Source organism: Nycticebus coucang, chromosome 16, assembly GCF_027406575.1.
Source record: "Nycticebus coucang isolate mNycCou1 chromosome 16, mNycCou1.pri, whole genome shotgun sequence".
Lineage (NCBI taxonomy): Eukaryota > Metazoa > Chordata > Mammalia > Primates > Lorisidae > Nycticebus > Nycticebus coucang.
In genome coordinates, this window is record NC_069795.1 from 86,189,007 (window position 1) to 86,260,264 (window position 71,258).

At 42.7% G+C, this 71,258-nt stretch overlaps 2 protein-coding genes and 1 long non-coding RNA gene across 11 annotated transcripts in view; 2 read left to right on the plus strand and 1 right to left on the minus strand.

Moving 5' to 3' along the window:
- Positions 1 to 12,228: 12,228 nt before the first annotated feature.
- Positions 12,229 to 17,608, minus strand: LOC128567588 (uncharacterized). Its single transcript, XR_008374900.1, has 3 exons — positions 17,374 to 17,608; positions 14,983 to 15,094; positions 12,229 to 13,003 (listed from the first exon to the last, which is right to left on the minus strand). It is a non-coding gene; the product is annotated as an uncharacterized LOC128567588 (long non-coding RNA).
- Positions 17,609 to 17,934: 326 nt separating this feature from the next.
- On the plus strand, positions 17,935 to 41,508 carry BCL6 (BCL6 transcription repressor). 5 transcript variants are annotated; one of them, XM_053564889.1, is made up of 10 exons: positions 17,935 to 18,044; positions 28,349 to 28,387; positions 29,215 to 29,386; positions 30,886 to 31,107; positions 32,806 to 33,777; positions 34,933 to 35,117; positions 36,510 to 36,677; positions 37,718 to 37,848; positions 37,938 to 38,075; positions 40,287 to 41,508. In XM_053564889.1, exons 3-10 carry the CDS (start codon positions 29,226 to 29,228, stop codon positions 40,428 to 40,430), a joined length of 2,121 nt encoding a protein of 706 aa, XP_053420864.1. In that variant the 5' UTR covers positions 17,935 to 18,044; positions 28,349 to 28,387; positions 29,215 to 29,225; the 3' UTR covers positions 40,431 to 41,508. The 5 variants fall into 5 exon arrangements, with proteins under 5 accessions (XP_053420864.1, XP_053420868.1, XP_053420863.1 ...); XM_053564893.1 differs by lacking the exon at positions 17,935 to 18,044 and adding an exon at positions 18,056 to 19,743; XM_053564888.1 differs by lacking the exon at positions 17,935 to 18,044 and adding an exon at positions 21,945 to 27,196.
- A 19,904-nt stretch (positions 41,509 to 61,412) lies between these two features.
- Positions 61,413 to 71,258, plus strand: part of RTP2 (receptor transporter protein 2) — a 17,773-nt gene continuing 7,927 nt past the window's right edge. For 4 of the 5 annotated variants that reach the window (XM_053565253.1, XM_053565252.1, XM_053565250.1 and 1 more), the window contains exon 1: positions 61,413 to 61,548. The gene's annotated coding sequence lies outside the window, so the exon portion shown is untranslated. Of the gene's footprint in view, positions 61,549 to 62,080; positions 62,103 to 71,258 lie in introns of those variants that run through there. The other variant, XM_053565251.1, reaches the window with a different exon arrangement.

Genomic DNA, 71,258 nt, shown 5'->3' on the forward strand with positions numbered 1-71,258 from the left:
TCCCGGACTGAACGTGTGCAAACAAAGCAAATATTTGGGAATCCAGTTGTTGCTGCCTGAGGCCGTGGGGCTGGCTATGAATTTTCACCCCACTCTCACTTGACTGTCTTTCTTTAGCATTTGACACACTTGCCACTGGATTCATGGCAGAATCTAGACACAGATTTATATTCTCAGTAGAGGGCCTAGGACTGTGTCCTACACAATAAGTACTCACTGCCCTGAAGATGGCATTGCCTCTAGTGCAGTCCCGGATGGCATCAGGCATTCTAGCAATTCCACAGAACTGCTAGCCAGCCTTGGGTGTATGGTCAGCCTCATTCTTAGCCTTTTCTACATAAATTCACAAAGCCTGTTTTTGACAAATTCCTAACAATACAATTACCTTTTATGAAACTGAATGGGCTTTCATATTTAAATGTTGATCCTCCCTATACAGGGAAGGTTGGCCACGCACAGGAATGACTGGAAGATTCTGGCAAAGGTGTAAATTGGGATTTTCCACTTTCAGAGAAGCTGCGTGTGCCAATGCACAGGGAATACTGCATCCTCGGGGTTCCCAGGGGCCAAAGAATGGGCAACCTATGAAACAAAATTAACACACCTCATTCTAGGGAACCACTAGCATTCTCAAAAAATATCAAGTGGAGGCAGGATTGAACTGTTTTTCTTTGGAAATGTAACATCTACCTCTCAGGACTACTGTAAGGACGAAATTTGAATACATATGAAAAGGTTAGCAGTGGACTTCGCTCAGAATAGCGAGTAATAAGTGTCTTTAGTTGGTAGACTCCTGTTTGAAGTTAAACAACCAGATTTTGAACCTCACTCTGCAGCTGACTAGCCCAGTGCCTTCCCCATTCTGGGTCCCAATTTCCTCAGTTTTCTAATTAAAATAATAATCACCACATACTTCATAGAGTCAAGATGAAAAGCAAAGAACAGCTGAGCAAGTTCTTTGCAAACTAGACAGCTTTCTAAATAAAATAAAGCAGTGATAAATGTATGCCGAGTTTCCATGCCATGGTTTAAGCTCTTCTTTTTTGTCTGAAGAGCTCTCCTTCCACATAGCCCCTCTTTATCCTGCTAGTTATTAACAGGCAGTGGAACATCATGGCTAAGAGCAAAGACTTCAGAGAGCTAGGATTCAAGTCCTAGCTCTGTCCTCTTTAGCTGTTTGACCTTTCTATGCTTCAATTTCTACTCTATAATACCAACACCCAATGCATAAGGTTGTTGCATGGATTAGATAAATTAACAAGTGTTGAGTATTTGAAAAAGTAACACACTAAGAACTACAAAAAATGTTAGCTATCATTTTAAGACTGTGCTTATTGTTTTAATGTCTATTATTCCAAGGATATGTTCATTATTTTACACTATTTTATTATTATGTTCTCACCTTATCCCTTCCAAAAGCTTTCCTGGATTACTAAAGCAATCATGTGCTCATATTCAATCAAAGTATATTGGTTGTAGCTCAATGATAAGCCTGGTCATTGCTGTGTGTTTGTTTATACATTGTACCTGCCCCCACACTGGCCTTGGATCCCTGAGCAACAGAAGCTTCTTCTTTAACCTTTGTACACATAGTCATTGCACATCCAATATTTGTTGAGTTGGATAGAAGTATGCAAGTGTGCACACATGAATAAACCTACTACTAACTAACCTAAATATATCAGACAGTAGTGATAACGCTCACCACACAATAACTGTATTTTAAAGATTGAACAAAATTACAATCTTTTGTACTCTACCTAACACATAGGATATAGTCAATAAATATGTTCACTTGGGAGGATGGAAAGACAATAAAGGTGCACAAAGTCCAATAAAGGTCTCAGTCTACTGGATCTCTCTCATTCAAAGCAGGTATTGATCCAGACCTGGATTGAGATACCAAGGGGAAAAAAATAGTTCCTGACCTTCAGGCACTCATATTCAAGAGGAGAGTCAATGCAATTATTAAGTAATGACCAGGGAGACATAGGTGGTAAGCTGGGTAGGAAGGAGCTGCACAGGAACGTGCCTTCAGCTTCAAGGACATCTCTCTATGATTTAGACCCCCTCCATATCTGTTTGCCCAGGTATGTTCATTTGGGATGACTGGACCTTCTCTTCCAATAAATAAAAAGGAGGGGAAAAGATTCTAAATTGACTAAAGGAAGAAGAAGGAGACAAGTCAGTTATCAATGTGTGGTGCTTCACATACTGCAGATGAGAATATAAAATAAGGAGGTGATACTGTAAGCCACATCTATACAACCATCTATTACACAGAGGGCTTTATTGGTCTCAACAATTTTGATGTCAAGTGTTGAGAAAACATTGTGACTGGCCCTGAAGAAGGGAGGGCTTTCCCCTAACTCCATTTCTACCAGTGACTTTATGTATTTAACTCCCAATTTCATTGTCAACGGAGAAATGAGTTTGAACTTGGGTATTTCTAAGGACAGTTCTACTTTTACTATTTTTTGGTTCTATCTTTTAATACCTGGTCTGGTCTAAAAGCAAATTCTTTCTCCTACCTTTAGATATTAAATATTAATACTATCTCTGATTAGACAAATCCCACATTTATACCCGCAAGCCAGACATCTCCTTTGAATTCAGGTTTTGAGTACCCATCTACCTTAGATAGAGATCAGGCATACTATACTCAAAACAAAGTTTTGAACAATTGCCTTTCCCTCCCCACCCCCAAAGATTTTCTTTTGTAGTGTTTCTTGTTTGATAAGTAGAAACACATTCACCTTGCTACCTTGGAAAACCCAATCCAGAAACCTGGATTTCATTCTTGATACTTCTCTTTTCTCTACTCCACACTCCTGCTCAGTCCGATGTACCGTTAAATCCTGTCTATTCTAACTATAAAGTATGCCTCAAGTCTTTCTACACCTTACTATACTCTTCCACTTCCTCATTCAAGCTACCTTCATCTCTCACCAGGACTCCTACAGCAACCTCTTAAAGAATTTGCTCTTGCTCCTTTTCTAATTCACCTTCCACAACATAGCGTGTGGTTTTCCTAAAACATAAATCCAATCATGTCACCATTCTGCATAAAAACCTTAAAGGACTTCTTGGTGTACTTAAAATAAACTACAAACTTCTGCCCATGGTCTAGGAAGGCCTATGTGATCCAGCACCCGATTCTCCTCCACCTGCATCTTCTACTCATCAGCCTCTTTCAGGTCTTGAACACGTTACAGTTTTACCCACTTCAGTATTGTTTGACTTCTGTTCTCTCTGCCTGGCACACTTCCCCCTTGCTCTTGTCTGGCTAACCCATCGTCCTTTTTCAAATCTCAGCTTAAAGATTACTTTCCCAGAGAGCTCTGTATGTGTAGGGAAATTGTGTCCTTCCCTTATCTCATAGCACCTGGCTTATTACCTTATCTCAGTTATCATACTTTACAATAATCATCTGTGAATTTACTTGTGTAATGCTGGTCTACTTAACTAGATTGTAAGTTTCCTTAGAAATGGGTCTGCACTGTTTTTCATTTTTTTCCTTTCCTTTCCTTTCTTTTCCTTTCCTTTCCTTTCCTCTCCTTTTTCTGAGATAGAGTCTCACTCTGTCTCCCTGGATAGGGTGCTATGGCGTCATCATAGCTCACAGCAACCTCGAGCTCATGGGCTCAAGCTATCCTCTTGCCTCAGCCTCCCGAGTAGCTTGAACTGTAGGTGTGTACCATGATGCCTGGCTAGTTTTTATTTTTATTTTTTATTTTTCCATTTTTAGACAAGATAGGATCTTGCTCTTGCTCAGGCTGGTCTTGAACTCTTGAGCTCAAGTGATCCTCCTGCCTTGGCTCCCAGAGTGCTAGGATTGCAGGCATGAGCAACCATGCTTGGCCTTGCACTGTTCTTCGTATATGCAAAGTCTAGCCCAGTGTTTAGCATAGACTGGGTGCTCTATCATAATTGGTAATTAAGTGTATCCCTTTAGCAGTGGCATATTATTAGTAAGACCTGATGATGTGAATTCGGTGTTTATCCCGAATAAACACCGAATGGATGATTCGGTGCAATCATCCATTGATGATTGAAAAAGTGCAACCAAATGGATGATTAAAGAAATACAGTAGAAGATGTCCTGTTTCTCCAACTTTTTCAGTTCTTAACCTCTGGAAATTTGTAGCACTCTTCTATTCTCTTACCGAACCTTCTTAGTTTTTAGGGCTGAGAAAGGAAGTTTGGTATGATGTTTCATTTGCTTTGCTCCCCCTCTGCCCTGAGACATATTTAGCTTTGTGCAGGAATGTGGCTTCCATAGGTACAGTTGGGTGAGAAGTGTTGGGAGCAGGATGGGTGGAAAGGGGAGATAACAAGGAACCATGTGGGGGAGGAGGGCATGGATCTCAACTCAACAATGTTCAATGCTCAGTGTGGGCATTCCTGAGTTTGTTCTAGCTTGCCCACTTGGGAGTTTTTAATATTTATTTTAAAATTTATTTTACTTAATTTTTATGTTTAAGATTGCAGTTTTCAAGCCACGTACATCTGCATTCTCCCCTCCTACCTCTAGGAATCTAAAAAATACATGAGCTATTGATCATGGCCTTAGCTCTGGCAAAATTGGCCAGTAAAGGCAGGCAGGTCACCCTTCTGGGAGTTTTCTAATGCCACCAGCACCCACCACGCATGGTTCCTCTGGAAGTTATTTCACACCTGTTTCTGTTGAGTCCACTGTATTTTTTTTTTTGCAGTTTTTTGGCTGGGACCAGGCTTGAATCTGCCACCCCCAGTATATGGGGCCAGCACCCTACTCCTTGAGGCCCAGGCACCGCCCCACTGTATTTTTTGTTGTTGTTTCATTAAGGTACCTGTTGTTATGGACTATAGGAAGTAGGATATGGGCTTTTAGTTTTCTTTTCTTTTTCTTTTTTTTTTTTTATCTCTAACCAAAGATTTTTGCTTCATCCTGTGCATCATTGCCTTGTTTAATTACTAGTGTGAAGCCCTTACTCCTTTTCTCTGGCCCCCATGTTCATGCCTATCAAGACCAACTTGTCCTAATCCCTTTCTATATTCATGGTGACGTTATAGGATCCACTCTGCATTTGTTGCAGGTAAGGAGGGATAGATCTAGGGATTCTCTTAACAGGATGGAGTTGGACTGGGGCTTTTCATGCCATTTAGGCCTTTGGTAGAAAATTACCTTAACTCCTTGTTTTGATAATTCACCCACTAACTCAATTACTTTAACAGCTTTTAAATAGCCACCCTGTTGATCCTAGAAAATGGGGCTGATCAGTGTGGATTTTGCTTATACCCTTATCTAAGACTAAAGTTAGCTCAAAATAATTGATTTCTTTCCATTTGGGTACAGGATAGGGGTGGGGAGGAGTTAAGGTGGAAAGGAGAGAGAAAGAGGAAGAAGGTACTGAAAAGGCGGATCTAATACTGGATTTCAGTTCCCACTACTGGGAAATGGTTCATTTCCAATTCTGCATTTCAAGAACAAAAAGACTTTCCGATGGTCTTTCTAATTCTTTTTGGATCAGTATGAATCCTTAGCAGCAATTTATGTCTTCCTGTACTTAAAGGGTTAAAATATTTTGGGAAGTGAAATAATCATATTTGAGGATGGTTACAAAGTCAAGACAGAACACTTTAAATATGTCCCCAGAAATAAATCTAAGTCTCACAATCTGTTTATTGACTAACCTGACAGCTTTATTTAACCGTGAGAGTTTACTCATCACTTGGTCCATTCACTCATTCAACAATCACGTTGAAGACTATATTATAATTTTCAATTGTATCTGATTATCATGAAAACACTATGATGTGCTCCCTTAACAGAAATTACTGTTTTAGAGAACAAGAAACTGAGACCCACAGAAGTTGGTCAGTTGTGGAGATTTAACTGGAACCCAGATCTTCAGAGTTCACATTGAATTCTCTTTCAGTTCTACCTTCTTCAATGTAATCGACATTTTAAGATTAAGCACAGTGGCTCATGCCTGTAATTCTAGTGCTTTGGGAAGCCCAACAGGTGGGAGGATTGCTTCAGACTAGGAGTTTGAGACAAGCCTGAGTGACATAGTGAGACCACATCTCTAAAAAGAAGGGAAGGAAGGAAGGAAGGAGCTAGGCATGATGACATTTGTCTGTAGTTCCAGCTACTTGGGAGGCTGAAGTAGTAGGATTGCTTGAGCCCAAGAGTTTGAGGTTGCTGTGAGCTGTAATGACTCCATTGCCATCTACGTTGGGCAACAAGTGAGAACTTCTCTCAAAAACAAAAACAAAACAAAAACCATTTCCTAAGTGAGTACCATGTATTGAACACAGTAACATGGAAATAAAAATGAAGTTTCCCTGTCTTTGTGGAGCTTACAATATATCAGGGAATGGCGGAGATCAAAGCAAGGGTATGGAATGGAGGAAAGCCCATGGGTCCTTGGAGAATGCTGAGAAGACTGGCACAGAGATCTGTGGCAGTAGACAAGACTAGAAAAAAGGGGACAGCCTAAACGATTTGATTTATTTGCCACCACATCCTCCAGTCTTCTTGACATGTCTTCCCACAGTATGGCCATTATTAACATCATTAATCTTTTTCTGTCCCATTGTCTATTGAGCCAGTGCCTCTAAAGGGCAAAGTGGGTCTTAACAATTTGATGTTTAGACATTGAAAGCGGCTGTACTTCAACTAATTGTAAAATTTCCTGGTAGCATTACACGGATACCACTATATCAACTTGTACTTTCCTGGACACAGAAAAGAAATGATTACAAGTCCCAGCAGGTAGACCTAATCCTGGACCATGGTTAACCAGGATACGTGGAAACTGGATGCAGAGCTGGCACCTGGAGATACCACCTGTTAGTTTATTACCCAAAGGTCTGGGCTGCCCAGAGAGCTGAGATGAACTTGGTCTTGGTTGAGGAGGCATCAGGATTAACCAGGTATCCCATGCCTGCTCTGGATAGTGGTGGGTTCTGGAGGCCAGTCTGTGTACATTACCTGAGGTTGTATGATTTGGAGTAGCATGATGCTGGATAACTTGTTTATGGTAGAGTGTAACAGGTACTAAACATTAGAAGATATAGAAATCAGGGTCTTGACTCTCCAAAAAAGGGCTAACGAGAGCTAAGCAGGAGCCTAGGGCCATAGCACCAGTCCAATGAATCTCATCTCACTAGGGAATTGGACATTCTCAGCTGCAAAACTCTGGCCTGTAGGCTGAGACAACATGGTGATGGTGGTGGTAGAGAAAGCTCAAGTTCTTGTTCTGACCCAGAGTCTAGTAGGTCTCTCCATACTGAATATTGGATGTTATGGGAAGGCACATTGAGGTGGCTGGGTTATATACTCTATTCTAATTAATACTGGATTAAATCAAAGAGGTTGGACCTGCCTAGCGAGGAAGTCAATGCCTCACAATGATACATGAGCAGGGTCAGGGAACAGCCTCTAAGAAGAAGACTGAAAGATTTATTGGGTGCAGAATCAGGACATTTGGGGGTCAATTCTGACTCAGGTAACCTAAAACAAGTTTCACAACCTTTCTGGTGTTTTGTTTCCTCAGTTGATTGTGTGCCCGCTGGGGTCAGGGTCCAATATTTTACTCATATTTATTTTAGTGGCATCTATCAGAGTGTCTATTCCACAAAAGACAGTCAATAAACTATGTGCTGTTTGAATGAGTGAATGTGTGATTGAATAGAATGAGCATGAGGAATCACATCAGTGGTTTAAGGGCGAGTAAGTTACTTACTCTCAGCATCTAGATTCTGACACCAATCCCCAGGCCATTCTTTGAGATCAGTGACTCAAAATAATTACAGCTTTGTAATTCTTTGATTTTAAAAAATTGAGAAAGTTTATTTGAATTTTTTTCCTCAGCATTCGCTAACCAAATGTGTTATAAAAATCAAAAACAAATCACTTGTAGCCTCAAACAGATCTTCAGAAAAGTCTATTTACCAGGAAAGCTCATGAGTGGCCTCACAGAGATAGCGTAGAAACCAGGAAACCCTTTGACATTTGCAAATGCTGTGAAACGCCAACAAACAAGATAATCACACTAAGATCAAGGAGGCAGGAAATAGATTAAAAACCTATAGAATTTATTTCATGTCACTATGGTCAATGTGCCCAGAAAGGGTAATATTTTCTTGGGGTGGAGACAAATGTCTCCTAGAATGAAAAGTGTTTTCCAAGAGTTTGTGGACACTTTTCGCTTTTGCTAAAGTTGGAAGTGTCTCCAACTTTAAGTCAAATTTTAAAACTGAATCAAGGGACTAATTGTTTGCATCTAAAACACTTCATCTAGAGCGTTTTGTGTCTTGAGTGTATGCTTGTGAGATAGATAGACAATAGGTAGATATTAAACATTATGGAAGGTAAAAGAATAAGGGAGAAAAAAGCATTCATTAACTACTGTAAGATAGCCAGTGTAAATGTATTTGTAAATTGTGCACTTTTTCTTTCTTCTTCTTTTTTTTTTTTTTTGTAGAGACAGAGTCTCACTTTATTGCCCTTGGTAGAGTGCTGTGGCGTCACACAGCTCACAGCAACCTCCAACTCCTGGGCTTAGGCGATTGTCTTGCCTCAGCCTCCCAAGTAGCTGGGACTACAGGTGCCCGCCACAGTGCCCGGATATTTTTTTGTTGCAGTTTGGCTGGGGCAGGGTTTGAACCTGCCACCTTCGGTATATGGGGCCGGCACCCTACCCACTGAGCCACAGGCACTGCCCTGTGCACTCTTTCATTATATCCAATCTATTTTCTATGAAGAATAGTTTTTAAAAGGTTGTGAATATAATATGTATATCTATTATATACACATATATAATATGCATATATGTGTATATATTTTTGACCTCTTTTCCTTTTACATGATACCATCAATCTTTTTCAATTTGAATTTTTTTGAATTACATATATTGTAATTTACATAGCCATTCTCTTCTATTCATTCTCTCTTTTGCCTCATCCAGTCATGATGGGATAGGTAGGTTGCTGACATTTTTTTGTTAGCTATAATGCTAAGATGCATATATTCATTCAAAGATTTTTTTCCCCCTGCATGTTGAATTATGCCTTGAGGATAGATTCCTAGAAGAGGAATTACTGGGTCAAAGGATATGACTATACTAATGATTCTGTATACATGTGACTAAATAGATCTCTGAAAGCATCATGCTAATAAACATAGTAGGATGAAATCTCATTGCTTTTCAACAAAAGTTATTCAAACGTCAGCTTCCATAGTGACTGTAAGTGTTGGCTCAAAGATCTTACAACCACTTGGCAGTGAGGTGGACAGAAGCAGGAAAAGGTAAGGGGAAGAGGGAAGAGACACTTAAAACTCAAGTGTAGTATTAGAACTGGAAGTCACTGATCACGGACAATTGGTTGGAAATTAATAAAGCAATTTTTTGAAATGTGCATCAGTCTAACAGCAATCCTCAGTTTACTTAAATGAATATGGCAACAAAATAAATGATTTGGGGTGAACTGGTTGATAGGAATGAACCCTATCACTAATTTTCCAGGTGGTCTTTGCAAATCATTTCCCTCTCTGGAACTCTGTCAACTATAGACCTGGTTAGGTTGAAAGATGAGGGTAGAGGCTTTTAGAATTTAGGGTATGGTGTTGTACTCACATAAGGAAGACAAACTCATAGAGTGATGGGGTCTGGTCCCCAGTTTTTCTTTAGACACCCTGAGTTACAACTCTAGTGAGATCCACAGCTCTACTACAGTTATGCAGTGAACAGACACTTCAGGAATCTCTTGGGGATCTTTCAACTTTAGCAATGAATCCTCCAGTCCTATATATTTGAACTGATGGTAAGATCTTTGAAGGCCTTGTTTCCTTGAAGGTTTCCATAAGGAAGTGTTGAACAGGTAGATTGATAAGGAAGCATGAAACATCTGTCCCTATGACGACATTTGCCCTTGGTGCCTTTCTAAGTGTTCTCCTGAGGGTTCTTTATCCAGGTGATGGCATAGAGAAATGAACTAAACTGCTTTCAATTTAGTAAACCAAAAGAATAAATGAAGTGACCTCATTTTCCTGACTCTATTCTAGGAAAATGATTACGTGGGAAGCAGAACCTTTCAGATTTCAAAAGAAACCTTGATTACTTTTTGGAGGTTTCTGGTCTTGGAAAAAAAAAAAAAAGTGATATGCCCTCCCCTATACACACACCACACATACACACACACACACACACACAAACAAACAAATCCAAAACCCCCCCACTTTTTCCAGGTAATAGACTTTTATTTTTAAGAAGAGTTTTAGATTAACTAAAAAATTGAGAGGATAAAGAATAACCTTATATCTAGTTTCTCCTATTATTAACACCATACATTTGTAACAAATAAACATTTATTATTAACTAAAGTCCATCACTGATTAAGATTTGTTTAGGTTTACCTTATATCTTTTTCTGAATTATGATTCCATCTAGGAATCTGGATGACTCCATTAAGGAATCACATTGTCATGATTCCTTAATCTGCCCTTGGCTGGGATAGTTTCTCAACCTTTACTTGTTTATTTTATTTTATCTTAAAATGAGGGTACAAATTTTTAGGTTACATTGTTCTTACTTTCAAGGTAAAGTCCAAGTTATAGTTAAGCCCTTCACCCAACTTTGCTTGTTTTTGATGAGCCTGATGGTTTTGAAGATTACTGGTTTTTTTTTTTTGTAGAATGCCCCCCTACTGGGATTTGTCTCATGTTTTTCTTATGATTAGACTATGGTTGTGGGAGTTAAGACTACAGAGATAGAGAAACATTTTCATCACATCATATTAAGAGTACACAATCTTCACATGAATGATCGTTGTTGATGTTGACCTGATAACCTGGCTGAGAGAGTGTTTGCTGGGTTTTTCTATGTTAAATTACTCTCCTTCACCTCATTCCCATACTGTACTCTTCGGATGGGAGTTACCAGGTACAGCCCACTAGAATAGAGATTTATGCTCCACCTTCTTTGAGAGCAGCATGTCTATATAAATTATTTGGAATTCTTCACAGGGGATACTTGTCTCTTCTCTCCCATTTGTTAACTTGCTGAGCTATTTATGGCAGTGCAGACTCATTAACATTTATTTTATACTTTGGGTTATAATGCAAAACATGATTCTATGGCTTAAACTGTTTCAGTTTTGACTAAAGGGCATCTTCAAGTAGCTCCTGTGTCTTTCTGAAATATACCCCATCAATGTAGTTTCCCTTTTGTTTTTCCAGCCATTTGTTACTTTATGAGACTACAAGATGTTTCATTCTTATTTTGTATATTTGCTGCCCCAGTCCTAGACTCAACCATTTCTCTAGGAGCTTTGGTTCCTGTTACTGAGAAATGATATTTGTTTTTTTTTTTTTTAGATTTTTTTTTTTTTTGGTGGTTTTTTTTTTTTTTGGCCGGGGCTGGGTTTGAACCCGCCACCTCCGGCATATGGGACCAGCGCCCTACTCCTTGAGCCACAGGCGCCGCCCGAGAAATGATATTTGAAACCAAGATCTGGGCACTGGGTGAGCTTGCTCCTTGTCATTACTTCTAGGCCACACGTATTCTAAATAATACATTTTTAACACCTACATACACACAATCACGATACAACTGCATGAGTAGTAAAACAATTATAGATTTGTCAATAATATTAAATCATGGTATTATAGGAGACTGTGGTCCTATGACAGAATCCACATGCCAAACTTTGTACACGATGGTTTTCCGAGGGTAGTGCTGAGATTCAGGAATAACCTCAGTAGAAACAATGTCAAAAGTCTACATTCAAGGCAGGGCGAATACCCTCTTTCCATCATAAGCCATAAAAAAGCACAGTAGATTTAGATCTAGGGCATCAAAATTCTGGATCCAGCTCTGTAAGCAAGGCAGTGTATGTGACAAATGGATTCTGTCTCGGTTTCCATTTTCATTGATATAAAGTTGGTAGTATTAAACAATGGCTGGGGACCCTCCCAGTTCTGGCATAACTTTCAATAGTTTTATATTGAGAAAATGTAATTGGCTCCACCCACCTTTGTACATAGGCCCAATATTCCAGAAAGTCTAAACCAGTGGGGTGATAGGTGGCAAGGTGGTTACTGCTGATAAATACCAGTCATACAACCAAGCCTCAGAAACTCTAGATCTTTCCTAAAGATTGCAGATCAAGAAAGTACCAGAAACACTGATGGAAACAATCTTTTATTGCTTTCAAGTTTTTTCTGATATATCAAGCCTTTTTCTTTCTTACTTTCTCTCTCTCTCTCTTTTTTTTTTTTGGTAAGGGCAAACTCCTCATTTGTTGTTTCCTCTGACTTGAAATAATTATCTTTAATGTAGTGATGGCTGTGTTGCCTCTAAGCTTATTACCAGGAATTTCTTAAGATTTTCTTATCTTTCTTGTGTGTGTGTGCGCAGCGCATGTGTTTGTGAATGTTATGACATAGTTTTCACATCTACATGCATCCCAGTAGCTTAAAAATTACCCAGTGTACAAATGTCATCTCCTCCCTACCATTGACCGGGATGGTTTCCAAAAACAAATAGAAGGAAAAAAACAAAACAAAACAAAACTATAGGGCAGGAAAGACACTCAGGAACTGTCTAGTCTGATTATAAATGCTGGAGAGCAAAAGTACAAGGTCTTAGAACCTGTCTCCTACAACTCTTAACATTTAAAATCTTCAATTGCTTTTTGGACCCATGCAGCAGAATCCTAGACTTTGGTCTACAACTGGTTAAAAATTGATGGAGGTGAGGATTCTGGGACAGCCTTCTTTACCTAGAAGTTTACATTTTAACCCCTTCCCTCAGCTCAGGCACACATAGACGCAGCTCCTTTCCATCTCCCCCACGGAAAAGTTAAGTAATTATGTATTTAGATGTAAAGGTATAGAATTTGGAGCATACAGGCAGCCTGCACATCCTCGGGGTTATCCTTCACACGGTTGTTGAGGGAACGGAGTCCTCACAAGTGGCTTTGCTCAGTGTCCCATAACGCATTCCAGGCAGATCTGTAATTAGAAACCAAGGTTTTTTTTTTTGGCAACAAACTCAGTTTTCTCCTTCTCCCTACACTGTGCCCCCATAGTTACATTTTTGTGTGTGTGTCTCTGAATATACACAGGTTACATAGACACGGACGCGTAGGAAACCTGCACCGAGTGTCTGTAGTCTGACCTCAGGGAACAGTTTAATGACTCGAATTTCAGGCAGCTGAAAGGGTTCTGCGGGTGGAGATTGAAATAAACAAGAAAAGCCACTGTGGAGATGTGAATGGAAAAGTACCAAGTCCTCCCTCCCTCCGCACATTCTTCCGCTCTCCAGCTCTCCCTGCCATCAAGCCAGCTTCAGATAGGCTTCTGCATGGTCAGGTGTACAGAGGGCGGTGTGGAGAAGAAAGAAAAAAAATACAGGCACAACACGCAAATCAAGTTTTTCCACTTCTAGCCTTAGGTAGTAGAGACAGCTAAGTACAGCAGCCAGCAGCCTGGCAGGCGGGTGGGCCAGCCACCCGAGTTTACAAACACTCAAGTGCTTTCCTCCCCTCATTCCTCTCAGAGCCCAGCTGCTGCTTTCCCTCATGCTAAGGTTTTATAGGAAGTGAAAACCCTGCAATTCAAAACAGTGATTGAATGCAATAAATAAACGATTGTGTACCCCACCCCCTCACTTCTCTATTTTAAGCTCCTGATATTTGTCATTTTAAATAAGTGAGAAAAGTGTGGGAAATCAGGGTTTGGGGGGAAAAATCTGAGCCAGGCAGAAAAGTTTTTCTAAGGGGGGGAAAAAATCTCAGAATAATAAAGTCTAAAAAGGCAGCATATGGATCAAAACGATGATACTTCTTTTTTAGAAGGTGGTGGCTAGAAATCATCTTTTTTTTTAATGTCTCAAAACTTTCTACTCAATTTTGTCAAAACATATCAAGAAACTCCTTCCTTTCTCCAAGGATATTATAGGGAGCTTGTTTACAATATTTCTAAATGAAGGATTTGAAATAAAACAAACAGGCAACTTTCAACAAGTTAGATAACATCTCCCATGCCCAATAAAAGTAATGCCCAGTACAGCAGCATGGGTGACAAGCGTAAACAAACCCAAGTGACCACCAAAACTCTGATACTCATCGTGATTCAGAATTATTTCTGAGAACCCGTTTACAGCCTTCACAGAGTCCAAAGCAGCCTTGCCTTCCTCAATTCTGCATGAAAAGAAAATACCCACCTCCAAACCCAAGTTGTCAGGTCACCCTGATCCTCTAAAATGACATAGGACCATCCAACTATGCATACCCATTTTCAGTTGTGTTTCTGGGCTCCTACATGCCTCATGTGAGGGGCCAGCCTGTCCTTTTGAAAGAAGAAACCCCGGAGGAGTTAGTCGAGTGATTATTCCGCAAAATTCCTTTATTTCTAAAATCTCTAACCCTGTGATGTGATACTTCAAAGAACTACTAAAGTACCAGAGGTTCCTGACAAGTGAAACTAACTTCCTGTTTCAAGTCCCCTTAGAAAGAGGACAGGATAGCTTCTATTTACTCAGTGACTGTGATCAGGGACCTATTCCTATGCCTAGTCCACAGGGCAAAGAGGCTGGCCTGGTCATCTATTTTGAGAATTTACAACCAGTAACCACAAAATTATGGGACCAGTTCCTACATAGTACCCCCAAGTCTGCAGCATTCATTCATAAGAACCACTCTTTAGAGGTTCTTAAGGATGATTTAAAATAATTTGAATATATTCAAGCCAGCCCTTTCTTTAATACCATAACAGAGAGATGCTAGAGTGAAGGAGGCCCATGTAATGATGCCACCTGGATACTAAAGGGGGGGGGGGAGATCAAGAATGAGAAAAAGAAGGACATTCTGGAAGAAATGTAATTGTTATAAAATTTGATAAAGTTACTTTCCTAAGAACTAAAAAGAGATTAAAAGGTGGGTGCACAATTTTCGTCACCATTTATTCAGTTGAGAGAAAAAGAGACTCACCTAAAATTAAGTGTCTATCTTTAGAGTATTTTCAATAATCCTCCATCAATAATCCTCCTTCTAATGGGGCTCCTTCTATTCTGGTCAATTTCTTTTGATGTAAACACTGATTCTGCAAAAAGAAGTAGAAAAGTGGGACTCTGGCACTTGGTCCCAGAAATAATGCGCTGAGAAGGTTTGAGGTCCCTGATGATGGAGTTAATTATCTATAAAGGCAGTCCTGGTGGGTTCCCTCGCTCCGTGCGGAGAATTAAAGAGGGCTGGGGTATGAGAATGGTGAATTCCTTCCCAGCCCCCACTCTGGCTGTTTCAACTGACTGAGGGAGCACATTTCCCTTTGCTCTGCAGCGCCCCCATGGGGCTAAGAGTGGAGTAGCAAAGGGAACTCTGGAGGGACAAGCTGTGCATTTAAGGTTGGGTAAGGGTGGGGGGAGTGTATTAGGCAGGATGGCAGCTTTGACCAAAAATAGTGACCAAAATTATCAAAGTCATCCTATCATAGGACCAATAGCAGGGAAAAGTCATAAAATTCACATTCCAAACCATATACTATATCTAAGAAACCCTAAGGCGTAATTGCTCATAAAAGAACAAAAATCACACAAACAAATACACACACAAAAAAATCACTTCAGCAAAGTCGGGGTGTCATTTTGGATCCGATGGGATTAAATTAAAACTCTTTGAAAATAAGGGGGAATAGGACTTTTAAAAAAGCAAATTGTCTGCTTTCTGGCAGAATAAATTCAAACTTGACAATATAATGGGTCTTTGGGGGTAAAATGTTCAACAACAGTGACAGGATTAGGCCTATGTATATTTTTTAAAAATTCTTCACAAGACAGGCTTTTCTGAAGCGGCTGCAGTAATCCATCTGTCAATAAGTATTAAAATATTCAGATTTCACAGGGACAGACACTCCAGCAGATTTCCTAAACTCTAGCCTTTGTGGAAAATAATGAATCCCTATGCACCTTCCCTGGTTTTAAAACTTACAACACAGCCTTTAAAAGGGTGTTTGGCTGTCGGGTGGGGTACGTGGACAATAGCATCTTTAGTAATAAATGAAACTTCTTATGGGACCGTCAGTAAAAGAGATCTACATATCCCAGGAAACAGCCAACAATCTTTCATAGCCCTGTTCACTTCTCCAATATAAACCCAAACTTGGGGTTTAGAGAGGTAGATTATTTTGGGAGATATCTTTACTAGAAATTAATATGTGAAGAGATTTTGCGGAATCTTTAAGCATTCATCTGTAATTTAATGAGTCACTTGAAGGACTCTCTAGCCAAGGCTCAGAACAGCCTGACCTTTGAAAGCTGCTTCTGGTCCAAACATTTTGGGTTAATTCTTGAGGAATCTGAAATATTATTTTCCCCTCACACCCTTCCTTTAAGAGAGAGACATAAAAGAAACAAGAGTCTCCTTCATTCAGGGATGAGTAGGAGAGGAAAAAACCCCAACCAACATTTAATAGGGAAACTGGCAGTTCTGAACAAACAAACTAGGGCCCACAATGAAATGATTCTGCACTGCATTTGCCTTTAAAAAGAGAGAAAGAAATAGAGAAAGATTTCCCTCTTTTCCTCCCCCCTCCCCAACTCAGCTTGAAAGCTAAGAGGACTGTGCTGCGTGCAGCGTAGTTGTAGCACAGTCTGTTCTAAATACACACAGTATCTGTGATACTGGCACGGCAGGCCTTTAGCATTCTCTCCGGCTGATCTATTAAACACAAACTGAAAAGATTTTTTTTTTTTTTACAACGACCTTGAAATAAGCCTGGAAAAAAAAAAAATCAGACCTTAAGAAGAAGCAAAACACAAACATGTATTTGGCTCACAGGATTTTGTAGCACGCACACGTACACATACCCAAGCGCGCACACACACGTTTCTTAAAACAAGAAATTTCCTAAGAGTCAACAATAACAGAAAGAGTAAACCCACCACTTGCTGTCCTGGAAAGAAACAAAACAAACCAAAACAAATCCTTTGAACATTTCTCCCAAGTGTAGGAGAAACTCACTTCAGTAAAAGTCCAAGGGGAAAAACAAAATTGCACCAAAAGAAAAAAAAAGTGAGGGTTAGGATTGTTACATACAACAAAAATTCAAGCTTCTTTCAACAGTACTAGTATTGAAATAATACATCTTCTTTAAAACTCTTGAGAAAAATAGGGAAAGAAAACACACACACAAAGTCCAACCGATGCCGGATTTACGTAACACAACAAACTTGCAAAAGGCAAACATCAGAAGCAAAAATCCGAAAATCAACAAAATACAGCAACCCCAAATCCCAAGTCACCACGCCAAAAAGAAAACAAACCCCAAGACTAAACAAAACCAAAAACCCCGTCCCAAATAAAAATAAAAGCAAAGGAACCCACCGAAAACGGCTTGGCAAGTATTTTTCTCGTGGTGCCTAATATTCTAGCTGGAAAGAACTGTGGTGTTTATTATTTTTTTTCTCTTACTCGCCTCTCTAAACCTACTATATATAACAGATTTTTTCCCCAATGGTTCAAACCTCTTGCTCCCTTTTGTGTATTTCGCTCGAGGAGCTGAGTTTATGGGTAAGAGAGGAGGAATCAGCCCCAGACCCAGGGAAAGCAAAGCGCACTCCCCCTCTTATGTCACGGAATAGCAAATTAGTTCTCAGAATTCCAGAGGCCGAGCTCTGCTACAGCAAAGACGCCGACGTCACAGAAGGGGCGCCCACGTGACGGTGGCGGAGCAGGCCGTACCACGATCACAGGCCCGGGGAGGGAGGGCCTTCTTCTGGGCCCTCAAACGCAGGAAAATAATCTCGAAATCTAAGACTCCTAGACTGTGAGGACCTCGAAATATGTTGGATAATGAAAAAATATTTTGGCTTTGAGGTCTTTTTATGGTGTAGGAGAGGTAAAAATCTCAGAGAGCTGACACCAAGTCCTCCCCTGCCATGTAGCAATGGTAAAGCCCGCAGCTCAAATTCCGAGAATTGAGCTCTGTTGATTCTTAGAACTGGGGTTCTTAGAAGTGGTGATGCAAGAAGTTTCTAGGAAAGGCCGGACACCAGGTGATTATTGCTGTTGCTGCCGCCGCTGCTGCTGCTGCTGCCGCCGCCGCCGCCGCTGTTGCCGCTGGTGCCGCTGCCGCCGCCGCTGCTCATGATCATTATTTTACCTTTTAATTCTTTTTTTTTCCGCTCTTGCCAAATGCTTTGGCTCCAAGTTTTCTATGTGTATCTATTAATATAAATGTATATATTTATTTATTCTAGCTGTCAGGTGTTAAAATAAATGCTGAAGATTAGTCCCATGTCTCTCCCACTCTAGGATATTAGATTTTTATATATTTATTATTATTATTTTTGTTGTCTTTGAGTGAATCGGCCGGTTTGGGGAGGCTTTGCTACCCTCCCTTGCGTTGTTTTGGTTTTTGAAAAGGAGGTGGAGGAGAGGAAGGAGGGGAGCTAGGGGGCGGCCGGAGCAGAGAGGACGAGACAGTGTTTGGGGGGTGATCTGGGCAAGTCTGGGGGCTGTCTGGCCCCAGACAGCGGAGAGGACGCGCGCTCGCGCTCTCGCTCTTTCTGCTGCTGCTTGCGTACGGCTTGTGATCTCTCTGGATTCGTGCGGCTATGTTTTTCCCCTCTTTTCTTGCTTGCAAACTGCTTTCCTTGCTCCTGCCTCAGCTTCTCTCCCTCCTCTTTTTCCTAGCCTCTTCTTCCTTCCCTTCTCTTGCCCTTCTGGGTAACTCCGGGAGGCGAGGAGAGAGGCTGCCCGCTCGTTCGCCGCGCTGGCTTCCTTCCACCGGCCTGGGTCCTTCAGATTCCCTGCCTGATAGCCGAGCCGAGATTTGGGAGGAAAAATCCAAGCGAACTCCTCTTTTTTTTTTTTTTTTAATTTTTTGGGTCATAAAACCAGATGAGATGAAGTATCGTGTCTACTATTTCCTTTCAGAGCCCTCATCTTCTTAACGAGAGACGAGTGTTTTGGTGTCCTCTTCCCCTGTATTTAGGAGAGGGTTAGCTTGCATGGGGGCGGGGATGTTGAATACTTTTAAAATTATTCTTTCTTGGTTGTAGTCGAGGGAGTCGGAAGCCCTGCGCGCTCTTTCTGCCCATGGCGATGAGAGAGGCTGATGGCGGGACAGGGATTTGGGGGGTGGGTGGGAAAGGGGTGCGCATTTGCACCTGCGGTGCCTTTCAGCGTGCGTGAAACCTTGACAGGACAGCCTAGGAGAGAGAGAAGGTGGCAGGATTTCTGGCGGCCGAGGTGTTTGTATTTTGGGCGCTGCGTGACTCTGTGTTGGCTCCCAATGGCTGTTACCTCCCTTTCCTAAATTTTATTTTATTTTTCCCATGGTGCAAGCTCTGTAAAAAGGAAACTGCGGACTTGACCGTAGCGGACGCCAGGCTTGAGATTCCCGAGGTCCTTACGCTGGGCAAGGGGAAAAACAAACAGAGCCCCAGCCCGCGTCCCTTACATACCCGGGAGGAGAGAAGGGCACTTTGTGGCTATGGCTGGGGGACCTCGCGCGGGAGGATCGGGCGCGGGCGCGAAAGGGAGATCTTTGTGAGTGATTTTGCAAAAATAGACTGCGAGGTTGGTTGGATTTGCAACCTGTGGCTCTCCTCGAGGGAATAGGAATGGGGGAAGGCGGCGGCGGCGGCGGCCCGGGGCGGGAGATGGTAGGGAGCCGAAGGCTCCGAAAGAAGCTGCGCGCGCGGGCTGCAGGAGCTAGGGACCACCCGGCTGCAGGATGTACTGACCGTGGTAAATGTCTTGAGAACTGTGGGTTGCGTTGTCTTTATGATGCCATGTTATAGGAACCCTGGCGAAAAATGGAACTAGTGTTTCAATTATGAGTTTTAAAGCTCCCCCATGTAGAGCAGGAACACAACTGTACTGATTAAAAAAAAAAAAGAAAGAAAGAAAACAGACCTTATGTGTACGTCCCCCTCCCCGCAATTGTTAGAGATTGGAGATGGGGATGGTGGATGTCCTGACACTTGAGCAGGAGAAATGACCCCAAATCAGGTGCCGAGAAAGTTCTAAGCTGTGATAAGGGTCCCTGACCATCTCAGAACCATTCACCGCTCCCTCCACCCCCACTGATTTAATCTTTTATGGACTTAAAAAAATGTTTATAGTTTCCAGGAGGAAAATCTTATTGTAACGCTTTACTTTTACTTTTTTTCTTCTATAAGTGAAGTGTCAGTACTTGAGTTTATACAGTCCAGAAAAAAAAAAATAGTGGGGCAGGAGAGAGGGAACCAGGGAAAGGGCTGTTTAGAAATACAGTTTGTGGCTCTGAGCGATGCCACCGGCTTCCTCTACAGAGACTGCCAGTTTCCCTTTTTCTTTGCAAGGTGTGTGTGGTTTTAATAAATAACTTAAAAAAATAAGAGGAGGCCCGGCAAGATCTATCAGGAGACAGGTATCTATTTTGCTCACTATTTACTACCAAGAACCTTTGGCACTGGAACAGAACCTCGTAAATCTGCAGCCCAAGTTGAAGTTCATCTGGCCCTAGTCCACACGCTATTCCTGGAGGTAGCAAACATGAGCTCAAACAAGAGAGGTGAAATCACATTCTTGCTTAAAAATGTATGCTTTTTTTTTTTTTTCTTAAAGAAGAAAAGATATTTGTTTCTGGGGGAGGAGGAAATGGAGAGAAATCCCATGAGAAGGGCATTCCTTTGCTATAATGACTGCAGTTGAGTCTTCAGGCCAGAATAGAAACCTGTAGATGGGAAAAATACCCCCACCCCCAAGTTTATAAATAGAAGTTTCCAGTATCCTATTTGGAAGATTTTCCAATACTGAGTACCCAAGTATCGGCTAATTTTAAGGGTCTATTGATAGTGACAATAAAGCTAGCAATGCTGTCCATAAAAACTAAGCAACTTTTAGGAGGACACAGTCAGGGACAGTGGGAATTTTCCAGCTGTTCTTTTCTTCCTCTGTTCTGTTTTGAACGTTTTTACCCCCAATGCTTTCTTGAAAAGGGTGTCCGATTTATTCTGGGTTTGGTAGATAGGGCTGGGACTCTAGATTCTTAAACTGCCGTTTTGCTGAGGGCTTGAAGAGTTCCAGTTATTGGTTGAGTAAATGGTAGCCATGGCTAGATGTCAAAACCCTTCCTTCCCTCTCTTCCACTGCCGGGTAGCTACACTCACAACCCACTTTGTTGAGAAAAACTTCAAATATTCAGAGGAGGTAGTGCGGCAGCGCCACCCTCTGGTGGGTAAAACTATTGGCAAAAGTAAAATATTTGGAAAATACTGTGAAATGATTTTATGAGCCTCCCCCATTAAAAAAATTAGGAGTGATAAAACCTTTTTAAACGGGACTTTGTAATTGAATCTCTCAAATAGAGAAGAAAAAGTTGCTTTCCTCCTAGGATGGTGTCAGAATAGGCAACATAGTTCCAGTAATTTGGTCTGGGGAGTGTGCCTGATTGGCTGTAAGTAGAAAAGTTCTGTAGGTAGAGATAGTCTGCCTTCCCCACTTGGACTTCACATCTTAGGGAATCTGAAGTCTGCTCCTCGTCTGACGTTGAGAAAAGGAGGAATGTTTTGGTGTATAAACCATCGTGGCTGGAAGTACTGTAGTTTTGCCGTCGGCGGCAGTAGTGTATGTGGGTGTGTGGTGGGGCTGGGGCTGGGGGCAGAGGTTTGTGGATGGCGTGGAGATATGGCAGGCTGGGCTGTAGTCCTCTGGGAGTCCAAGCAGCATGGCGCGTGCGGTTTTCCAGCACTGCGCAACAAGTGGGACCGCAGCCGAGGCGATCCGAGCGAGGGTGCTGTGTAGTGGCCGAGCTGGCCCGTTTCTCTTCGTCCCAGAGGAAGCTAGGAACGGCTCCTCCCAACCCTTTCTGTCTCCCCTGTCCGAGACCAGCAAACAGTTCCCCACATACAGGATTCCCCACACCTGTGCTTTGCCAGGCACAGTTAGCCTGGGTGGGACCCAGTCTTTAGCACCCGGGTCCCCCTTTCTCTGTGGGGAACAAGAGTTTATTCTCGACTTTCTTTGCTGGTTGGCCAGTGTTTGGCAAGAGTCTCTTCTAATACCATCGAGTGCTATTCTGTCTTTTGAAGACAAGTGCACTTTTTTTTTCTTTCCCAGTACATTCAGCTTTGGGGGTGGGGGAATCAACCTGTGTTACAAGAAAGCCGCTCCAGATACTGCGTAGTGGTTGCTAGAGGCGTGAGCATTGGAAATAACGGAATTACATCCACTAAATTAAATGTTTTCCAGCTTTGGTTTTGAAGGCAAGCACACCCCCAACCCTACCAGACCGGGGAGGGAGGATGTAGAGGTTGGGGGAATCTGGTTGGAAGGCTCTGGCCACCTGGTGATTCTCGGACGGACTGAGTCCGCCACCTAGTGGTGGGCATGATGGAGCTTTCCGCCTGGGGCGGTGGGCCAACTGTTCCCTTTGGGGTCCTGACCAGCTGCTAGGGCTGCCAAAGGGAGACACCTACCCATCAATGCCGATGGCATACGACTTTCAAAGTTTTGAGAAGGCAGATGAAAGTTAGAAATGCCCCAGACGCTCGCCTCGTCCACAATCACCCAGGGATGGGCTTCTATCTCCACTAAGAGAAACCGTAAAATAACCTGCTTTGAACATATCATTTCCCTCTCACCATGACCTTTCCAGGGGAAGTCTGTAATGGACGGATACCATCTAGGAGCTCAGGGGCTTTAGGAGTGAAAACTCTTGAGGAAACAAGCCTGGTGAAGGTGAATGGGGGGATGTTTGTAGTGAGTAAGTGACCTTAACAAGGACCAGATTTTAAGCTTCTGAATTTGAGTTAAGTGACTTCAGTTCAAAGGCGAGTTTATCTGCCCTCCATGATTTTAACCTCTTGGGTCACCTTAGTTGCCAGCGAACACTAGAAAAGGTTCCCCAGCAGTCTTGGAGGATTTCGTTTAGAAAGTATGGCCTAAGATTTTCGGTAAAAGACACGAAAATCTTGCAGAGGTGCTGGGAGTGGGGGGCAGTCCCAAAGCTCCGAGGGGGTGTAGTATGTGTGTGCTAGGGAGGTGGTTATGGCCTAGACAGGAGATTTTCAGAGGTGTGCCTGGCTGCACCAGAGGCTCACTTTTGGATGTCCCCTTCCTTCCACTCTTTGCTTAGTGGCCTGGCGAGGAACTCTGTGTGTGCGTGTGTGTAGGGGGTGACATGTGGACGGGCAGTTCGTAGTCCTCGCAACATTTGTGCCACAACAGCGCGTGAGTAAAGTTTTCTTTCCCAGAGCTCGCGACTTAAGATGGCAAACGCGTGTCCGCGCGCTGGCGGCCCCTGGCGGCAGCCCGCGAGCTCATCAGCCGGACACGCAGCGGTCTCCCCCGCCCTGTCCGCTGGGATCGAGTTCAGTCTCTCCCACTGCGGGAACCGTCCGAGGCCGCGGCGGAGAAACGCGCCTCTGTTCGGGCTGGAAACGAATCTGGGAACGTGTTTGAAGCGCGGTCAAGTTTGACTCATCGCCTTCCAAGGACAGTTAGTGCCTTCCATCTTCATTAACGCGAATAAAGACCTTGGCTGACTTCTGTCCAGATCGGATTTTTAAAGGCATTGTTTGCTTGAGGAGCTCACGCCTCTCCCCTCCCCCGCCAGCCTTTTTTGCAAAGCCTGAGCCGGGTTCAGCCAGGATGGCCGAGGGAGCTCTGCCTAGGAACGTAGTTTGCTGGCATTGTCTGTAGGGCCTTCGTCTCCCGGGCGTATGAGGAGCGCCCCTTCGGCAGCTTCTCTTCAGATCTTGAAGATAAAATACATCCCTCTGTTTTATTGCATTTCCTAGAAGCTTGCAGGCTTGCAAGAGCGCTGTTGGCAGGAAACGTGATAGAAATGAAAGTCAGGACATAATGTCCCCGAACACCTCGGTTACCCAAAGCGGCTTCTGAGGCCATCGCATTATCAAATTGGCTTTTTTTCTGCTGTTGCCGCCCCCCTAACAACCTTCTTCCCCCTTCGCCTCAATCAAAAGGCAAAAAGTGTTTCCCCCCAAGAACAAAAGCAACTCAGAAGATTGCCCCATCCCGAGCTGCTGGACGACTGTGGCTAGATCTCTGCAGCTGGTTGGCTGGGACCAGAAACCCTCCCTTGGGAGCACTAGTGCGGGCTTCACTGCGGCAGCTCCAGCCTTATTAAAATTCCTTATTCTTGTCCCTAACGAGTGCTTTGCACTTTCAAATTTACCATTTGATTTTTCAGCGAGTTATTGAAGTCATTACATTACCAATAATCCAGCGGCTGGCCTGGCTAGAGAGGATGGGGGAAGGGCAAAGGGCATTCTCCAAATCGGGAAGCTCTGGCCAAACTAGGTCAATGGGAAGGAGGGGCGGGGCGAGAAATGGGTTATGGGTTTCAAGCTCTGATGGAGGGCTCTCTCTAGTGTTAGGCTGTGGTAAAAACACGCCTAGGTTTGAGGTCCCGGAACCAACCACTGGACTCCTAATTTCCAATAAGTCCATTTATTTAATTTTAACTCCCAAGATTCTCACCCCTACCCCAGAAATAAATCCCAGATTCCTATTTCACCTTTATCCTAGTGGGCAGAGGAATAAGCAAGCCTCAAAGTAGGATTTTGAGACCTAAGAGGCCAAGTGTTTACGGACAGACTCTGACCCCTCCGCCGCCGCAGACTGAATGAGAGGCGCAGTGTGACGCCACCGCTGGTTTTAGGACTGCGGCCTTTGAAGCGGAGTCTTTCCTGGTTCCCTGTGCCCCGAAAGCGCCTTCTGCAGTCCTCTACCAAGACAAAATTGGACATGGCGCCTAGGGATTATAATTCCCAGGGAGGCCACGGGATGGCGAGGCAATTTCGGAGTATGCCGAGGCGGGCGCTGGGGTCGGTGCCTTGGGTCCTAACCGTGTCTCTACGGTTCCGGAGAAATCGTTTTCGGAAATCCCTAAACCTGGCCAGGTTTGGCCTGGCAGCTCCTATTCTATCTAAATACTTTGGGCGGAAACCAAGTCGAGCTGAGTTCCCGTTCTTGCCAACGTAGGCGGAAGGGACTTTCGGTTTAGTTTTCCTCCAACTCGGCTGGGAAGTGCAGGGTGGAGACGTTAAACCCTATCGACTCCCATCTTTTTAACTTTGACATCTTGCCTACCCATCTCCTAACAAGAAGTTTGGTGGGGGGGTGGGGTGGGGGACAAAAAGAGGAAAAAAACGGAACGATGCATTAGGCGAACAAACGCCGGAATTGGGCAACTTGGAGTCAGGAAATGAGTCTGGGATTGAAACCGAACTCCTGGGTGCTAGGCTAGCTCTGCTACTAACTTGTCTCATTTCCCCGTTTATAAACTGTTGTGTCCTTGGGGTTGAATTAGGCGAACCTAGAGAGTCCTGGACCCGGCGCAGACGAGGGATTTAGGGGAAAGTGCGCCGTATTCCCCGTAAGCCTTCCCGGGCCGAGCCCTCCTTTCTCCTCCCCCGACCCCGGGTGAATCCCCGGCGGCCGGCGCCGCGCGGGCAGCGATCCTGGCGGCAGTCGGGGCCCGGGCAGCTTCCTGGAAAGTTACTTCTTGTTGGAGCAGACGATAGGCAGAGAGTATTCTGTGAAATCCGCAGAGCAGAGATCGACTCCATTCCGGGAATGAAAGGGCTGTGCCATTCCCCTCCCTGCCCCTGCTTTGACGGCGTGAAGGGGGTGGGGGGGGCACGAACACAATGTTAGCTACCGAGGTGCCCGAAAAGTTTTATTTGAATGTAAGTAAATTTAGGGCCACCACGGTCATCCCACGGCGCCCCCACCGCAACTTTTGCGGGGGGCTTTGAGGTGAATGGGAATTGGTGCCTTGCGATCGTCCCGAAGTGGGCAGTCTCTGGAAGCCAGGTACAGTGTCCCGGGGTAGGCGAGTCTGCGCAGGCTTGCCCTGGAGCAGGGCTCTTATTTGTGCTCGAGTGTGAGAGAACGGGGCTGCCTGGTGCCAGCCCACAGGAGGAGGGAGGAAAAAGATGGGGTCTTTTCGCATTGGCTCGCGCTCTCTCGCTCTTAACCTTCTCTCTCTCTCCTGTTGGTTTCTCTCTTTTCTTTTTCTTTCTTTCTTTCTTTTTTTTTTGGTGCTCTGTCGTCGTCTTCAATGGTAGCTCCTTTAGAGAATCTGCCTTCTCAAGGCGCCTAATTGAATATTCACAAGGAAAGTGGGAAAGGGGAGAAGAGGTGTGGGGGTGGAGAAAACAGTGTTTTCTCTTTCTTGGTGGTTTCTCAGCCAGTGCGGGTGATGAGTTGGGCGTTGGGACCCAGGAGTCCAGATCTGGGGCCATGCAGTTGTCAGTTTCTCATTGACAGCCTGCTCTTTTGGTGATTGTTTTGTAGGATGAGTCCTCTGTGTAGTATTGGCTGGATCTAGCAGATGGGGTTTATTCAGAACTTTGCTAGAAATTGGCTTTGAAACCTTGGGCAAGGCTCATTTTTCTCCCTAATAAATCAGGGCAGTTATAAGGTTAAGATACAATAATGAGTGAGAAAAGACTTAAGTGGTCTGTTAAAAACAACAATAACAACAAATATTGCCAGTACTCCCATACCTACAGCATGGCGTGGGGGAGGGGGACAAACCTACACACTCAATAGTTGTGGAACTTCCTAAGACAGCTTACAAAAGAGTTAACTTAATAAGGACATGGGCCTCAGTGTATGTGCATTTGTTTTGGTCAGGCAGAGGCTTAAGGTGAAAAACCCAAGAACTGACTGACAGTAGACTCGGGGTAGTTGTTTCAACTCCCATCTGGAGTGAGGCATTGCCACTTGTCATGGTGAAATGGCAAATCTGGGTTTCCTGTGGTTCCGAAAGTCTGTGACTGGAAATCCACAAGTGAACTGGTAGTCGAAGCTGGTTTACTAGGTATTCCAGAGTGTTTGAGGATGTCTTCCATGAGGGAAGAGGAGAGAACATTTTTTAAATAAACGTCATATGTGTCTTCTGCCTTTTTAAAAAGGAGACGATCATTGAACCATGGTTAGGGCTAAGTTTGTAAATCCCTCCTACCCTATCTTGAGTTGGGATGGGGAGAGGGAAGATAGGTTCTTCTGTCTTTTTCTGTCCTCTTCCTTTCCCATTTCCTTACCCCCAGTCTCCGCTCACTCACATGCACATGCTAACCTTGAAGCCGATGAGATTGTGTGACTGGCACTTGGGACCACAGAGAAATGTCAGAGTGTTTGGTTACAGACTCAAGGAAACCTCTCATTTTAGAGTGTTCATTTGGTAAGACTCAGCAGCCTGGAATGGGGCAAAGTGTTTGTGTGGGGTAGGAACTTAAAAATGAAATTCACCCACATCAGGGGTGCTGTCTTGCATGCTCTACAGCACGTAGGCTGATTTGGAAAGGGGACAGGAATTTGAGCCAGAAGACCTAGGGCCGGGCCACCAACCATCTATGTGGCCCAACATGACCTCCCTGGCCTCATGCCCCTTTACCCAGAAAATAGCTCTAAAAGGGGGGGAAAGACAGTTCAAAGATTATTTCATTTTACAGTCCATAGTCTATCATAAGTGAGAGTCTTACACCTGTGCTTTTGATGATTTTGTTTTAGAGAAAGCAATTTGGAGAGGGTACATATTTTATTAAATCTCTAAGGTTTAGTGCTCCCTGGCCGGTTCTCAGCCTACCCACGCAGTTAAGTCTTTCACCAGCAGAGAGAAGCACAAAGTTGGAAGCTGTAGCACTCTGTCTGGTCTTAGACCCAGTAGGGAAAGGAGAGGAAACTTTGAAAAAGAGGGTAAAGGTTCTGAAGGAGTGTGTAGACATGCCATCTGAGGTTGTATTCTGCAGATACCATATTCAGTCTGAAGTGTTTCAGACAGGAAATACTGCCTAGCTGCTTGTCTTGAGCAAGCCACTTGAACCCCTGAGTCTCAGTTTCATTGCTAGTGAAATAGGGACAAAGATATTGACCCTGTCAGCCTAGTAGAATCATTCTAAGATTTGAAAGATAGTATCTTAGCAGGTTTTGAATAGCATCCAGTGTTTTTAGACCCCTTGAAGAATCATTATCATTAATATTGAAAGAACTACTTTTCTTATTTTTTTCTTTTTTCATAAACTCATGTGGCCTTTAGATGTTACAATTTTTTTTCTTGATAAAGAAAATACATATATATATATGGAATTGATATATGCAGTTATGAGTTATGTTCCTAGTACTCAGGGTAAAAACATTATTACTGTGGTGCTTTGGGTGCCTGTTGTTTCTGTAAGAGCAGAGCTGGAAAATGTTTGCTAGCTTGTGGTGAAACTGTACCAACTGGCAGGCCACAACTATCAAAGCAAAACGAAATGAGTATGTCCTAAAATAAGACTATAGTGGACAATCTTATACTCATTAAATCAATTTATGTTTGCTTTCTTCTTTGCAGGTTTTAAGCAAAATTTTGGACTGTGAGGCAAGGCCTTGGGTAAGTAAATCAAATTATATACTTTAAAATATTGGGGACAAACTATTTGATTTGAATGGATGTATTTCTGTGAAGTTTGCTGTTCTTATTAGATGAGACCAGGACAACAAATTTCCTCTGTATCTGTCCCAGCCTTCACCTCTTCACCTCTGCATGAGGCTGTCTTACACTGTTGTATGGTCAGTTATCCTCTTGCTTATTTCTTAGTTCATACTAACTTAGCCGCCTACTGTGCACCAACAATGTGACTCAAATGTACAACATCAAACTACTCTAAAGCCCAGTAATGGAGAGAGATGGATGGTGGCTGGGATAATGAAATGAGATACTGATGAGAACATCTGTGAGTTTGAGAACTTACTAAGGATGAGGCACATGTCTCTAATTTTTATAACATGGGTGTTACTATAGGAAACCAAAGCCCAGAAACAGTGAACAACCTGCTCCAAGTCCCATAGCCAGCAAAAGAGAAAGCTGGCCTGATAACCTTCAAAGAAGGGTTTCTCTCCATTGCGCCATACTGACTGCCTCTCAATGCTTGACAGAGTATTTGGTATGTGGAAAAAACACTCAGGAAATATTCATTCTCTTCCCTGTTCCCCTAAAAGGCCTTCTATCCCAACTTGGATAAAGATTACACTCCCCATTTTATAGCCATGAAGAGTAATGCTCAGAGTTGTGTTATGAATTGTTTCAAGATCAAACACAAGGGACCTGACTTGCGGTCTATACCTTAGCAGGCTGAGCCCCCTGCTGTGGTGCTAGGAAACAGGTGAGCAGGAAACAGAGTCTGGAAAATGAACAGAATTTTGGCCTCTTTTTTTCAGGTGAAGACAAAATGGCCTCACCGGCTGACAGCTGTATCCAGTTCACCCGCCACGCCAGTGATGTTCTTCTCAACCTCAATCGCCTCCGGAGTCGAGACATCTTGACTGATGTTGTCATTGTGGTGAGCCGAGAGCAATTCAGAGCCCACAAGACAGTCCTCATGGCCTGCAGGTAAGGATGCTGGAGGGGGAGGGTGGATAAATGAAAGGGGAAGGAAGATGTCGGCCGCAGGAGGGGAGGGACTCCTTGGCCTTTTGCTGTGTCTAGGACGATGCCCCACTTCAACTCCAGATCTTAGCACATGGCCTGGCAGAGAAGGCTCCCAGGAAGCAAATGAATGTACCTTTAGAAAAGAAAGCGTTTCTGTTCTGTGGGCATAATGGGAGAAGAAATGATATACTGCCACAAGAAAGGATGTGTCTGGAGTAAACATGGAGAATAACTTCAGTTAATCAGTAGAATAAATGGCGAAAGATTTCAGATTAACCCCCACTGTCTTTAAGGAATTTAAGCAAGTTAATCTGAAATATTTTGCTTTTTTATGCTATATTTGTTTTATTTTGCAACTGTACTTCCATGGATGTTCAGAATATATGTAAGAATTAGTGACAGTGACCCAGCTAATATATCTTTGTCAAAGATTTCCAGTTTTCAAAGCAATTTTATATTACATCATCTCTCTGGATCTTTCTAGTAGACTTTTGTGTTATGGAGGGTATAAAAGGATAAAAGGAAGACATAGGCAGGTGAAGGGATGTAGAATCAGGGATCTCTGTCCCTACAGAGAACTTATCGCATGTCTACCGTAAGGGCCAGTTTTTTAATAGTGGAGAGGACAGAGCTTTATAGCAACATAAAAATAGCAGATAATGTTTAGTGAGTGCATACTGTATGCCAGCCATCATGCTATATACCCTTTAGGTTTCCTTCTTGCCACAACTCTATAATGTAGATGCTATTGTCCCCGCTTCTTTGAAGATAAGTAAACCAAAGTGCAGAGAAGCTATGTATCTCACCCAAGGTTGCATAGCTACGTAATCCACTCAGAGACGAGTTGAGAATTAGGATAATAGCCCAGAATTCAGCTATCTAATTGAGTATTGCTTCCTCTACTAGATACCGTGGTACCTAGGGTGACCTAATATCTATGGACTTTGAGAAAAGCAGTAGAGTGTAGACATAAGCATATTTTGAACTTATTTGTCATTTCTACCAAACTTACTTCTAAAAAGTATAATAGAATTTTTTTAAAAAGGATAATGCAATGGAACAAGATGCGAAATGCTTATCACAAAGATAGAGACTAAGAATGGTTGTGGCAAATGAGTATTAAATTTAACTCTAGTAATCCACGCAGTTAAGAGTCAAAGGAAAACAGGCTCTGTGGCTTTAAGAATCTCTTTTAACCTGTCTGACCTTAGTTCCCCATATTTAAAGGTAGAGATATAATAGTACCACCCTACAAAGTTGTGAGGAACATAGGATAATGTACATAAAAAGCTTAAAGATTCTCAGGCATTTTGTAAACTCTCCATAAATGGTAGTGATTATTAATTGCCCTGGAAGTTCTGGAGCTAGGCCCAGAGCAGAGGGGCTGAGCATCAGTGCTGACTGTAATCGATCACAGATTCTATGTGTCTGCTGTAATGGGACGTTTGTGTGTTTTACAGTGGCCTGTTCTACAGCATCTTTACAGACCAGTTGAAGTGCAACCTTAATGTGATTAATCTGGATCCTGAGATCAACCCTGAGGGGTTCTGCATCCTCCTGGACTTTATGTACACATCTCGACTCAACCTGCGGGAAGGCAACATCATGGCTGTGATGGCCACAGCTATGTACCTGCAAATGGAGCATGTTGTAGACACTTGCCGGAAGTTTATCAAGGCCAGGTGAGCAGTCACGCCACGGGTGGAAGCCTTAGAAAAGGTAGTCCCCAATCAGAAACCCTTACTAATTCACGCATAGAGCAAATATAGTTCCCTGTGATGTGCTGCAACCTATATTTCCACTATTGTTGCACACTTTTGCACTTCTTAATTCTTGGAGTCCAGGAAGACTTAACTCCTTGCTGCTGTACAGATGTGTTCTGTGCATTATTATGACAGCTTGCTTTTTTCCATTCACTTAATATGCACCCCCCCCCCCCCATCCTGCAAGGGATGGCACCTGCTCCATGCAGATTTTTCTGATTACCACTCTCCCTCCTTTAGCTCTTCCCTTGTGTTCTGAAATGTTTTCCTACTTTAGGCCATCCTGTTTTAATATTTGCATATATTTGAGTTCTTTTTTAGATTTGTATTATGACTATTTACGTAAGTGCCTTAGTTGCCTACCAGACTGTGGGCTACTCAGGGTTGCCTTACTCATCTTTTATATGTCCCTGCTCCTACTACGGAGGACATTGGTTGAATTGAATTGAGTTCACTGGCTCTAATCCCCTACCAGAGGGCTGGTGAGATACGACCATCATTTAAAGTAGAAGAACCTGAGATCTAAAGAAGTGAAAAGCTTTGCTAAGTGGAACAGAGACTCAGGTCTTAACTTCTTCAGAAACATTGATGTAGCCATGCTAGGGTAATTGCATCTTTACTTAAACAGAAGAGTTTTCTAGCCTGTGTTTTAACATCACCAGGAGCCAGAAGCTCAGTGTTCCCAGAACCAGAGAGTCTACCTTGGACAGTTAGAAAGCTCTTTGTCTCTTATGGATGGTAATGGTGGCAAATACTTGCAAATGACAGCAGTGGTGATCTTGCCACCATTATCACCCATAGGAGACAAAGGGCTATAGCTGAGTGCATACTTGGAGGGACATTATGTGGGCAAATAAATAGGCCATCTCAACATAATCATAGGTAACAGAGCCAGAATCAGTGAGTGATGGTTAAAGAAGTTTGATTTCAATCCAACAAAACAAGGAGCTTTCTAACTATCAGAGTGGGAGGTAACTTGCTCCAGGTCACAACTCGATAAGTGGCACAGCTGGGATTGTAAACCAGGTCTGGCTGCTCTAGAGCCAAGGATTCTTGCCCTTGGGTTTGCTGCCTGTCCTTTATTATAAACTTCCAGTCAGCATATGGGGCAAGTCCTTTCTTCAATTAGAGCATTACTTGTCTGTGACCTTCCAAAAGTGTGGCATTGTGTGAATTCTTCCCTCTCTGTGTGTATGAAATGGGGTTGATAATACCCAACTTTCCTTCCCTGCAGAATTCTGCATGAGTGAAATGAGATAGGGCTTTGAAAGCTTTCTGTTAGCTATAAAATTTTACAACATCAGTAGAGTTATAGATTCACACACATGCACAGGTGCATGCCTTAAACATACAAGATCATGTCTCATCAGGCAGATTGTGCAGCTAACTCACTTCCCTTCTCTGGGCCTCAGTTTCCCCAACTGTAAGCTAGATTGCTAGACTTCTAGCATAAATGCCTTTTAATTATATTTCCCTATTCCAGAGCCACATCCCCTATTTCTGTCTAATTCAGGCACAGATGTTATACAGCACTGTAATATAGCAGTGTCGCTGGAAGCGCATCTGTTTAACAGTTCTGATCTGGGGTGGGTGCCTTTTCTCTTTCTTCTCCCACAGTGAAGCAGAGATGGTTCCTGCCATCAAGCCTCCTCGTGAAGAGTTCCTGAACAGCCGGATGCTGATGCCCCAAGACATTATGGCCTATCGGGGTCGTGAGGTGGTGGAGAGCAACCTGCCCCTGAGGAACGCCCCTGGCTGTGAGGGCAGAGCCTTTGCCCCCAGCCTGTACGGCGGCCTGTCCACACCGCCGGCCTCTTATCCCATGTACAGCCACCTCCCAGTCAGCAGCTTCCTCTTCTCCGATGAGGAGCTGCGGGATGCCCGAATGCCTGTGGCCAACCCCTTCCCTAAGGAGCGGACCCTCCCTTGTGACAGTGGCAGGCCAGTCCCTGGGGAGTATAGCCGGCCAGCCATGGAGGTGCCCCCCAGCATGTGCCACAGTAACATCTATTCGCCCAAGGAGACAGTCCCAGAGGAGGCACGAAGTGACATGCACTACAGTGTAGCTGAAGGCCCTAAGCCTGCTGCTCCCTCAGCCCGAAATGCCCCGTACTTCCCCTGTGACAAGGCCAGCAAAGAAGAAGAGAGACCTTCCTCAGAGGATGAAATTGCCTTGCACTTCGAGTCCCCCAATGCACCCCTGAACCGGAAGGGTCTGGTTAGTCCACAGAGCCCCCAGAAATCCGACTGCCAGCCTAACTCGCCCACAGAGTCCTGCAGCAGCAAGAACGCCTGTATCCTCCAGACCTCTGGCTCCCCTCCCGCCAAGAGCCCCACTGACCCCAAAGCCTGCAACTGGAAGAAATACAAGTTCATCGTGCTCAACAGCCTCAACCAGAATGCCAAACCAGAAGGGCCTGAGCAGGCCGAGCTGGGCCGCCTTTCCCCAAGAGCCTACACTGCCCCACCTGCCTGCCAGCCGTCCCTGGAGCCTGAGAACCTTGACCTCCAGACCCCAACCAAGCTCAGTGCCGGTGGGGAGGATTCCACCATCCAACAAGCCAGCCGGCTCAATAACATTGTTAACAGGTGATTTCAGGGTTTCAGGGACAGTCTGGGTCTGGGCTCAGGGTACCTGGGTAGAGTTCCAAGGTGTTTTCTTTTGATGGATACAGAGGATGTGTCCTTTTCTTGCCCAAGTTGCTGAGCCTGTTAGAGGTGTGGAATTAGTGCCTATTGATTGAATTATCCTAAGCAAGGAAGTATATGAAATGCTGTGTATTTTGTGTTTTCTCTTTTTTCTTTCTTTCTTTCTTCTTTTTTTTTTTTTTAAGACAGGGTCTCTCTGTCACCCAGCCTAGAGTGTAGTGGTGTCATCATTGCTCATTGCAACCTCAAACTCCTGGGCTCAAATGATTCTCCTGCCTCAGATTCCCTTATAGCTGGGACTACAACTGTGTACCACCATGCTTGGCTAATTTTTCTATTCTCTGTAGACACTAAGTCTGGCTTTTGCTTAGGTTGGTTTCAAATTTCTGGCCTCGAGTGACGCTACCACCTCAGCTTCTCAAAAGTTCTGGGATTACAGGCATGAGCCACCACATCTGGCCTTGTGTATTTTTTTATGGCAAAAGAAATAATTTTTTTCCACTGGTGAAAAGCATTCCATAAATCTCACAGGTACTTCCTGTGGGCTTGATGTATTAGAGGGGATAGGGGCTGCAATATTAAGGAGAAGAAACTGGGCCCAGGAGCAGAGTTTGGGTTTGGTTTGACCCTGGTTGGTGATCTTTCTGCAGACACTCTTTGAAAGCAGGCTTGAAGATAACTCTGAGGTCCCAGTCTGGGCACAGTGGCTCATGCCTATAATCCTAGCACTCTGGGAGGCTGAGGCAGGAGGATCTCTCGAGCTCAGGAGTTCAAGACCAGCCTGAGCAAGAGTGAGAGACCCTGTGTCTGCTAAAAATCAAAGAACTAGCTGGGCATTGTAGTGGGTGCCAGTAGTCCCAGCTACTTGGGAGGCTGAGGCAGAAGGATCTGCTGAGCCCAAGAGTTGGAGGTTGCTGTGAGCTAGGACGCCATGTTACTCTACCCAGGGTGATAGAGTGAGACTCTGTCTTAAAAACAAAACAAAACAAAGTGAAACAAAATGAAATTCCGAGGTCTCAGTGCCCGAGCCCAGGGAGGAGGGGTGGCCCTGTGGCCCTGTCCCCGATGCTGAGACCCTTTTGCTCCTGCTGGCAGGTCCCTGACAGGCTCCCCCCGCAGCAGCAGTGAAAGCCACTCACCACTCTACATGCACCCCCCGAAGTGCGTGTCCTGCGGCTCTCAGTCCCCGCAGCATGCGGAGATGTGCCTCCACACTGCTGGCCCCACGTTCCCTGAGGAGATGGGAGAGACCCAGTCTGAGTACTCGGATTCCAGCTGTGGTAAGTCTTCTTCCCTCCCTCCCTTTGCCAGGTAGAGAGAGTGCCCTTCTGCTTCGTTTGTTTTATGTTTCCATTTTATTGACACTGTCATCTCTGATTGGGAAGAGTCCCTGTTGGAAGTTCACTGACAATTAAAGTCACCAGCCAGACACCCTATATTTCACAAACTCTTGGGGAACGGGCATGACCAAGGGATGAAGTATTAGGGTTAAAATGGGGAAATCTTCGTCCCAGTAAAGGCAGCTTGAGGGGCTTGCTGTAACTCCCAGTGCTTTCTCCAGACCTCTCCATTCCACCAAATTGCTGCAACTGATGTGTGTTCATGGCAGTTCTCCCCGCCAGGCTGTAGATTGTATGAAGAGGACCATCTGACCTTTTCCATTCCTGGATCCTCCAGAAGTCCCCGCAGGTCCCTAGCGTGGAATAAGACACTCAGTAAATGTTAGCTGAGTTAATGTAGTTGAACCAAATTATGAAATTCAAGTTTCTAGATAGTTGATGGTTGGCATGCCTGGGTTTTGCCAGGTAAAAAATTCTAACTTTCCATCCAGCTCTGGCTACAGTAATAGAGCCCAGTAATACCTAATCTAAGTTAAATCACCATGACATGTCATTTTCAAATTGTTATATTAAAAGAAGAAAAATTTGTTGCTTACATTCAGAAGTTTGGCACACAAGATCATGGACTTACAGTTGGGAAAGCAGGGACTGTCCCCTCCTGTCCCCTGGTGGTTTGCCTTTGCTCTGCCCTCCAGTTCCTTTTCTCTGGGCCTCTGTTTCTGCTACACCATCATCACTGGTCTCTCAGTCTCACAGAAGCATATGGGAGACATGTAATCCAGATAGGTGCAAGAATGAGCATGGGGTGTTCGTCATTAATTCCTCTCTCGGGGACCTCAAAGTATGATTGAATTTGAACTGTATCATATATTCCTATAATGTTTAACATTTTAATTTGTGTAATATAATATCCTCCCGTGAGGTAGGCAGGACAGAGATTTATTGTCCTGCCTTTGAAGATAGAACACACAGAAAGGCTCCAAGAGGTCAAGGCTCTTGGCCCGAGGGCTTTGGTGTCTGAACTTAAACTTTGAAGTGATCCTTTAAAAAGGTCAATTCTCAGAGCTCTTGGGGAAAGGAAAAGCTCTGCTGAGCCTTTCTCAAAGTGATGCACGTCAGACGCCTACCTGTGGGTTTGGGCTTCCCTTTGTACCTTAGTATTCAGTCTGTGTCCTCTCCCCCTCCTCTGTGGCTGAGATAAAGAAATCTCCACAGGTCCCATGAGGGTGGGTGGGGTGGGGGGCGTCTGGGATAGCTACCAAGGAGAGAGGCCTTAGAGCCCCACCTCCCTTCCTCACTCTGACTTTGCGTCCCCCTGCCACCCTTCAACAGAGAATGGGGCCTTCTTCTGCAATGAGTGTGACTGCCGCTTCTCTGAGGAGGCCTCACTCAAGAGGCACACGCTGCAGACCCACAGCGACAAGCCCTACAAGTGTGACCGCTGCCAGGCCTCCTTCCGCTACAAGGGCAACCTCGCCAGCCACAAGACCGTCCACACCGGTATGGCCCTGCCCCACACTCTCCAGAGGCAGGACGGGGGCAGGATCTGAGAGAAGGCAGTGTGAGGTTTGGGACCTGGTGGGGCGAGGCAGGGAGCAGGTCCCTCTGGGCTGAGTGAGGGACTTAGCCTTGTCTTGTCTTTGCCCCGTGACCCATCCACTCCCTGTGTTCTCTCACTTTCCTCTGAGATGCTCTGTGCCTTTGCTGGGGTCAGAAGTATGAATCCCACTGTATAGGTGGGGAAACCGAGGCCAATGGAGGCAAAGTGGGTTAGGTTTTTGTAAAGCCAGAAAAAAATTAAAGGCCTCTTGATTTCCCCCAAATACTCATTCCTTATAACTCACATTCCTTTACCAGGTAGCTTCTCATAAACCTGACTGTTGTCCAAAGTCCATTCTCTTAATACTTTAAATTCTTCAATTATCCCCAAAAACTTGCCATGAAGGGAGCCTCAGCCCTTCAATTGGTCTCCCCTTCCTGAGCATTTGCTCAACATGAACCCCACCCTTCTCGCAAAGAGCTGTTGTTGCACAAGCAGAAAAGTGTGTTTGTTCTAAAAGAGAAACTGGAGCAGTCTGACTGTATTTCCCTGGTGGAGGAATTGATTTAATCAGCTTATCAAAGAGTTAGAAGAGCTTTCCCAGGTCATCTAAAGTAGCCCCTCAAGTTCCAAAGAGGGAAACTGAGGCCCAGAGAAGGAGAGTGACTTTTCTGGGTCCCACAGGCAGATGATTCCAATGACAAAGCTGGTTCTACAGCTTTGACTTCCTGGACTCGGCCTCCTCGCTGGTCCCATGCCTGGCATTGTTTGTGCTTGTCTCTTGGTCCTGGTCCCCTGCAAAGTGTCAAAGTGTGCTGGTCTGTGCATGGGAGAGGGCTGGCAGGCTGCGGGTACAGGCCCCTGGATCCCCTCTCTGATACCCTCCCAGGGGAAGGAAAGCACAAGGGACCCCAGGCAGGGGCAGTTTGCTTTGAAATCTAGGGGCTCAGGACTGTGCAGACTTCCCCCACTGAATCTGCCTTCTCTCTGTCCCTAATAGGCGAGAAACCCTATCGTTGCAACATCTGTGGAGCCCAATTCAACCGGCCAGCCAACCTGAAAACCCACACCCGAATTCACTCTGGAGAGAAGCCCTATAAATGCGAGACCTGTGGAGCCAGATTTGTCCAGGTGAGTGGGGTGGCGTGGGGGAAGGCCGGCCCCTGGGCCTGCGTGCTGCCACCTGCCCGGCACATCTCACACGCGGCCCCCCCTTTCAGGTAGCGCACCTCCGTGCCCACGTGCTCATCCACACTGGCGAGAAGCCCTATCCCTGCGAAATCTGCGGCACCCGTTTCCGGCACCTTCAGACACTGAAGAGCCACCTGCGGATCCACACAGGAGAAAAACCTTACCACGTGCGTGAGCCTCTTGTGGCCAGCGGCTGGCCTGGGGGGTGGGGGGGGCAAGAGGGGCGGGGTAGCAGAATGGTCTGCCCCAGTCCCAGGCACCGGGTGGAATGACCAGTGAGGTAAAAGGACCGGAAGACCTGGATCTGGACCCAACTCTCAGACACCCTGCTTGCCCTTGGCCCCAGTCTCATTGTGAAAATGGGAATACATAGCTTTGGGGTCATTCATCCATTCCACAAATACTTGTGGAGTGTCTGTAGCACATCCCATATTGGGCTATATGTATATTTAAAAAGAGCTACAGTGTTTGAGAAGGAGCAGTCTTAGGAGTGGGAGGAGAACCAGAAGAATATTATAAGAATTAATGATCTTATAAGGAGACCCCCAAACCCAGAGAAGTCCATTTTATAAAAGAGAAGTGGCCAGGTGCCAGCCCAGGGCTGTGGACAGGCGGTTGGGATTGTAGTCTTTTGGAGCAGGGTGGTAGCCAGTATGGCCCACACGCCAATGTTCGCATACTCCATTAGCCAAGAAGGATTTTTTCATTAAAGAGAAAAGAATAATATTTTGTGACATAGCACATTTCATGAAATTTAAGTCTCAGGTCCATAAATCAAGTGTTACTGGAACACAGTTGTGCTCATTGTTTACAAATTGTCTGCAGCTGTTTTGAGGACTTTCTGGCATCTTTCCAGGTGGCAGTGGGCACAAGAACTAATCAATGAATGGTTAACTCACATTCCAGAACTTAACCTGCAAAACATAGTTATTTTTGTTCACTTGTTCGTCAAGCTTTGGGCGAATATCTTCTTACTTGCTGTTTATTCTTACGCGATTAGTTATCCTCTTGGTACTTTAATTTCCTCATCTGTACAATGAGCCTGATAAAAGCACCAACCTTGAGTAGCTATAGTATTAACTGATTCATTAAAGTGTTTAGAAGCACATACATAAAGTAAGAGCACAGTAAATATATGCCGTTATAATGTCAGAATTACAGACAGCTAGGACATCATAGTTGAGAATGCCCTTCAGCGTGTATTGACTCAGTCCCTTCAGAAGGAAGATCCAAGGTCAGAGAGAGAAATGATGTGCCTGGGACACAGCAGTGTGTGGCATTGATACATTGGACCCTGTGTCTCTCAAGAACAGGACTTTTTACACTCTGTCTTCTCCATATTATTTATTTATTTATTTTTATTTTTCTAAGTCTATTACCATTTTTACTTTAAACATACTCTCTATCCGTATATATTTTATTATACTTTATATTTTAGAATAGTTTTAGACTTAACAGAAAAGTTGCCAAGATTGTACAGAGGGACCCAAATGCATCTATTTTTCCCTACTATTCATATCTTGTGTTAGTTTGATAATTTTCACAAGTAATGAACCAATGCTTACATACAATTATAAACTAAAGTTCATACTGTATTTGGATTTTTTTAGTTTTAACCTAAAAGCATCTTTTCTAAGATCTCATCTAAGTTACCCCATTACACTTAGTCACCCATTTTACTACTAAAAACCTTTTATCTTAACTAAAACTGTTATGAAGCAAGAAACAGCTCCATGTGCAAATGCTTTATTCACTTATCTAAGATATACATCCTAAGAAAGAACATAACCCATTTTTTAAAGCATATCTTAGACTCCACAATTTCCATGAATTCAGAATGATCTGGTCCATTTGTCCAAATGTGTTCAGATTGATTACATAATTTGCCTAAAAGGTACTAGGTACTAGAAAGATTATACAGTTTAGTAAAAAGTGCTCAGTGCTTTCAAATGTGTTATCCATCTAAGAAGGATCTTAATGTGCAAAGATGGCTATATGGCAAGACTAGAGATCTTACAGAGAGGTTCCAAGGAAAGAGGGATTATTTTAATCCTTGAGAGACTCAGGAAAGCTTTAATAATGAGGGGACTTTGTATCTGAACTGCATTTTCAGTTAAGACTTGAACTTGTGGAGTTAAGGCAGGGAATGACATCTCAAGCAAGGGAAAAGAGTGATGACACTTTGAAAAGCAGAGAAGGGACATTTGTACCATGTTTATCTCCTAGCAGAAGCTAGGATGCTTATGGGTTCTTAAACTGGACTTGGAGAGAAAAGAATTGCCCCAGTCCTTTGCAAACTTGCAAGAATGAGTGATGAGTTACAGTGATGAGTTTCTTGGGTTGATGACAGCTAACTGTTTGCCTCTGATTCCTTCCAGTGCGAGAAGTGTAACCTGCATTTCCGTCACAAAAGCCAGCTGCGACTTCACTTGCGCCAGAAGCATGGCGCCATCACCAACACCAAGGTGCAATACCGTGTGTCGGCCACTGACCTGCCTCCGGAGCTCCCCAAAGCCTGCTGAAGCATGGAGTGTTGATGCTTTCCTCTCCAGCCCCTTCTCAGAATCTACCCAAAGGATACTGTAACACTTTATAATGTTCATCCCATGATGTAGTGCCTCTCTCATCCACTAGTGCAAATCATAGCTGAGGGCGGGGGGTGGGGGGTGGGACCTGGGGGACTGGGAGCCACACACAGCTCCCCTTCCCCCACTGCCATAAAACATTAAGAAAATAATATTGCTTCTTCTCCTATGTGTAAGGCAAACCATGTCAGCAAAAAGCAAAATCATTTTATACATGAAAGTGGGGGAGTATGCAAAAGTTCTGACTTGACTTAGTCTGCAAAATGAGGAATGTGTATGTTTTGTGGGAACAGATGTTTCTTTTGTATGTAAATGTGCATTCTTTTAAAAGACAAGACTTCGGTGTGTTATCAAAGAGAGGGCTTTAATTTTTTTAACCAAAGGTGAAGGAATATATGGCAGAGTTGTAAATATATAAATATATATATATATAAAATAAATATATATAAACCTAAAAAGATATATTAAGTCTATAAAACTGCGTTAAAGGCTCGATTTTGTATCTGCAGGCAGACACGGATCTGAGAATCTTTATTGAGAAAGAGCACTTAAGAGAATATTTTAAGTATTGCATCTGTATAAGTAAGAAAATATTTTGTCTAAAATGCCTCAGTGTATTTGTATTTTTTTGCAAGTGAAGGTTTACAATTTACAAAGTGTGTATTAAAAAAACAAAAAGAACAAAAAAAAAAAAACGCTGCAGAAGGAAAAACGTGTAATTTTGTTCTAGTTTTCAGTTTGTATATACCTGTACAACGTGTCCTCACGGTGCCTTTTTTTCACAGAAGTTTTCAATGATGGACGAGTGTGCGCCATCCCTTTTTGAAGTGTAGGCAGACACAGGGACTTGAAGTTGTCACTAACTAAACTCTCTTGGGAACGTTTGTCTCATCCCATTCTGCGTCATGCTTGTGTTATAACTACTCCGGAGACAGGGTTTGGCTGTGTCTAAACTGCATTATCGCGTTGTAAAATATAGCTGTACAAATATAAGAATAAAATGTTGAAAAGTCAAGTTGTGGTGAAGATCTGCCTGTGTGTTGGGAACGTGGACTTGAACAGATCTAATGTCCTCAGCCCTTAATCTAGTGGGAAATCTCAGAGGGGAAGGCTGCTCTGGCTGGTACAGTCTCAGAAAGGAGCTTCGTTGGTGCTAAGGCCAGCACTTGTTGCTGGTCACTTGGTGGGGACCCACATTTGGCTCCCAGCACCAGCACGGACTGCAGACTCCAGCCCCCTGGTCCTGAGGAGCTGAGTGGGAGGTTGGATGGACCATCCACCCAGCTGTAGGCTGAATTTTTCTTGGCTTTGGTTTTCGCTCTTCCAACACACACAGACAGCAGTCTCTTCCTCTGGGCCTTGGTTTGCCCCTTCTGTGAAGTGATGGGGTTCACCTGCTTCCTAGCTTCATGAACACCCTCTCTCCACGCAGCTCCATGGGCCAGTAGGAAGGCGTTTGGCTCCATCCCACGTGCATTCCTTAGCCGCCATGCGTTCAGAGTCTTTCTGGCATCTGCCGTGGGGCTGCTTGACACCTGTAGACGGAGGCTTTATATATGGCTCCTGTCCAAGCAAACTTCTGTCTTTGCAGAGGTGCTTTTTGTCCAAGGAGCTCTGTGGTGGGACTCAGATACCTCCTCCTGTGTTGCTGGGGACAACTGTCTCCTCTTTTGGTCCCTTTCCCAGCCTGTCCATGAGGGAACTGGATTGACCAGACCATTACCATTCCATGATTCCGACGTAAGTTCACCCTCGCTTGTTTTGGCACCGAATTTCGTTTCACCTTAAAAAACCCCAAGGACCAAGTATGATTGACAGGGCCCAAGGGCAGGGAGGGCAAGTGTGGTTGTGATTACTGCCCAGAGGAGGAGTTCGCACCCCTCCTCTTGTTTCTGGGTGGCGGTGGGGGGATGTGAAGTGGAACCCTTCCCTGGGGCTGTGGGCCCGGCTCAGGCAGTAGTAGCGTCTCCTGGCAGTGCCTCTGCAGCAGGCTCCGAGCACGTGCTGGGAGGCCTACGGGAGCTGACCACCCAAAGCCCCAGAGAGCCTCGGAAAAGCACACCACCCTCTGCCAGCTGCATGGCCTTTCAGCTCAGGTTTCCTTTGAAAAGGACTTTAAAGGACTTGCCAGCTCGAGGCCTCAACTTACCCTGCTCTTTGAAAAGGGAGAAAATGATCCCTCTGCTTCCATAGAAACTTGGCAGAAGAACTTACAAAACAGCTTTGGAAATGACAATTCATAGGCCTGAGAGAAGCCAGCCCCAGGGTCCCTTTGCTCCCAGAGCACCTCCAAGTTTGCTTGTGTGTCATTATTGCTTACTCGAGAAACCAGGGGGCTGAGGCCAGGTAGTGTGGGTGGCATTTATTCAAAAAGGAAGATCAAAGAGTGAGTGACCACAGCCAATCAGCAATCAATAGTGAGTAAAAAGACAAAAGCAATCAATGTAACCTGCTTCTGTGTACCCTTAATGAATCCCACCCCCCAAAGAAAGACAGTGCCTCTAAAAAGATAAGCCAGGGCAAGGAGCGCATAGAAGTTTTCATTACAAAAGGACATGAACTCAACTTCTCACACACATTTTCTTGGAAAGTATGACTGATGTTATTCTCTGCCTTGTGGGATTTTTAAAAGAAAGGTGTCTGGGGTGGTGAGGGCGTGTATAGGGTAAGCCCAGAGAGGCAAGGCACTTAGAATCAAGTAGAGCAACTAGGGAGCTGGAAGGGCTGGTTCACCTGGTTCAAAACTCTCATCTGACGCACGAAGAGACAGAGGCAGGAGAGGGGGAGAAACTTGCCAACTGCCACCTCGAGGCTGGGGCAGAGAGTCGAGAACACACTCCTGAGGGAAGGGAAAAGAGACACGCATGTTCCATTTTAGAACTGGGGAAATGGAGGCAGGGACTTGTCCAAGGTCACAGAGCCAAGAAATATCCACCTAGTCAGAGTTCTCACAACTGGTTGTTTGTAGAATTTTAACCAGTCCAATACAATTACCGAGCCTTTGCCTTCTCGGGCTATTCTCTTTGGAATCTGGGTTTCCACTTCTATCTCGTCTCACTCATAATAATAATTAATAGTAAATTGTCTTGTGTTCCACCAGAGGCATGCATTCAAAAACAGTAAGAACTAGAATGGGGAAGAGAAGCAGGGAGAAGCGGAGAGAAGCTGAGAAAAGCTGACGCCTGGGGAGTAACTGGGTTACATGAACAGCAGAGCACCTGAGTGAGGTCAGCAGAACTAGGATGACCTTTCAGAGTCAGATTCTGTGAAGCTTATCATTCTTTGGGGGCTGCTAGCCTTAGATTTCTAGGAGATTCCATCCCTTTTAAAACTATCACAAGTCTCCTGCCCCCTTCCCGACACCAGTGCCATGGGCTGGTCTGCGTGAGTCCCTCTTTCCTGGGGCCAAAAGAGCACAATTCACACACAGATACCCAGGCCTCTGAGGTCTTTGCCACTAGAAGGACTCGTAAATATTCTTCGACTATGTCCAAACTGCTCAATAGTGAAGGCTGAGGGAGGCTGTGATCCCCAAGTAAGATACAAAAAGTGGTTCACCCAGCATCACATCAGTGATGCTCAAATCCCCAAAGCAGTGACAGTAGGCTTCTAAAGGGTATGCAGGAGCCCACATACTCAATACAGCATCCAGGGCTACACATCTTCATTGAAAGAAGAGAAAGCTTTAGCCGTCACTAACAGAATGGCCTTCTACAGAGGCAGATGCCAAGGCTGGAGGACTTTGGAGTCCAAGAAAGCAGGAATCCACTGGGACTTGGAGCCCCTCGTGTATTTTATCTTTCCTCAAGCCCTCGGATTCCAGCCCCCTTGTTAAGTGAGTCTGAATCATTTAACCCTAGATGACCAGCTGCTCGACACAGTTAAGAGATGAGTTTTCTGGGCCTTTCTCTCCCTTTTGCAACCCATGATGAAATCAGGTTGGTTAAATAATAAGCATTCACGGAGTCAGAATCCCAGCATACCACAACCTGAGGGAATTCAGCCCAGACAGGATGCTAGGGAATTAGCCCAGACAGGACAGGTGACATGCCTAAGCTCACACAGAGAATTTTACTACCTGATTCCCTAGTCCCAGTGAGGTTTGTACCATGCTCCCTGTCCTCAAAGAGTTCGCAACTGAGTTGAAAACACAAATCATGGACACATTCAGAAGAAAAATCACAAATTAATACCAAAAGGTATAAAATTATGTCTAATAAATGAGACACCTAAGAAATCAGGGACCTTCAGTAGGGGTGTGCTCAGAATGGCAAATGATTCAGGACAGCATAAGGCAGCCCAGGGAAAAGCTTTCTCAGGGTTTGCAAGTGCCCCCCACCCTTTCTGTGAAGCTGCATGGGCCTCCCTGGGTCTGGACACATCCTCTCTGACATCACCAGTGGAAGACATCTCTGCAGGTGTAGTAGTTTGCTAAGGCTGCTGTAACCAAACACCACAAACTGAGTGGGACACAACAGCAATTTATGGTTCTGGAAGCTGGGAATTAGCAGGGTTGGTTTCTTATGAGGGCTGCAAAAAGAATCTGCTCCCGGCGTCTCTATCTTTTGGTGGTTTCCTGGCAATCTTTGGTACTCATTGGCTTGTAGAAATGTCACCTGTCTTTACTTTCACATGGCATGCTCTCTGTACACTTTCCCCCCCTTTGATAAGGATATCAGTCAGATTAAGCCCACTTTAATCACCTCACCTCAACTAATTACACCTGCAATAAACATTTTCAAATAAGGTCACACTCTAAAGGACTAGAGGTTAGGACTTCAACATAGGAATTTTAAAAGAATATAACTCACTTCAGTGGCTGTTTATGGGAAGAAGGATGGTGACCTGCTTTAGAAACGGTCCACCCTCACTCTCCTTGCTGCCAATTCATTGTAGAGGGCCTTCTCCTTGCCAGGTAGTAGGCTTTGCCCTTGTGGTCTTGGTCACCCTCACAGTCACTCACTGTGGTGGGTTTGCTTCACCTCTTACAGATGAGGGGCGTGAGGTGCAAAGAGGCCGTGGCACTTGGCTGGGGTTGGACCGTGTTTCTCTTCTTCCCTTTCTAGATTATTTTGCCTTTTACTTCACTGTGGGTGTCACGACTCTAGATCCAGGTAGGGCTCTATGAAACAGGTATTGCAAAGAGCTTGTATACCATTGTTAGAGGCTTGATAAAAGCCCCCCAGTGAGAACTGGAGACTATTATATTGAACAGTTACTCATATCTTGAAAATTCGTGGAGTGTTTAGCTCCCCCCCTCCTCCTGTGATCTAATCCAGCAATTCTCTAGCACAGGGGGCTTGCTAACATACTGCTGCCTGCTCCCCAGATGATTCTAACGTGCAGCCACTGGTGAGAATCTCTGTGTAATCCAACTCCTTCATCAGAAAAGAAAGGACACTAAGTCACGTTAAGCAAAGATATTCCATAAGGACTAGCACAGCTTCTTAAAGGCCACTAAAGCCACTGCCTTGCATTACCACAGGTTCCTATTTCCAGAAACCTTAGTGCAGCCCCTAAGTAACTGCTTTCTTCATAGACACATATCTTTGTGGATCTAAGTTCTATAGTGGGGAAAAGCTTGGGCCTATAAGTAGGAAGTATAAACAGACAGAACTCAGCTTTATAGAATGAAGAACTTCCCAGTAGATGCCTAAAGATGAAGTGGGCTTTGGATGAGCCCCTGAGCTCATCCCTGAAGGTGCTTAAGCAGAAGATGTGTGATCATTTGGCAGCAAAGTGGACTTGGGGAAGGGTAGGACTAAGTGATTCTAAGGTCCCTTTTAAGCTTGAAATTCTGTAAGATTCTATACTATTTAGAAACTGGCTTGGGATATGGGAAGTGATTAGGAATGCGGATCCCTGCTATGACTCTCAGGAGAGAAGGGCAAGATCAAGGAGTCTGCTTTGTGTAGGACTGGACAGCTCCTGAAACCTGAACTGAGCTACATTGAGGGGGCCAACTTGTGTCTTCTTCTGCTTTTTACCAACATGCCCTGGCTTAGGGTTTGTAGATATCATTTCCTGATAATGAGACTCTACCTCATCTCCCCTCATTTCCACCTGTCCTTCAGTCAAATGGAGAAATTCACCATTCCCCGAACCTGCTCGGCTTCAGTGGCTTTGCACACACCATGTCCTTACCTTAGTATGGGCCTTTGCTCTATTTACCCTCACTCAACCCTGCTCTTCTTCCAGGACTGTGAGTGTCCTCAGCCTGAACGACTGTCAGCATTTGTGCGGGCTTGTTGAATGATGGAGTGACAGAATGCGAGAGTGGTACCTGCGTTCTCTGAGGCCACTCTACTGGTGCAGTCTAGCAGACAGCCACAAGGTGGCAGGATAGACCAAGCAGTGATGCTGCAGGAGTCACATTTTCCGGCTCCAGGGAAGTGGAAAAGTGTAAATAGGGCCAGTGCTGTTTTCGTTTGTTTGTTTTTCTCTCCAAGTTGGTTTCCTATGGCTTTGTATCTATTCCCCCTTTTAAATCCTCTTCTTCGTCTCAGCAGAGCCATCCAACAGAATTGTCTGGTGGCCTAGAGGTTGTGATTTGAGGTCCTCCAGCCCCGAATCTCTCTCTTGGAGACGCGCTTGGGTGTGTGTAAATTTCCACCCTGGTCATTCCTTGGAGTTTCACATTTCTGGTTGTTGGAAATGAGGGAAGTCATATCTCAATTCTTAAGCAAAAGAGGGCAATCCATAATAAAACTCAGGAGGAAGCAGAGGCCTATGAAATGACACTACTAATCTAGTAAGTGTCTGGTATGATTAACTTTACAGATCACAAAAGGCTTTTATATCTGAAAGCTTGCTCAATCAACACTATCTTCCTGGTGGAGGAAGAAAGAAAATTTATTTGTCAGATGAAGAAACTCAAGTTCAGAGAGGAGAGCCTCAGAACACATGGCTATTAAGTGGACAGGGTGGAGGGGTGGGGGGGTGGGGGGAAGGGACCTTTCGACTTGCAGTGAAGAACTCAGCACAGACAATATCTGCGTGTGTCGCGGATGATTTGAGATGCGCCTGTCTTTGTGAATCCTTGTACACTGCTTTTCTGCTTGCACAATACAGTCTAAGAAGAAAATTTAGGCTTTCAATATTGGTATTTCCTTAGGGTCAAAACTGTAAATTCTGAATGTTGACAGGGAGGAAGTCATCCAGGCATGGTGTGGGGCTCCTCCCTGCGTCAGAGCATCACCCTGTGGGGTGGTAGCTGGTTGTGGATGAGGCATGAGCCGCTCAGCACTCCCTCCTTAATGCTGAGGGCCTGCAGAGATCCCCTATGCATTGTTCCCCTGATGATATTCAGGAGAACAGGTCCTATTCAGTAACCTGTGCGGTTGTGTGTAGAAAACAGAATCAAATCCCTGTTGACCTGGGCCCTGCCACAGTGAGAACAAGGGGGACAAGATTCGGACTTGATTCAAGACTAGGCTCCTCAGTCAACCTGGCCTTGGTCAGGAAGTGTATTCTTACTGGGTCTTTGTTTTTGACTCTAAATGAAGAGACTCTACAGAATAATCTTCAGGCTCCTTCTGGAAACAGAGACAAGGACTGTTCCTAAGCAACTGGGTGATGGAGGTAGGAGGGCAGTCTCACTAGGGGTGTTCTGGGAATATAAAGCATCCAAAGAGCCCACACAGTTCTGTTGGAAGCCAACCCTTTGTCATCTACCAGCACTTCCTGCACCCAGCAGAACAACATTTATAGATGCAGGATTTCAGATTTCTCTATCCACCCCTCCTGATATTTTCACATTCCAAAGGGGCTTACAAAATGACACTAGTTATCAAAAACTCTATTTTTCAGTTCACAAGGGGCTTAAGGCTCTCCTACATATATAGGGAACAATTTGTAACTTTGCTGAGATACATTTTTTCTTTTTTAAAATAGCATTTATTGTTCTCCATTTAACTTCAGAATCAATATATGTTAAATGCAGAAAAACTTGAAAGAAGGCTATGATAAAAACCTGAATGATAAACACTCACATTATGCTGGGAAATTTACATTTTTTATTTTTAGATAATTATAGATGCAGGAAGTTACAAAAATAATACAGAGAGGTCCTGCACACCTGTTTCCCAGTTTCCCCCAATGGCAAGGTCTTAGGTAATGATAGTACAATGTCAAACCCAGGAAGGTGACACAGCTGGTATAATCCACAGACCTTATTCCGATTTCGTCAGCTCTACATATGCACTTGCATATATGTGTGTGTGTTTCTATGCGATTTTGGCTCGTGTGTAGATTCACATAGCCTCTACCACAATCAAGATGCACCACTGTTCCCTCAGCAGTAAGATCCTTTTTGTGTGTGTGTGTGTGTTTTTTTTTTTTTTTTGGCCAGGGCTGGGTTTGAACCCACCACCTCCGGCATATGGGACCGGCGCCCTACTCCTTGAGCCACAGGCGCTGCCAGCAGTAAGATCCTTTATGCTACGTCTTTACTGACATTCTTCCCGTTTATCCCTAACCCTGATGACTGCTAGACTGTTCTTAATCCTCTATAATGTTATCTTTATGAGAATTTTCTTTAAATGAAATATTTAATATAACATAGTGGAATAATAGTAAAGAACATTTATTATTTAAGATGTACCCAAACTGTTTTTTAGTTCTGTACAAGTATGAGTTTATTTGATCCTCTCCACAACTCATCGCAATGGTGTCTAATATTATTCACACTTTACAGATGTGGAAACTGAGATTATCACTTAATTTTATGCAACTGGTAACTGGCAGCATTGGGATTAAAATCTAGACCTATCTCTACAGTCTGAGGTTTTAATTTTAAGGTTGTAAGATTATTCTCAATCAGGGGTGTCCAACCCACAGCTCAGGGGCCATATGAAGCCCATGATGGTTATGAACATGACCCAACACGAAATTGTAAAGTTAAAACATTATGAGATTTTTTTGGTGATTTTTTTTTTGTGTGTGTGTGTGTGTGTGTGTGTGGAACTTTATGGTACAGTTTTTGAGAGTGAACTTTGTTGACAACAATGTCCTGTCACAGTGTCACGTATACATATGTAGGCTCTTACCCTATGTATGCATGAGTGGCTTCAGTTTTATGGTGGTGTGTGGCTTCCAGCATGTCATCTTCCAAGTGCAGACAGTCCAACTGACACCATCAGATGCTACATGTGCTCGTGATGACTTGGCAAGGCCGTAATTATCAGTAACATTTCAAGCTCCCATTGCAACGTTCAGCATTCAACGTTATTTAGAAGTCAGGTGAGCATTCTGATGTGATTATTAAGGGCACTTCGGCACCTCAGAGGTGCTTCACACCTCGCCCACTGTGCTTTACAATCCACCTCCACTTGACCTAGATTGGCAGCCGAGATGTGGAAGGGCCCAAACCTTGCTTTCTATTTTCCTGTCAATTAATTTTCATAATAAAAGTAAATATAGTCCCTTGTCTATTGTTATTTTTTAAATCCCAGCATGGCTTTTACAACCCCTCAAAAGAAAACAGAACTCTCTCCACCAAAAAAAATTATGGATAAAGGGAGATTGTTTAATGAAAAATGAATAGATGACTACTTTTTTGTTAAGGCAAATAGTAAGGCACTCTGCTTAATTTATAAGGAATTAGTGCAAGTTTTCAAAGACTAATTTGAAAAGGCATTTATATGCAAATACCTGCTTCCAAATTCAATGCATATGAACAACTGTGTGATAAGGATAAAATAGCAAAACTGAAAAAAAGTCTGTCTTCTCAACAAAACAATTTTTTTAAGTTACAACTCAGATGGATTCCATTATAAAAGCTAGTTGTGTGGTAGCATATTTAACAGCAAAAAAATCAGGATCATTTACTGATGGTGAGTTTATGAGCAATGTGTGGAAAGCATAGCAGATATAATTTGCCCAGAAAAAAAGAAGAATATTTCTAAAATCAATTTGTCTACTATGAGGATAGCCAGGTGAATTGAAGAAACTGGAAAATCTATTGAAAGCAGTTTGGAGAGTAAGGGTGCTAATTTAAAATTTTATGATTTGGCAATGGATCACACCACTGATTCTGCAAATATGGCTTGGCTCGCCATTTTTATTAGAGATATTGATGACCAATATATTGTTGCTGAAGAAAGGCTTCTTTGGTGCCATTAAAAGACAAAACTAAATCAAGAGATTTATACAAAGCAGTAAAAAAAAGCGTTAAAGTGACTTTCTTTGTCCATGGTCAACATATCTTGTATGGTTACTGATGGTGCCCTGGAGGTGGTAGGTAGAAGAGAGGGACTTATACAATTAACAGAAGACAATACAATTGCCACCCAAAACTCATGTTTGATGAGGTATCATTGTATAGTACATTGTATAGTACACCAAAAAAATTTATGTTCAAAGCTTTAAAAATAGATAACATCCTGCAAATCATCATCAAGACTGCGAATTTCTTAAGGGCCAAGGGATCGAATCATCACGAATCTAGGAATACCTTCGAAGGACTGAGGCTGATTATGGTGACATCATTTACTTTTGAGACGTAAGCTGGCTAAGTTGAAGCGAAATGCTGAAAAGATTGTTTGATTTGTAACATGTTATCAAGTTGTTTATGGTATAAAAAAACAAATTTGTGCCAGAACTTGATGATGAAAACTGGCTTATCAATTTAGCATTTTTACTGGATGTAACCAGTCATTTAAATGAGTTAAATATGTATGTGTCTTCAAGGTGAAACCAACCTATCAATACAAAGTTTCCAATCATAATAGCATTCTAAGTGAAACAGAAATTACTGCAAGCTGAAATTAAGGCAACCAACTTTATCCATTTTGACATGTTGACCAAACACAGTCCTGAGAACAAACAAACAAAAAAATGCATAGCCCTGCTTTTATTTATTTTATTATTATTTTAATTTTTATTGTTACATCATAGCTGTGTACATTAGTGCAATCAAGGGGTACAATGTGCCGGTTTCATATACAATCTGAAATATTCTCATCAAACTGTTCAACGTAGCCTTCATGGCATTTTTTTAGTTATTGTATGTAGACATTTGTATTCTGCCTTTAGTAAGTTTCACCTGTACCCATTCTAAGATGCACCATAGGTGTGGCCCCACCCATTACCCTCCATCCACCTTAACCGCCCCCCTCCCTTTCCCTTCCTTGGCCCTTTCCTCCAAGACTATAACCTTTCCTATAGTCTTGTGCTATAGTTTGGTTATAGTCTTCATGTGAAAGCTATAATTTAGCTTCATAGTAGGGCTGAGTACATTGGATACTTTTTCTTCCATTCCTGAGATACTTTGCTAAGAAGAATATGTTCCAGCTCCATCCATGTAAACATGAAAGAGGTAAAGTCTCCATCTTTCTTTAAGGCTGCATAATATTCCATGGTATACATGTACCACAATTTGCTAGTCCATTCGTGGGTCGATGGACACTTGGGCTTCTTCCATGACTTAGCAATTATGAATTGGGCTGCAATAAACATTTTGGTATAGAGATGTCTTTGTTATATTGTGATTTTTTGGTCTTCTGGGTATAAACCTAGTAAAGGAATTATAGGATCGAATGGCAGGTCTATTTTTAGGTCTCTAAGTATTCTCCAAACATCCTTCCAGAAGGAACGTATTAGTGTGCATTCCCACCAGCAGTGTAGAAGTGTGCCCTTTTCTCCACATCCACGCCAACATCTCTGGTTTTGGGATTTTGTTATGTGGGCTACTCTTACTGGGGTTAGGTGATATCTCAAAGTAGTTTTGAGTTGCATTTCTCTGATGATTAAGGATGATGAGCTTTTTTTTTTATGTGTTTGTAGATTGTGCGCCTATCTTCTTTAGAGAAGTTTCTCTAGAAGTCCCTTGCCCACCCTGAGATGGGATCACTTGTTCTTTTCTTGCTAATACATTTGAGTTCTCTGTGGATTCTGGTTATTAGACCTTTATCGGAGGTATAACCTGCAAATATTTTCTCCTATTCTGAGGGCTGTCTGCTTGCTTTACTTACTACGTTCTTGGCTGTGCAGAAGCTTTTTAGTTTGATCAGGTCCCAGTAGTGTATTTTTCATACTGCTTCAATTGCCTGGGGAGTCCTCCTCATAAAATATTCACCCAGGCCGATTCCTTCAAGAGTTTTCCCTGCACTTTCTTCAAGTATTTTTATAGTTTCATGTTTTAAGTTTAAATCTTTTATCCAGGGAGAGTCTATCTTAGTTAATGGTGAAAGGTGTGGGTCCAGTTGCGGTCTTTTACAGATCACCAGCCAGTTCATCCAGCACCATTTGTTAAATAGGGAATTTTTTCCCCACGGAATGTTTTTAATTGGCTTGTCAAAGATCAAATAACGGTAAGTAGCTGGATTCATCTCTTGGTTCTCTATTCTGTTCCAGATATCAACTTCTTTGTTTTTGTGCCAATACCATGCTGTTTTGATCACCATCGATTTATAGCACAGTCTCGGGTCTGGTAGCATGATTCCTCCTGCTGTGTTTTTATTGCTGAGTAATGTTTTGGCTATTCAAGGTTTTTTTCTGATTCCATATAAAATAAAGTATTATTTTTTCAAGATTAAAATATGACAATGGAGGTTTAATAGGAATTGCATTAAAATTATATATTGCTTTAGGTAGTATAGACATTTTAACAATGTTGATTCTTCCCAGCCATGAGCATGTTATATTTTTCCATTTGTTAACATCTTCAGCTATTTCTTTTCTTAAAGTTTCATAGTTCTTTTTGTAGAGATCTTTCACGTCCTTTGTTAGGTATACTCCCAAATATTTCATCTTCTTTGGCACTACTGTGAAAGGAATAGAGTCCTTGACTGTTATTTCAGTTGGTTATTGTTGGTATGTATAAAGGGTACAGACTTATGGGTGTTGATTTTGTAGCCTGAGACATTGCTGTATTCCTTGATCACTTCTAAAAGTTTGGTAGTAGAATCCCTAGTGTTTTCCAGATATACGATCATATCATCTGCAAAGAGTGAAAGTTTGATCTCTTCTGACCCTATGTGGATACCCTTGATCGCCTTTTCTTCCCTAATTGCAATGGCTAAAACTTCCATTACAATGTTAAAGAGCAATGGAGACAATGGGCAACCTTGCCCGGTTCCTGATCTAAGTGGAAATGATTTCAATTTAATTCCATTCAGTACAATATTGGCTGTGGGTTTGCTGTAGATAGCCTCTATTAGTTTAAGAAATGTCCCTTCTATACCAATTTTCTTAAGTGTTCTGATCATGAAGGGATGCTGGATATTATCAAAAGCTTTTTCTGCATCAATTGAAAGAATCATATGGTCCTTATTTTTTAGTTTGTTTATGTGCTGAATTACATTTATAGATTTATGTATATTGAACCAGCCTTGAAACCCTGGGATAAATCCCACTTGGTCGTGGTGTATAATTTGTACGATGTGTTGTTGGATTCTGTTTGTTAGGATCTTATTGAGTATTTTAGCATCAATATTCATTAGTGATATTAGTCTATAATTTTCTTTTCTTGTTGGGTCTTTCCCTGGTTTAGAGATCAAGGTGATGTTTGCTTCGTAGAATGTGTTGGGTAATATTCTTTCTTTTTCTATACTTTGGAAGAGGTTTAGTAATATAGGTACTAATTCCTCTTTAAAGGTTTGGTAGAATTCTGACGTGAAGCCATCTGGTCCCAGGCTTTTCTTTTTAGGGAGGTTTTGTATGGTTGATGCTATTTCAGAACTTGATATGGGCCTGTTCCACTTGATTCTGACTAAGTCTTGGTAGGTGGCATACTTCCAGGTATTGGTCGATTTCTTTCAGATTTTCATACTTCTGAGAGTAGAGTTTCTTGTAGTATTCCTTAAGGATTATTTGAATTTCTGAGAGGTCTGTTGTTATTTCATCATTACCATTTCTGATTGATGAAATTAGAGATTTTACTCTTTTTTTCCTGGTTAGGTTGGCCAAAGGTTTATGTCTTTTATTGATCTTTTCAAAAACTCAACTTTTGGATTTATTGATCTGTTATATAATTCTTTTGTTTTCAATTTCATTTAATTCTGCTCTGATTTTGGTTATTTCTTTTCTTCTGCTGGGTTTGGGGTTGGAGTGTTCTTCCTTCTCCAGTTGCTTGAGATGTCCCATTAAGTTGTTAACTTCCTCTCTTTCCGTTTTCTTGAGGAAGGCTTGCAGTGCTATAAATTTCCCTCTTAGAACTGCGGGGGCAAGACATGATTGCAAGAGGGACTTTACCTAACAATTGCAATCAGTGTAACCTGGCTTATTGTACCCTCAATGAATCCCCAACAATAAAAAAAAAAAAAAAAAGAACTGCTTTGCAGTATTCCAGAGGTTCTGATAATTTGTGTCTTGATTGTTGTTTTGTTCCAAAAATTTGGTGATTTACTTCTTAATCTCGTCTATAACCCATCTATCCTTCAGCATAAGGTTGTTTAGCGTCCATGTTTTTGTATGGGTATGCACGTTCCTGTTGTTATTGAGTTCAACTTTTATTCCATGATGGTCTGAGAAGATGCAAGGAATAATTTCTATTTTTTTAAATTTGTTGAGGTTAGATTTGTGGCCTAGGATGTGGTCGATTTTGGAGTATGTTCTGTGGGCTTATGAGAAGAATGTGTATTCAGTTTTGTTGGGATGAAATGTTCTGTAGATGTCTCTTATGTCCAGATGTTGAATGGTTAAGTTTAAATCTAAAATTTCTTTGCTTAGCTTTTTTTTGCGGGATCTATCCAGCACTGCTAAAGGGGTGTTAAAATCTCCAACTACTATGGAACTGGAGGAAATCAAGTTGCTCATGTCTATTAGAGTTTCTCTTATAAATTGAGGTGCATTCTGGTTGGGTGCATAAATATTAATAATTGAAATCTCATCATATTATTACCTTTAACAAATCTGAAGTGTCCATCCTTATCCTTCCTTATTTCAGTTGGTTTAAAGCCTATTGTGTCTGTGCATAGGATTGCAATGCCTGCTTTTTTCTGCTTTCCATTTGTCTGGGGTATAGATGACCATCTCTTCACCTTGAGTCTATATTTGTCTTTTAATGTACGATGTGATTCTTGTATGCAACAGCTATCTGGATTGAGTTTTTGTATCCAGTCAGCCAACCTGTGCCTCTTTAAAGGACAATTTTAACCATTCACATTAATTGAGAATATTAATGAGCCTTTCGAGATTCCGGTGGACATTTTTAATCCTTTTGCGACTGTGGAAGTTGGAATTTGATCAAAATTTTCTGGGTGGTTTACTTTTGTGGTGGAGGATTACGCTGGTCTTTATGGAGGATAGGTCTGAGAATATCCTGGAGAGCTGGTTTAGTTATGGCAAATTTCTTTAACATGTGAATGTCATTGAAGTATTTAATTTCTCTGTCATAAATGAAACTCAGTTTAGCTGGGTACAGGATTCCGGGTTGAAAGTTATTTTGTTTTAGGAGATTAAAAGTTGATGACCATCCTCTTCTGGCTTGTAAGTTTTCAGCAGAGAGACCTGCAGTTACTCTAATATTCTTCCCTTTGTAGGTGACGGTTTTCTTTCGTCAGGTTGCTTTCAGAATTTTCTCCTTCATATTAACTTTAGTGAAATTGATTATGATGTGTCTGGGGGATGTCTTATTTGGGTTGAGTCATGCTGGAGTTCTGAAACTGTCTGCTATCTGAATTTCAGAATCTCTTGGCATGTCTGGAAAGTTCTCCTTCATAATCTCATGGAGAACAGATTCTGTGCCTTGTGAAGCTACTTTGTTGCTTTTGGGGATCCCTATAAGATGAATATTGGTTTTCTTCGAATTATCCCAGAGCTCTCTGAGAGCTCTGTTTTTGCCCTCCATTTCTCTTCCTCTTTGAGAGTTTGGGAGCATTCGAAAGGTCTGTCTTCAATGTCAGAAATCCTTCCTTCTGCTTGCTCCATTCTGTTACTGAGGGATTCGACTTTGTTTCTCAGATCTTTGAGGGCTGCAACTTCTTGTCTCAATGTTTCAAAATCTTTGGTCATTTGGTCTTAGAATTTGTTGAATTCTTGAGATATCTTTTGGGTTACTGCTTGGAATTCTAGTTCGATCTTTAGTTCAATCTTATTTGCTATCCAGATTCTGAATTTGATTTCTGACATCTCAGCTATTTGTTTGTGCATGGGATCTTGTGCTGTGTCTGCTCCATTGATCCTTGGGGAAGTTGATCTACTCTGATTATTCATATTGCCAGAGTTTTTCTGTTGATTTCACCTCATGATTGTTTTTCACCATTGCCTCTGGCCGTCCTCAGAGTTGGGGAGGTGTCTCTCCAAGATTAGACCCCAGTGGTGGGGGGGATCTTTTTGCTGGATCTTTGTAGGGAGTGACCCTGTGTAGTCCCTCTGGGGCCGCCCCAGCCAGGGAGTTCTGGTTGTGGAAACAGCTCCGGAGTGTGAAACACCTGGATCCAGCAACAGGGCGGGAGGTTGTGTGCATGGTTCTGGGAGTGCCTGGTGCCCAGTGACTTTGCCACAGAGAGTCCAAGGCTCCAGTAGTCTCTGGCCAGGAGAAGGGCTCTGCGCAGAGGAAAGGAGGGCTCTGGAGGGCACGCGGCTACCAGTGTCCCTGGCCAGATAAGCAGGCTGGTGTGGAGGCAGGGAGGGTACAAGAGGGGGGATGCAAGGTTGCGTGGCTCCTGCAGTTCCTGGTCAGGGCATGCAGAGGCCCGGGGGGTGCAGGTTGCAGGTCGGGGGTCGCGGTGCAACTCTTATGGAGGTCCAAGTGGCACCAAGCCCAGGAGTTTGAGGTTGCTATGGGCTGTGATGCCATGGCACTCTACCCAGGGCAACAGCTTGAGGCTCCAGTGTGCCAAAACCAGTCTCACTCTGCTCCTGAGGGTTAAGGCTATAAGGCAGCTCAGTCCCCGCCTTTAGGCTGCTCAGTCACTAGATTACTAGCTCCCACCTGACCCTTGCTCTGTGACCCTGAGGGTGGAGTTTGCTGGGGCAGTTATCTCTCAATGGCTCCCTGCGGCCCACAGCCAAATACTATTAGTTCCGTCTGGCTCACCAGCTCAGTCTGGGGCCCTAGACAACGCCCAAAGTTCTCTGCATTCCTGCTCAAGCTCTCCCCAAGGTAGTTCAACTGAGTGCCAAGTCCAAAAACACCAGAACAGTTCACAGGTAAGGCCTTTCCGGTTTGCAGTCTCACTGCTGCTTGTACTTACGGCTGCCGGCAGGATTAGGTCAATCGAAAACACGCAACCACTTGCCAGTTTTCCACTGTTTTTGTCCTCCTTTTGGGGTCCAGAAGTCCCTTGCTGACTCCCTGTATCCTCAAAGGGATGATTATAGGCAGATCCCACCAGCCAGAGATGCCTGGAGTCTTATCTCCCCAGACTCACCATGCCCAGTTGCAGGGAAGCTGTTACTCGGCCACTATCTTGCTCCACCTCCTGCTATTGCTAGCCTTGCTTTTAAATTTAATACAAGAATTTGAAAACAGATTTAAATATTTCTGGGAAAAAATATTTTGTTTCATTTGCAACTCCATTTTCAGTTGACATAAATATGCTACTTGCCAATTTTCAAAGGAATGCATAGAACTGCAATCTGACATTCAACTTCAACAAAACATTGACCCTGCCTCTTTACTGGACTTTCATAGATCTCGTCTTCTCAGAGACAAATATCCCTCATGTTACAATCACGCCTTATTCATGTCATCACTTTTTGGCAACACTTATATTTGTGAGCAACTATTTTCAAGAATAAGCACATTCAGAATAAAATTAGAATCCAAATGTCTGATGAGAACCTCAAGAACTCACTGAGAATTGCGACCATTTTCATACAACCAGATATTGATGCATCAGTTTCTCAAATACAATGTAAAGTATCCCACTAGTTTTATGTCTCTTCACTTTTCTTTTATAATAAAAATCTAATACATGCTTTAATCAAATAAATTATGAATCTTTAATAAAAGATGTTTTATTATGTAGATATATACATTTTCTTCATTAGTGCTTGCAAACTTGGGCCCTGCTCAGTGATTTTAAAAGACTCTCTGAAATAGCCGCTGTATAATTAGGATTATTATCTGAGGCCCATTTTGCTTCTTTGTGGTGTCAAATATCATACAATTATGCATGGGTCTTTTTTTTTTTGCTCATCAGCTTTTGTTAGTGTTTGTGTATTTTATGTGTCTCTCAAGACGACTCTTTTTCTGGGGTAGCCCAGAGAAGCCAAAATGTTGGATACCCCTCCTCTAAATTGATTCAACGTAAGTTTTTAAAACTTAAGCACAGAAACACATACTGAAGAAAGATCAACAGTAACCTCTAGTACCAATGTATTAGTAACACATTGACTACATGACTAAGAACAATGCAATTAAGTTAAAAATATAAAAAAGAAGAAACTGGAAAAAATCCATTTGTAAATTTTTTTTTTTTTTTTTTTGTAGAGACAGAGTTTCACTTTATTGCCCTCGGTAGAGTGCTGTGACATCACACAGCTCACGCAACCTGCAACTCCTGGGCTTTGGTGATTCTCCTGCCTCAGCCTCCCAAGTAGCTGGGATTACAGGCGTCTGCCACAACGCCTGGCTATTTTTTTTGTTGCAGTTTGGCCGGGGCTGGGTTTGAACCCGCCACCCTCGGCATATGGGGCCGGCGCCCTGCTCACTGAGCCACAGGCGCCACCCCCATTTGTAAATTTTAAAAAGATTGGGCGGTGCCTATGGCTCAAGGAGTAGGGCACCGGCTCCATATGCTGGAGGTGGCAGGTTCAAACCCAGCCCTGGCCAAAAACTGAAAAAAAAAAAAAAAAGATTACCTGTAAACAATTCATGGGTCAAAGAAGAGGGCAGGAGTTTCCCTCTGGCAGTTGAGCTGAGGGTTGACTGAAGGAATGTGCTTGGTGAAGGTGTAGACTGTTTTAAAGCTGAAAACAAATAAAAGTGATATTATTTTTTGCCCAGACTGAATCCATGAGGCCAGGGAGGGTATTTCAGTCATCCTAATAGCCTCAGAGCCTCACTTGACACTCAGCAGTAAAGGTCAATGAATGCTTACCTACCGGATTTAAAAATAGACCCCAGTGGACACTGCCTATATTTCCTTTGATCCTTAAGTGCAGACAGACTGGAAAACTCTACAGTCACTGGAAGCAAAAATAGACCAAATCCAGCGGAGAGATGAATAGAGACAGTAAAAGGATGGACAGCTATATCATTAATAGGGTAAGGGAGAGCACTTTGCTTTTACAGGGTGTTCTTAGACAACCAGAATCTCAGCAGTGAAAACAGGTCTTTGGAGGTCAGCATCTTTGAAATTTTTAGGTAAGCCCTTAGAAAACTGATGGTTAGGTAATTAAAGTGAATCATCAGGGTTATTTGTAAGTTTGAGATAAAAACCTAGGAGGTATCCTGGTTCCCTGTAGAGAGTATTTTTGTTCACCAGAGTAGACCCTTGACAAGGCCAGAGAATTTTTGCCTAGACTTCTAGGAATTTCCCAAGTCAAAAAACCCCAGAAATGTTTGCAAAGGTTTTCTGGCTATTGAAATCATATTTAGAGATAATCTTGGTGTATTAGGGTTCTCCAGAGAAACAGAATTAATAGCATGTGTGCACGTGCATGTGTATGATATATACGATTCTTCATATCTTTAGGTTATATATGGAGAACTATATAGTGTATGTCATATGGTCTTCAGGCATCCTTCAGAGAAAAAGAACCAATGTGATACAAATGCATGTGTGTATGTGTCTGGTCTGCGAACCAGAAGCCAAGGGCAGGAGAAGATAAATGTTCCAGCTCAAAAGTCGGAGAGTGAATTCAAACTTCCCGCAGTGCCTGTGTTCCACGTAAGCTCCCAGTGGGCCGGGTGATGCCCACGCAGACAGGAGAGAGCCATCTTTTTCTTTGGTTGGTTAATTCAAATAACAATTTCTTCCAGAAACACCCTCACAGACACACCTAGAAATGGTATTTAATCAGATATTTGGGTACCCCATGATCAAGTCAAGCTGGTACATAAGATTAACCATCACACATGAGTTAACACTGCCTGTCCTCAGATCACATGTCAACAACTTTTTGAACTTGGAATGAAGATTCCCCCTCTTTTGACAATCATTTTTCACATTTTCACAGAGACCAAGGCACTGCCTATGCAGTGGGAGATGCCAGCACAAACAAGACTCAAATCCATGTCTCAGAAATCATCATGTACCAGGCTGGACAGACATTAATGCTAGCTAGATAACCTTTTCTAACATTGTAGGTACTATAAGACATTATGATCTTTCAAAAAATCTAATACATGCTTTCATCAAATAAATTATGAATCTTTAATAATAATAACTTGAAAAAATCAAGGGCAAGGAAAGGTGGTGTGAAGAGAATTCAAAACTTTCATTTAGAGGATAATAAATTTTTGTATTGTTTGAAATTTTATGATGTGTTTACTTATTCCTTTTAAAACTGGGTCTTGGGCAGAGCTTAATAGGTAAATGAACATAGTCAGTGAGCCAGCTTATGTGGGTCCAAATTCTGGAACTGTCACTTATTAACTGTATGACCTTCAGTAAATGATTCAATCTTTCTGAGTCTCAGTTTCTCACATGTAAAATGAGGAATATAATTACAGAATCTACCTCACAGGGTTCCTGTGTGCTTAAACGAATATATGCAAAATAATTAGAGAAATTCATGGGGCATAGTAAGTATTCTGTCATTATTAACTTTTATTATAATTGAGGTATTTTAAGAAATTCCACCCCCACCACCACTACCATTTAAGGTCAGGAAATAGTCTACTGTTAGCTTGCACAGCTACCGGCATCTCAAAACCAGGTTGCAGCCTCTGCTGTTTCTTGCATCATACACAGTCTCTGGGAGGAATGACCTGGACTCCCACGTGGAAAGTGTAGCTACCCGTGAGTTTGGAGCTGTACTCTGACCAGTTTCCATTAGTTGGTCCCCTTGGACATGGAAACCATTCTGGACTGAATCTTAGAGTTTCCTCACCCTGGACTTTGCTCACTTGCCTCCTTCCAGTGCATGACACAGATTAAGTAACTGTTACAGCCTGGCACCTGCAGTTTCTACCTTATCATCCCAGAATTTATTCTCCACCGTAAGTTATTTTTAAATTCCTTCTTTCCTCTGCCTACCATCATAAAAATCTATGTTAATATTTTCTTATCCTCTTATGTCATAAAAAAAAATTAGGTGGGAGATGTAAGACAATTTGGTAGATATATTCTGTACGTGAATATGTTCATTTGATGAATGCTGATGTACTAACACAGGTTTACAAGCATCAATTTGTTGTTCACACAAACATTTATTGGGGAAAATGATCCATGGAAGCTTTACTGATGATATAAACTCATTCAAAAATTTAATATTCCAACCCTGAGTTATTAATTGCTTTCCATTATAAACACTGTAAACTGCTTATTCTCCATTTTCTCATGACACTTAACCCAGCAGGTCTCTCTTAGAAGTGTACAAAAGAATACCTTCTACGGAGAACTCTTTTCCTTAATGGAGTGAAGGCTTTTCCTATATGTTCTGCGGAGGAATTTGCAAGGAGGTAGACACATCAGAGCCCAGGGCTAGTTTGTTGTGAGAACAGCTTTTTTAGCCACCGGCCAGTTCATGAGGAAAAGGAGAGAAAGCAAGCAGGTAAATGACCCAATATCAATATGCAAATCTGATCACAAGTTCAGGCTTAAAATTATTTAGTGGTTGCACATTCCCTTTAAGAAAAAAAAAAAAAAACGCTTAACTTTTATATGACATTAAAAGATCCTTCATAATCCAGGTCCTAGGCCATAATTTCAGGCCTCAATTTTCATCACTCTTCTGTGTGATCCAAATGTATAATATGGAGTTTGAAGAATGAGTCTAGATCATTTCATTTTCTAAGTCTTTCCCTATGGATTTCTCTGTGAAGACTACACTCATCTCCCTTCTTAGTTTAGCTCTCCAGTGCGCATTCTATAAAAGTTTGTTCATGTACCATGCCTTCTGGAAAACTCTTTGAGTTTCTCACCTGCTGTGACAATGTATATTTTCCAAAGATGATCACTACAGCATCTCCCAACTTGTGTCTTAAGTTCTAGAATTTGGACATGGGGTAGCTTGGACCTTTCTTCTATCCAAATGTGGGGCCTCCACTGCTTGACCTTGAATCTGGGTGACAGTGAACATGTTGTTTATATACCTTTAGAGGCTATATCATAAAAAAACAATTCAGCTTCTGCCCAATTCTTTTGGGACTTGACTCTTGGAACCCAGCCACCACCCTATGAGAAAACCTGGACTACAAGGAGAGGTCATGCATAGGTGTTTTGGTCCATATCCCTACCTGAAGTCCCAGCTGACAGGCAGCATCAGTATTCAGATGTGAATGAATGAGGCTTCAGATGATTTTTTCCAAGAAGAACCAGATCATTTAAACCCAGATGTGTGTGGTAGGTGCACTCATTGCTAATGGGGTAGGAAATATTTAAAGAAATATTCACTCTGCTTGAGATAAAGTGATGGCGCACACATCGATCCTTTACGTCCTCCATCTGTGTAATCACATTTAACTATAATTGTTAGATACTTATCAGAGGGGCCATTTCTTTGTTTCACTAACAGTGGATGTTTCAGGCTTGTTTTCTATTCTTTTTATTCTTGTCGGTGTATTTTCTTGCAGATACCTCTCTTTCCAAACTTCACTTATGTTAAGCTTGGGATTTTTCAAGGAGTGTACTTTTCAACTATAGTGCCTATAAAGTATATAATATGTATCAGGCAATCTCAAATTTACTGAGAAATATAAAAAAGAAAAGTGGTAAGATCTGCATCTTATACAATTTGTTTTACTGTCCAAACTGACCTGCCTTATCTCTGGGATAAGAAAGCATTTTCATAATATATAGTTCCAATCCCTACAATTGTTTGACATCTGGGAAATAATCTGAAGTGTTTCTAGCACTTCTAACTTAATCCTAAACAAAGCCTAGGTTATTTGAGGCTCTGGCTGCTATTAACTGCAGATCTTCTGATTTATTCTCAGAGTTAAGTAGTCTGTCTAAATGTTTACTGGGATCATTTTCTTATCAACTTTTGGATAAGAAAAAGTAAATAGTGTTCATCCTTAAGGGTAAATGCAATATTAATGTGTTCCTCTTTTCCCTCCTCAGACTCCCAAATAAATTGAAGTGTATAGTTGATTCAGGCTACATGAAGTTTTCAAGGAAATAAACTGAGCTATGTGTCTGGGCCAAAGAGCATTTCTGACAGAAGTCAGAACATCAAGGGTTCCCCTTCAGCCTTCAGAAGGTGACATGGTTTTTAAAGACAGTCAATTTAAGGGTTTTTTCTATTGTAGTGAAAGACTAGCCTCAAGAATGGACCCAACTTGAATGGGTCCTTCTCCTGGTGTCTCCTGGAAGGCCCTGAAGCTAGAAAACTTCCACTGTGTAAATGGGGTATGAATGGGGAAGATACTAAACAAAGTAAAACAAAACAAAACTCTGCCCAGGATATTGATCCTAGCACTGCTAAGGATGAACTAAAAGCTTAAGCTTCCTGCTGCTTCCTTTCTTCTCTGCCATGATGACTGGGATTGCACCAGAGAGGAGTCATGGTTACTTGCGTGTGTGTACTGGGCCTCAGCCCATCAGAAACTAGCAGGTTCTCACTGTTAGCTAAGGGACTCTCATGCAGCTAAGCTCTCAGCTTTTTAGACAGAGTAATTGTGGGCTGTACTTGCTGAAAGTATCCCTAGACTCTTGAAGCTGAATATCATTTTAAAGCAGAAAATTCTGTATTCTTTTTTTTTTTTCTTTTTTTTTTATTGTTGGGGATTCATTGAGGGTACAACAAGCCAGGTTACACTGATTGCAATTGTTAGGTAAAGTCCCTCTTGCAATCATGTCTTGCCCCCATAAAGTGTGACACACACCAAGGCCCCACCTACCTCCCTCCTTCCCTCTTTCTGCCTCCCCCCCATAACCATAATTGTCATTAATTGTCCTCATATCAAAATTGAGTACATAGGATTCATGCTTCTCCATTCTTGTGATGCTTTACTAAGAATAATGTCTTCCACTTCCATCCAGGTTAATACGAAGGATGTAAAGTCTCCATTTTTTTTAATGGCTGAATAGTATTCCATGGTATACATATACCACAGCTTCTTAAAACATTCCTGGGTTGGTGGGCATTTAGGCTGTTTCCACATTTTGGCGATTGTAAATTGAGCTGCAATAAACAGTCTAGTACAAGTGTCCTTATGATAAAAGGATTTTTTTCCTTCTGGGTAGATGCCCAGTAATGGGATTGCAGGATCAAATGGGAGGTCTAGCTTGAGTGCTTTGAGGTTTCTCCATACTTCCTTCCAGAAAGGTTGTACTAGTTTGCAGTCCCACCAGCAGTGTAAAAGTGTTCCCTTCTCTCCACATCCACGCCAGCATCTGCAGTTTTGAGATTTTGTGATGTGGGCCATTCTCACTGGGGTTAGATGATATCTCAGGGTTGTTTTGATTTGCATTTCTCTAATATATAGAGATGATGAACATTTTTTCATGTGTTTGTTAGCCATTCGTCTGTCGTCTTTAGAGAAAGTTCTATTCATGTCTCTTGCCCATTGATATATGGGATTGTTGGCTTTTTTCATGTGGATTAATTTGAGTTCTCTATAGATCCTAGTTATCAAGCTTTTGTCTGATTGAAAATATGCAAATATCATTTCCCATTGTGTAGCTTGTCTCTTTGCTTTGGTTATTGTCTCCTTAGCTGTACAGAAGCTTTTCAGTTTAATGAAGTCCCATTTGTTTATTTTTGTTGTTGTTGCAATTGCCATGGCAGTCTTCTTCATGAAGTCTTTCCCCAGGCCAATATCTTCCAGTGTTTTTCCTATGCTTTCTTGGAGGATTTTTATTGTTTCATGCCTTAAATTTAAGTCCTTTATCCATCTTGAATCAATTTTTGTGAGTGGAGAAAGGTGTGGGTCCAGTTTCAGTCTTTTACATGTAGACATCCAGTTCTCCCAATACCATTTATTGAATAGGGAGTCTTTCCCCCAAGGTATGTTCTTGTTTGGTTTATCAAAGATTAGGTGTTTGTAAAATGTTAGTTTCATTTCTTGGTTTTCAATTCGATTCCAAGTGTCTATGTCTCTGTTTTTGTGCCAGTACCATGCTGTCTTGAGCACTATGGCTTTGTAGTACAGACTAAAATCTGGTATGCTGATGCCCCCAGCTTTATTTTTGTTACAGAGAACTGCCTTAGCTATACGGGGTTTTTCCGGTTCCATACAAAACGCAGAATCATTTTTTCCAAATCTTGAAAGTACGATGTTGGTATTTTGATAGGAATGGCATTGAATAGGTAAATTGCTTTGGGAAGTATAGACATTTTAACAATGTTGATTCTTCCCATCCATGAGCATGGTATGTTCTTCCACTTGTTAATATCCTCTGCTATTTCCTGAGGATTTCATAGTTTTCTTTATAGAGGTCCTTCACCTCCTTCGTTAGGTATATTCCTAGGTATTTCATTTTCTTTGAGAATATGGTGAAGGGAGTTGTGTCCTTAATTAGCTTCTCATCTTGACTGTTATTGGTGTACACAAAGGCTACTGACTTGTGGACATCGATTTTATATCCTGAAACATTACTGTATTTTTTGATGACTTCTAGAAGTCTTGTGGTTGAGTCTTTGGGGTTCTCTAAGTATAAGATCATGTCGTCAGCAAAGAGGGAGAGTTTGACCTCCTCTGCTCCCATTTGGATTCCCTTTATTTCCTTGTCTTGCCTAATTGTATTGGCTAGAACTTCCAGCACTACGTTGAATAGTAAAGGTGACAGAGGACAACCTTGTCTGGTTCCAGTTCTAAGAGGAAAAGCTTTCAGTTTTACTCCATTCAGTAAAATATTGGCTGTGGGTTTGTCATAGATAGCTTCAATCAGTTTTAGAAATGTGCCACCTATGCGTATACTCTTCAGTGTTCTAATTAGAAAAGGATGCTGGATTTTATCAAATGCTTTTTCTGCATCTATTGAGAGGATCATGTGATCTTTATTTTTGCCTCTGTTAATATGGTGGATAATGTTTATAGACTTGCGTATGTTAAAGCAGCCTTGCATCCCTGGGATGAAGCCTACTTGATCATGATGAATGACTTTTTTGATGATAAGCTGTAATCTATTGGCTAGGATTTTGTTGAGAATTTTTGCGTCTATGTTCATGAGTGAGATTGGTCTGAAATTCTCCTTTTGTTTGGGTCTTTTCCTGGTTTTGGTATCAGGGTGATGTTTGTTTCATAGAATGTGTTGGGGAAGATTCCTTCTTGCTCAATTTTTTGGAATAATTTCTGCAGTACAGGAATAAGCTCTTCCTTGAAGGTTTGATAGAATTCTGGAGTGAAGCCATATGGACCAGGGCATTTTTTGGTTGGAAGCTTTTTTATTGTTTCTTTGATCTCGGTGCTTGAAATTGGTCTGTTCAGGAGCTCTATTTCTTCCTGGCTGAGTCTAGGGAGAGGGTGTGATCCCTAATATTGATCCATTTCTTTCACATTGTCAAATTTCTGGGCATAGAGTTTCTGGTAGCATTCAGAGATGATCTCTTGTGTCTCTGTGGGATCAGTTATTATTTCCCCTTTATCATTTCTGATTGAGGTTACTAGAGATTTTACTTTTCTATTCCTCGTTAGTCTGGCCAATGGTTTATCTATTTCATTTATTTTTTCAAAAAACCAACTCCTTGTTTCATTAATTTTCTGAATGATTCTTTTGTTTTCAATTTCATTGATCTCTGATTTGATTTTGGATATTTCTTTTCTTCTACTGAGTTTAGGCTTAGATTGTTCTTCTTTTTCCAATTCCATAAGATCTCTTGTGAGATTGTTGATGTGCTCTCTTTCTGTTTTTCGAATGTAGGCATCTAAAGCGATGAATTTTCCTCTTAAAACTGCTTTTGCAGTATCCCACAGGTTTTGGTAGCTTGTGTCTTCATTGTTGTTATGCTCAAGGAAGTTAATGATTTCCTGTTTTATTTCTTCCTTCACCCATCTGTTATTCAACAGAAGATTGTTTAGTTTCCATGCCTTTGGGTGGGGTCGAGCATTTTTGTTAGAGTTGAGTTCCACCTTTAGTGCCTTATGGTCTGAGAAGATACAAGGTAAAATTTCCATTCTTTTGATTCTGTTGATATTTGTTTTGTGTCCCAGGATATGATCAATTTTGGAGAATGTTCCATTGGGTGATGAGAAGAATGTATATTCTTTATCTTTGGGATGGAGTGTTCTATATGCGTCTATCAAGCACAGTTGTTCTAGGGTCTCATTTAAGTCTCTTATATCCTTGTTTAATTTCTGTTTAGAGGATCTGTCCAGCTCTGTAAGAGGAGTGTTAAGGTCCCCTGTTATGATGGTATTATCAGATATCATATTGCTCAGACTGAGTAAGGTCTGTTTCAAGAATCTGGGAGCATTTAAATTGGGTGCATAGATATTTAGAATTGAAATGTCTTCTTGTTGTAGTTTTCCCTTGACCAATATAAAGTGACCATGTTTGTCTCTTTTGACTTTAGTTGCTTTAAATCCACATGTATCTGAAAATAAGATTGCAACTCCTCTTTTCTTCTGAATTCCATTTGCCTGAAAAATTGTCTTCCAACCCTTGACTCGGAGCTTTAATTTGTCTTTTGAAGCCAGGTGTGTTCTTGCAGACAGCAAATGGATGGCTTGTGTTTTTTAATCCAGTCAACCAATCTATGTCTCTTCAGTGGGGAATTCAAGCCATTAACATTTATGGAGATAATTGATAAGTGTGGTAGTATTCTATTCGTCTTATTTTGTGAGAGTCCATTGCTTAGTTTTATCTTTTGCATCAGTGTGGAGGTTTGGTTCTGTCCTTTAATTTCTGAGTTCTTACTTTGCTGCTGATCCATCATGGTGGTCAGTGTGCAGAACAGGTTGAAGTATTTCCTGTAGAGCTGGTCTTGTGGCGAATTTCCTCAATGTTTGTATATCGGTAAATGATTTGATTTCTCCATCAATTTTGAAGCTTAGCTTAGCAGGGTACAGAATTCTGGGCTGGAAATTGTTCTGTTTAAGTAGATTAAAGGTAGATGACCATTGTCTTCTTGCTTGGAAAGCTTCATTAGAGAAGTCTGCGGTCACTCTGATGGATTTGGCCCTGTAGGTCAACTGGCGCTTACTCCTGGCAGCTTGCAGAATCTTTTCTTTTGTCTTGACTTTGGACAGGTTCATCACAATGTGTCTTGGAGAAGCTCGGTTAGAGTTGAGGCGACCTGGGGTCTGATAGCCCTCTGAAAGCAGTGTGTCAGAATCTCTGGTGATATTTCGGAAATTTTCTTTTATAATAGTCTCTAGTATGGCTTCCATTCCTCTGGGGCATTCTTCTTCCCCTTCTGGAATTCCTATAACTCGTATGTTGGAACACTTCATAAAGTCCCATAATTCTGACAGTGAACGTTCTGCTTTCTCTCTCTTCTTTTCTGCCTCTTTTGCTATCTGAGTTATCTCAAAAACTTTGTCTTCTACTTCTGAAATTCTTTCTTCTGCATGGTCTAAACTGTTGCTGATACTTTCCATTGCATCTTTAAGTTCCCTGATTGACTGTTTCATTTCCTTCAGCTCTGCTATATCCTTTTTATATTCTTCATATTGTTCATCTCTGATTTGATTCTGTTTTTGGATTTCCTTTTGGTTAATTTCCACTTTATTAGCAATTTCCTTCATTGTTTCCATCATTTCTTTCATTGTTTTCAACATGTGTATTCTAAATTCCCTTTCTGTCATTCCTAACATTGCTGTATAGGTGGAATCCTCTGCAGTAGCTACCTCATGGTCCCTTGGCGGGGTTGTTCTGGACTGGTTCTTCATGTTGCCTGGAGTTTTCTGCTGATTCTTCCTCATGAGTGATTTCTTTTATCTGTTTCCTTGCCCTGATTTTCCTTTCACTTCCTCTTGCTCTTTAAGTTCTCGTGCCTGTGGACTAAGGGTTACAGGACCAGAAGGGTGAGAAGGTTGAAGAGCAAAAAAGGGATGAAAGAAAGGAGGACCGAGTGATAAGAAAAAAAAAAAAAAAGAAAAATAGAGAAAGGAGAGGGGGTTGGTAAAAGGAATATTGCCAAAAAAAAGAGAGGCACAGAAAGAGGGAGACAGAGCAATATAGGTGTATAGTAGGGTACTTTGATACAACCTTAAAAAAACCCACCTTCTGGGTGTGCCCAGTGGGGTGGTTCCCTTGAGGTCAGCAGCTCTTTGCTAACCTGATCAGACACAGTACCCCACCTCCACCAAGTAGAGAGGAAAGACAAAAATGCCATAAATCAAACCAAAACAAACAAACAGAAAACTTTACAGGATAAAATTGGGTGGAAAACCAAATAATAGCGGTAGAAACACTAATAAAAATGAAGTTCTAATTATTGAAATAGGCAGCAATGGGAAATTATAATTAAACTAGAAAAATTGAGAAAGAAAAAGGATCTGTATGGAAAACGTTGAACTTAAAAAACAAAACAATGTCAACAGCATCAAAATAAACAAAAAAAACCCCAACCAAACGGAAAAAAAAAAAAAAACAGAACCAAAAACAAAGCAGTATGTATATGATATTGAATATTGTCTGGGCAACACGTGGTCTTCTGGGGTATGAGATGTTAATCACAGTTCTGATAAGACTGGAGGATGCTGGTTTCTCAAACCCCAGCAGGTAGACACCCTAAATCTCTCTTCAGCCCACTTAAAAGGCACTTTGAACTTGTTCACTTGCTGAGCAGAAGCTTTCCCAGGGAAGTGCTTGTTGCTGGAATCACTGCTGAAGTGGCTATCCACTTACCCTGTGTGCCAAAACTGGTCTCCCTCTGCCCTGGAGGGTTAGGGCTGCAAGGTGGCTCAGACCCCACCCTTAGGCTACTTGGTCACTGGGTTACCAGCTCCCACCCTATTCTAGCTCTGCGACCCTGAGGGCGGAGCTTGCCGGGGCAGATCGCTCACAATGGCTGCCTGTGACCCAGAGCCAAACACTATTAGCTCCGTCTGGCTCAGCGGCTCAGACTGGGGCCCTAGACAAAGGCCAAAGTTCTCCGCACTCCCGCTCAGGCTCTCCCCAAGGCAGTTCAGCTGAGTGCCATTCCAAAGACATCAAAACAGTTCACAGGTAAGGCCTTTCTTGTTTGCAGTCTCACTGCTACTGAACTTACAGTTGCGGGCCGGTTTAGACGGATTGAACACACGCGACCACTTGCCGTTTTTCCACTGTTTTAGTCCTCCTCTTGGGGTCCAGAAGTCTCTCGCTGATTCCCTGTATCCTCTCAGGGGTGATGATAGGCAGATCCCACCAGCCAGAGATGCCTGGAGTCCTATCTCCCCAGACTCACGGTGCCCAGATGCAAGGAAGCTGTTACTCGGCTGCCATCTTGCTCTGCCCCGCCCTGTATTCTTTTTTCTTAAACCACTAAGTCACTAACTCAAACCCTTTCTCTTTTTGTTTCTTGCATGGGGCACTCCCTACTCCCATTATAATATTTTTATTTATTTATTTACCTCCCGTAATAGTAGGATAATTCTTCTCCAAAATTTCTGCCTAAGATGAGATCCTAAAAAAATTGTAGGATATGGCCATTCAATATAGATTCCGGAGCCTTAGATGGCAGATGCGAAGTGTGCTGCATAGAATGTGGACCCTTGCAAGCCAGCAGGGATAGAATGCTGCCTGTGTATAGTTGCTCTGCTTGCTGCTAACTGATAAAAGAACAGCACAAAATCATCCCTGCAAGTGTTTTCTCCATTCTGCACCATTATCAGAG

What these genes read in the sequence shown, in the direction of transcription:
- BCL6 (XM_053564889.1), top strand. Translation starts at nt 29,226, where the DNA reads ATGGCCTCACCGGCTGACAGCTGTATCCAGTTCACCCGCCACGCCAGT. An exon ending in CGGAAGTTTATCAAGGCCAG is followed by an intron (nt 31,108 to 32,805) that starts GTGAGCAGTCAC and finishes CTTCTCCCACAG; the next exon opens with TGAAGCAGAGATGGTTCCTG. An exon ending in CTCAATAACATTGTTAACAG is followed by an intron (nt 33,778 to 34,932) that starts GTGATTTCAGGG and finishes TCCTGCTGGCAG; the next exon opens with GTCCCTGACAGGCTCCCCCC.